This window comes from Eretmochelys imbricata, chromosome 7 (assembly GCF_965152235.1).
Source record: "Eretmochelys imbricata isolate rEreImb1 chromosome 7, rEreImb1.hap1, whole genome shotgun sequence".
Classification (NCBI taxonomy): domain Eukaryota; kingdom Metazoa; phylum Chordata; order Testudines; family Cheloniidae; genus Eretmochelys; species Eretmochelys imbricata.
The window spans coordinates 109,790,728-109,862,816 of NC_135578.1; the positions used below are offsets into that span (position 1 = coordinate 109,790,728).

At 40.1% G+C, this 72,089-nt stretch overlaps 1 protein-coding gene across 2 annotated transcripts; it reads left to right on the plus strand.

Annotated features, from left to right (window-relative positions):
- The first annotated feature begins 28,772 nt into the window (after nucleotides 1-28,772).
- FAM204A (family with sequence similarity 204 member A) lies at nucleotides 28,773-54,991 on the plus strand. Of its 2 annotated transcripts, none has more exons than XM_077823049.1 (8): nucleotides 28,773-28,830; nucleotides 30,756-31,024; nucleotides 32,044-32,134; nucleotides 32,767-32,803; nucleotides 33,421-33,520; nucleotides 36,694-36,783; nucleotides 52,156-52,262; nucleotides 52,605-54,991. In XM_077823049.1, the coding sequence occupies exons 2-8, from the start codon at nucleotides 30,764-30,766 to the stop codon at nucleotides 52,654-52,656; spliced, it is 738 nt and encodes a 245-aa protein (XP_077679175.1). In that variant the 5' UTR covers nucleotides 28,773-28,830; nucleotides 30,756-30,763; the 3' UTR covers nucleotides 52,657-54,991. The 2 variants fall into 2 exon arrangements, with proteins under 2 accessions (XP_077679175.1, XP_077679176.1); XM_077823050.1 differs by lacking the exon at nucleotides 28,773-28,830 and adding an exon at nucleotides 28,832-28,963.
- Nucleotides 54,992-72,089: the final 17,098 nt, after the last annotated feature.

The following is a 72,089-nucleotide window of genomic DNA, read 5'->3' on the forward strand; positions in this document are numbered from 1 at the left end:
GCTGAGGAAGCACTGTTCTAAGTCAGCCATAAAAATGTTGGCATACTGTGGGGCCATGCAGGTACCCATAGCAGTGCCGCTGATTTGAAGGTATACATTGTCCCCATATGTGAAATAGTTATGGGTGAGGACAAAGTCACAAAGTTCAGCTACCAGGTTTGCCGTGACATTATCAGGGATACTGTTCCTGACGACTTGTAGTCCATCTTTGTGTGGAATGTTGGTGTAGAGGGTTTCTACATCCATAGTGGCCAGGATGGTGTTTTCAGGAAGATCACCGATGGACTGTAGTTTCCTCAGGAAGTCAGTGGTGTCTCGAAGATAGCTGGGAGTGCTGGTAGCGTAGGGTCTGAGGAGGGAGTCTACATAGCCAGACAATCCTGCTGTCAGGGTGCCAATGCCTGAGATGATGGGGCGTCCAGGATTTCCAGGTTTATGGATCTTGGGTAGCAGATAGAACACCTCAGGTCAGGGTTCCAGGGGAGTGTCTGTGCGGATTTGTTCTTGTGCTTTTTCAGGGAGTTTCTTGAGCAAATGCTATAGTTTCTTTTGGTAACCCTCAGTGGGATGAGAGGGTAATGGCTTGTAGAAAGTGGTGTTGGAGAGCTGCCTAGCAGCCTCTTGTTCATATTCCAACCTATTCATGATGACGACAGCACCTCCTTTGTCATCTTTTTGGATTATGATGTCAGAGTTGTTTCTGAGGCTGTGGATGGCATTGTGTTCTGCACGGCTGAGGTTATGGGGCAAGTGATGCTGCTTTTCCACAATTTCAGCCCATGCACGTCGGCGGAAGCACTCTATGTAGAAGTCCAGTCTGTTGTTTCAACCTTCAGGAAGAGTCCACCTAGAATCCTTCTTTTTGCAGTCTTGGTAGGAAGGTCTCTGTGGGTTAGTATGTTGTTCAGAGGTGTGTTGGAAATATTCCTTGAGTCAGAGACATCGAAAATAGGATTCTAGGTCACCACAGAACTGTATCATGTTCGTGATAAAGTATTTTGTTTTCTCATAGTCTGAGCTATATAGCAAAATCATGACTTGGTACCTGCGGCTGATAATATACATTTCCATGCTTGTGTCTTCTCTAGAGTTGGCTAATGCAATTCCATATCAGCATTTCTTAGGTCTCGCTGATGCATTGATCAGGAAACTTCAGTTAGTCTGGAAATCGGGTGCTGAAATTTTGACTGATACCATGCATGAAAATCACATTACCCTGGTTGTAAAAAACCTTCTCTGGCTACCTGTAAAGTACAGGATTATGTGTAAAGTCCTAGTTATTAACTTACAAGTCCTTAAATTGACTTGGTTTTGAATACCTCAGAGACATTCTGGAACCATAGATTCCTAGTCGTTTTCTTTGGTCTCAGTCAATTGGATTAGTTCTTTTTGGCTGAAGACATTGAGCTACAGGGCATTTTTAGTGTTTGCTCCCTCCTTATGGAATTCATTAATCATGGAGGTCAGACTAGCTGACTCTGTAACATGTTCTAAATCTAAACTTAAGGGTACCTTTTCCAGATTGCTTACGACCATGTGTAAACTTTATATGATGTACTGTTTTTGTTCAATTTTTGTATTGAGTATATGCATATATGTGTAAATGTATTCTCAAATTACTTTTTTTTTACATATTTCAGAGTAACATTTAGTCTGGTCTTATGTTTTTTATGCTTCTTTTCCTCAGGCAATGTACTGAAATTATGCTGAAAGTCAAAGTCAACTTTATAATGTGCATATATTATTATGGCTACCTTTACCAACAATACTGCAAGGATCCACAGAGAAAAGAACTTGGCACATAAAAACTTAATGCTTAAGCAAGACATTCATATTTTTGGAGGATGTTTGACAGTATGATCTGGAGCAAAATTTCCAGGAATGAGAGCAGAGCACGCACATGAGAAGGCGAGAAACTCATTTTTAATCTTTCACTACACCACTGTGGATACTCACTTTTTAAATTCTGCTCTCAGTTACATGAGTGCAAACTCAAACTAGCTCCATTAACTTCAATGAATTTACGCCATAGTAAACAAGAGAAAAATTTGGGCCTTAAATCAAATTAGGCTCTAATCTGAATAACTAATAAGACTGGATCAGACCATAATTATACTATACTAATAGACATACCGAGGAACCCCTGTACAGTGTAATCAAGTTTACATTGATTATTCAAATTCCACAGTAGTACTGTATGTGAACATAGACCTGTCTTACTTTTACAGTCTAAGAGACTGATTGATGAAATGTACAAATCTAAAGCTATGTTGACTTGCTCCCCCCGCCCCCACACTGCAGGCCTTGGGCAAGAGTCTAACCAGTTTATGAGTGGGAATGATGCAATCCAGAGAAAGGCAGGAGTGCAGGTAATCCAGTCTATGGATATGTACCATCTATTTGCGTATCACATAGGGAAGAATTTTCTATCAACAATACATGAATAACTCCATGTCCTGAGCTTGCATGCCAACACAGTTATGGGTATATGTCATCACTTTAAAAGCTGTTTCAATAGACTTGTAAGACATACTAGTAAGTTTGCCTGGTTTGAATTAGGCTGAGTGGTTCATGATGGCATAAGGAGGGGAAAGACATTTTAATAAAACCAGCCAAATCAAACCTCCTCTTTCCAATCGACTTTTCACGGAACAGGTTGACAGGGCATTAAAAGCTGTACTGCTGCTTTCTACAGGTGAAAAGGGTGCCTAGCATCTAGATTTAATGGAACCCTAAATAGCTATAGATAATTTATTCTAGTTATAGCTTTAAGTTCTGTTTTTCAGAGAATATAACTCTTACAAAAAAAGTGGTTTCCATGCAAATCAAAACCAGCTGAAAGCTTGCCAAGGCCAAGATGTAATATAACATGGCATTTAAGCCTCTCTCTGTCTTTTCGGTCTCTGGAGATATCATCATAAAATAAAAGAATTCATCAGGTAATGTTTTCTTCATTATTCAAAAGCACAATTCTGAAATGAAAAAGATAATTAGACATACAGTGCTGTCAACACATAGTTTATGAGGAGATTTTGATTAATTAGCTATGGTAAAAGGTTTTTATATAGTCATAATTAATTTATATTTCAGGAAAAAAGGCAAACAGACACTATACATATTTTAATATTTTTCCTGCTGATAGGTTTATCAAAATGGTTCTGGTGTTTTGATGACCCTTCTGCACTTCTTTCTTTTAGGGACACTTTTCAAAGCGGCAAAGGGAAATCTAATAGCACAACTACCATTGACTTTACACGCAGCTAACACACCTGCATGTCTACTGCACCTCTACTCCTGGTCCTAACTGCATCATTCTGTTTTCTGTAACATTAGCCTTTATCCTTAAGCACCCAGACTCAGGCCCAAGGTGAAAACTATCACACAGATTAATTTAATTCTCTAGGGATTTGTGAAACTGAGCAAATTACTCATTTGTGTTTGGGTGGGGGGAACAAATGTCCATCAGACACAGTGCAGCTTCTGTATACACATTTTAATTATTAATTTTCAAAGTGGTTCAACTCACTGATGATGCCACCTTGTGGGACCTTATCTAATGCCCACTGAAGTCAGTAGGAGTCTTTCCATTGACTTCAGTGTGTTCTGGGTCAACTCTTTGATAATGTTCTGGTGACACTGCAGAGAGGACAATTATAAAGTGTGTCAAAAACTCGCTTTTTCTCTTGTTTTGACAGAAGCCACAGCAATAAACACTAGCTAAAGAAAATTGTTAAACTGCAGGATCCTAAATAATACCCATTCAATTTCTGTTTAAAGCATACTGACTGTAGCATTGCACAGAATGGTTTGGAGCTATGAAAAATTCTACAATAGTTAAGATTCCTGAATAAATAATTCTCAATTAAGTGTTAGCACCTAATTATGTTAACTTATAGTAATTACCGATGCAATTATGAAATTGAAGATTAACCTGAAAATGTAGATTGGCTAATTTATTTTTATGATAGCTATACAGTAATAGCATGTGTAGAAGGACTTCTACAGGCACAAGCAAGGTAAGTGTTACTTTAACTCATATTTAGGAAGCAAGATATTCTTGTAACACTGAGAATATCTGGCTAGATTGCACCAGCATGCATATCTATCACCAAACATCATGTTTAATTTTATTTTTTCATATTCTCATGTATCCTGCACGGAAATATTGGATGAAATGCAGAGACACCTTTGAGTATGTCATTTTTTATTAATCTTTAGTTTTTTCTTCCAAATGATTAAACCTTTGTCTTTTACCTGCAGAAGCTAATTTCATTTTAAGTGACAAAGGAGAACATCTTTCCTCTATTCTTATCACAGATAGGCTGAAGAGGCCATGTTTTGATTTTGGCTTGGCAAAACCAAAGCTACAGATAGTTTGCTTTCCGATTGTATTTTATGTGACCCTTCAAAGTTTGAGGGTAGGTGCAATAAAAGATTTAATGTTCTGGACTCTCTCTGATTCTCATGAGAGATGGCTACAGAGAGATGGCTACAAAGAGCAAAAATAGGGGCAACACTCTGCTCTCAATTACCCCAGTATAAATCAGAATTACCTCTGAGGTTTACACTGCAGTAACAAAGAGCAGAGTTTAGCCACGGATCTCTGTTGTAAGTCATATGACGCATAAATAAGGGTCCAGTCTTGCAATTCTTACTCACACAAGTAGTCTCATTGAAGTCAACATCGATGAAGGCTTAAATGATCATTTATTTATAGTGCTACTTAAAATGAATATGATCCTTTGAAATCTAACAAAAATAATAAATTATAGTTGTGTTGGGTTCACAAACATATCCAAGAAGTGACAAAACAGTAAAGATTACCTCACATATATAGATAATATATTTGTGTGTCACTTCCACTACTCTTTCTTTTACAACCAAAAGTACAAAAACCATGTGATTAGCCATGACACTTTGTGTTAGCTTTTACCCAAATAAATGTCAGATTTAGATAATCCTGTGGGATCTACGCTGCAAACACTAAGTAACATGACTCTCTGAAGTTAAAAAAAATATGTATTATTGAGTTTCGATTTCCAAATTGTACACTGGTGCAATAGCTTTGCAGGATCATGTGGAAGGTGTGAGTTTAGCAACCCCCTCCAAACGTTTACTTTCTGAATCATTGAAGATCAAGTATATGGTAAAAGTGATTGCATTATTCATTACGGAAAAGGATGCTGAGTGTACCTCTCTTACCCCTCTTTCTGTATGACAGTATGTTAACGACTCCAGTCTCATGGGAAAACATTTGAAACCCACGGCTGGCAAAGGAGAGGATTGATTTGGAAGGAGACATGGGTACAATTCCTGGTCCCAACATGTGGGATTTTTGAAATGACTGATTAATTTTATTTATGAACTTAAATATGTGTATCATGATTGTGAAATACGTAAAACATTTTCTAGTGTAAAGGTGAAGCACTACAACTATATTGTCCCACTGAGTCAAATTCCGAGTGCTCCAAATTTTGCCCTCATTTATACCCGGGCAAGCTAAATATTTCTAATGGCCTCTTAAGCCTGAATGTCCTGGGGATGTGAAGAATCGCAAGCAGGTGGGGTTGTTTTTTTTACTTCTCAGGGAAAACATTTTTAGAAAGAAGATTGCCTCTTCTGGAGTTAGATTTTGCCTTTAAGGTACAGCCTATAGCAAGAAGTGGTGTTACACAATCCCCGCGGCAGGACTGAGAGACACTGAGGAGCACCCCAGTGTTCAGAGAGGACAGGCACACTGCTATACCTTTCTGTGGGCTGCTGGCGCCTATGTCCTCACTCCACACTATGTTGCTGTAAAAGGACCAGGCAGATTCAGGCCCCAGGCAATTTGGTCCTTTGGCTTCAGTCCTGATCAGAACCAGGAACTAAACAGGAGCTAATTAATGAAAAATAATGAAATAAATTAAGAGAAATTCTCTAAACCCCATAAAAATGGCTCATTTGAGCTTTGGGTGAAATCAGGTTGGTTCTTATTTAATTTGTACTGGATAGCCTATTCCTATAAAGGGCCTCAATATCATTATACCCTACAACCTCATGAACACCAAGTATTCTAATCATTCTGACTTATTTGGCTGTTTAAGCTGAATGTTTGAAATATGCATAGCAAAGGGAGGCAGGCTTTCTACGTGAAACAGAATCTGATACTGGAGAGAGAAGGTATGGACAGAGGAGTGAGAAGAGCCAATCGAGCCCAAATACTATACTACCATGCCACTCCCCTTCCCCCCTTTCAATAACTGTGGGTCATTGCTACTGAAATCTGGCGGCTGCTGTTCGTTAACTAACAAACGCAAAAATCATACACCCGTCTGCCAAATATACACAGCTGCATGTTTGTTGCTGCTGATCCAACCATCTGCAGAATATACCAGCCAGTGAAAGAAGAAATCCATAGCATAGTTAAGAAACAACATTTTAATTTGCTGAGTTTTGTGCTGCAGCTAAGACCAGGCATTTGTTTTCAGGGCTGTTTGGAGAGAATACTGCTCTTTTGACCAACAGCTATGAACTCAAACTGGGACCCTCAACCAGTAGCCCAACCAATTTGAGCATGCCTAAGATCCAAAGGGATTCTGACAGTAAGGGCCTGATCCCAACTCAATGAGTTTTTGATCAGGCCCCAAAAGAGAGGTAGGTTGAAAAAAGCTACATTGAAATATACCCACTATGCAGCTGTGGGCATCAAGTGGCATTCTGCACATTGTTCTGTTTTTATATCCCTTTTGCTTTAGTGTGTGGGGGTTTTACTGCTTTTTTCCCCATTTTTAATTTCTACATTGCAGCTTCTGAGGCTACTCAGCTTTGCAGACTTTTTTTAAATGTTAGCTTGCTCACCAATTTGATTTTCAAATTTCTCACAGCTCTCATGACACTGTGACCAAATGAACTCAGCATTCACACTCTACATACTACTGTAATAATCTTTGTATGAAATACGCCTTGTGAAGTGTCATTTGAAAGCTAATAACTCACTGGTCAATAATATCAGGGTGAACTGTACGTAGCAACATTATGTGTAAAGTTATGAAATCCGCTGTATTATGTTAAAGGCACATGGTCAAACTCACTGTAGTCTCCATTAGGAAGAACTGGTCAAGCAAGCCTGTCTTAAACAAAGAGATGTATGTTTACCTCAGTGTGCATATAAGCTGTAAACAAAGTCCTCAGACAGTGAGAGGGGAAGAAAGAAGACAATCTAAAGCTGCATTTCAGCATACACAGGTGAAAAGTAACAGCATGAGCCTCCTTCCTCCACCGGACTCTGTGTATCCTTTTTCTCAGCTGAAAAGAACTTTAACTAGGGGTCACTCTCAGGAAAATGCTTTTCAAAGAATGATTGAACTATAAAAGTGAGGGGCAAAAGCACGCAGCTTCTCTTCCTGTCCATCTCTCTTTTTTCACCTAAGAAAGAAACAGCCATTGGACTTTGGGAGCAGATCCTGACCTGAAACTTGGTTAGCAATGCTACTGAAAACCTGTGATAAGAATTTCATCTTGAACCAAGTCTAGTTTAAGTTTAGTACTAGGAAGCATTTTATCTTTATTTTTCTTGTAACCATTTCTGACTTTAATGCCTTAGTACTTGTACTCACTTAAAACCTATCTCCTTGAAGTTAAATAAACTTGCTTTATTTTTTAATCAAAACTAATTCAACAGACCTAATATACCTGGTCTGTCCAGGTGAGGGCTGGACAGTGCACAAAACAAATTTTTTTGGGGAAAAGCTGACACTGGGAGTGTGTTGGGGTCACCCTGCATGTAGTAATCAAGGCTTCTGGATGACACAGTGGCTGGTGTTTGCTGACAGGCTGCTGGGGTCAGAATTGCTGGACCAGGGCTGTGGGTGTGACCTACCTGCGGTTTGGCTGTTTGTGAGGAGCCCAGGATGGGAGTCACAGCAGGGAGGCATGGTGCGTCATCCTAGGTTGCAGAGCAGGTGATGACACAGTCCCTAATGGGTCTGGACTGCACCTTGAATGTCATAGTCACCCTATTGGGCCCTATTATGAAGATCTGAAGACTGTACATTTAACCAGCACCATTCAGACGTCATCACAAAATATGGGATGGGGGAAAATATGATGAAACTATGAAAACTATGTAACCAGGTGCAGGAGAAATGTTGGGTGGAATTTTCAGAAGCACTCAGCGCTCACCTAGTCCAATGGTAAAATTCTCATTGACTTCAATGGGAGCAGAGATAAGCCAATACTGAGAACTCTGAAATCCCACCTATTAAAAAGAAGAAAAAATGAATATTTATAATGCAACTGACTGAATGTTCTTAAGGGGTGAGGAGGGATATATATGACTTCACCTCTCACAAACCACATTCCTCCTTTGAAAAACAAGTCAGTCTAAGGGTCTGTCTACATAGAAATTGAGGAAAATTCAATCAAATTAACTACAGGTGTTAATTTCAAATGGATTACTTAAACCACATTAAACCCCTGTGTGGATGCTTTTATTCAGAATTTAATTGGCCTCAATTTGATTTAGTTTTATTCACTTTGGAAGTCAAATTATGATGACCAGGATGGCACTCATCTCACCTTTTAACCAGAAAAAAAGGAAATATTTTCCAAAAGGCCTTTCAATTTACATCCATAAATTCTGCATATTCATCCGATTCCACACACAAAACCTACATTTTCATGTGCAAATCATCTAATTGCACATGCAAATTTGTGATTTGCATGATTAATGTCCATGTGCATGTGCAAGTGTAGCTCTTTCAAATGCAAATGGCTGCACATGTAAAATTAGTAGATGCAATTGTAAAGGCCCATTCAAAAATTTGAACCCTAGCATATCTTCTATTAGAGGGTCACGCACAACTGTGGATGTGAATAGGTTGAATGGTCATTTCTCATGCAACTTTTTCGTTGATAGGACTTGATCTGATTTGGCATGAAGTGGCACAGCCAGAACATAATACAGTATTGCTCCCTCATGTCTTTACACTAATTTCTGAAATGTCTTCATATCACCACCACCCCATAATATGTCCCAAACTTTCTAATGTACTAGCAAAGAAGATTAACAATTGTTCTGTACTAACAGAGCTGGTCAGAAAATGATCACCTTTGTCCGGCTTGTCCTCGTCTGTCCCTCCACGAACGCAAGTCAACACCACACCATTCTATTTTGTTGCAAGCACGTTCTTTCCATTTTGGGCCAAAGAGTTTTGTCATGGGATTGGCCCAGACCACTTGGTCTGCCCAGTGGTCGCCTGTGGTCTCTGAGGATCCAGTCACTGATGCAGGTTTTCCACCCATTGTCTTGCCTGCAGACTACATGACCCGCCCATCTTCGCTTTGCGTCATACATTGCCTGCACTACATTGGTCACCTCTGCACGCCTTCTGATCTCATCATTCGCTATATGATCATGGAGCGATATCTTACACATTCACCTTTCCATTGCTCTCTGGGTGACAGTGAATTTTTCTTCCTCTGCTTTTGTCATTGACCAGCTTTCTGCTCCAAATATCATTGCTGGTAGAACCAAGTTAAACAGTTCTTTCCTTTTCTTAATGGGCAGTTCATCATCTGTTAGAGAAATCTTTATTTTGCTGAAACTTGCCCACCCCGCCTTTGGCCTCCTACTGCATTCCCCTTCGAATGAGTTGTCTCTGCTCAGCTGCTGACCCAGGTAAATATATTTGTCGACCGCCTAGATTTCTTTCCCATTTACAGTGATGATTCCTTCTGCGCATTGTTATTCTACATCCACTTCATCTTCGATGTGTTCACTTTCAGCGAAAATGTTCGCAGTTGCTGCAATTTGTTCTCTGCAAGCCACACAAAGCAGAAAATGATACTTTCTGCAAAAATTTCAAATGAAATAAAAATAAATCTTTTTCTGGAAAATTTCACAGGTATTTTCTGCAAAAATATTCATTTAAAAAAAATTAAACAACAAATTTCAACCAGCTCTATCTATCAATGTAGTCTCAGCAGGATCTCACCTTCACTGCAACAAATGTACATATGAAGTTAATTGATCTTACTATGTGTACAGAATCTATTATCCCAAATGATCTCTATGTGCTTTACAAATTTAACGAACAAGATCACTGCATCTGCTGCTGAAATTCAGCCATCTCTTTCTGAAACCTCAGTGCCTAACAACACTGCACAAATGTTTAGGACAAGAAGTGAAGAATCAGTGATCCAATCAAGGAGAATTAAGGTACGCAAAGTATAAACACCTAACTTGGAATTTGGGCAGGAGACTGAGATTAGAAAAACTACTCTTATTGTTAACATCACCATGGAATCTTTAATGGCCAGTATCCTTCGGCAGCACCATGCTTCAGTGGATCAGTGCTGACTCAGAATGAAAAATGCCACATAGTGAATAATCAGTATCACTTCCTTCAGTTTCTTGGTATTCCTAAAAGGTCTCCTGTCCAAGTGCTGACATAAAACTGATCCTTCGTAGGTTGGGAAACAATCTTCTGCTGCACATAGTATCCACTAGGTGCAGCAAAAGTGGGGGAACCTCAAAGGAACCAGTTGCAGCTCCCCAATCCTCAGGGCAGTACATGGCTGGTTCAGCTGCAGCATAGTTTGAGCAGCACTGAAGTTACTCCAAAAGATGCTCTCAATGCATTAGCCCCAAGGGGGTCATCCACCAGCTGGGGATGGCGCTCTAGCCATGCCTCCTACACTCCTTGGCATGATCCCTGGGCTGGGGGCTAAAAAGGAGTTGGTGCAGGGCTGGCTATGCTACTCCGTGATTTCCCTGTACTACGGAAATCTCCGGTTAGCTATTTAAGTCCTCCATATTGCCCCTTTGAACAACTGGAGCATCACAAAGATGCCAGAGCAGGACTCAGGCTTGCGCCCCTTATGTAAACACAACACAAGATTGTACAGCTGGAGGTTGTAGTATGTAGTCCCATGCTTCAGCATTTTTGTTTTATGAAACTAGAAATTGTGTCTACTCCGCCTGGTTATAGAAGAGCAAATGAGAGTTCCTGGCTTGTTCCAAAAATGTAAAGCAGGATCAGCAGTAAAAGATGTTGAAGCAGCCAACTTTGAAGTGGAATATGGATTAGTGTCACCAAGAGCAGCAGCAAAAGCTGTGGAGGCAGCCTCTGACGGGGCACTTCCCTTTTTGAACATTCTGAATCTGTACAGCACAGCCACATGGAAAATTTCTCTAGAAATATTTCCCCAGTTTTGTCCAGCTCTACAATACAGGTTTACCCTCTCTAGTTGTTCCAGACCTCAAGTAGCAGAATGAGAATGGGTGGATATAATAGACAGAAGGTGTAATTTGATTTGCCTAAAATATAAAATCAAATTATTCCCCCATTACTATGTACAGAATATTGGTGGTGACAATCAGGATGTATTTATGTACTTCCAGATCAGTATATAGAGCAGACTGTAGTATTTACACACTTACTATGACTACCTGAAGAGTCTCATCCATAAGATAACATGACATATGTTAGAATGCATTTATATAGAACTGTAAAAAAATGTGTATTTTTTTTCTTTTTACTCTGTAATTATTACTGCAAAAGTTCATAGCTTCTTTCCAAGATCGAGTTACATTTCTTCCTTTTAATTTACATGATGTAGACCAAGGTTTTAATTACATACAGGGATTCTTGATATTCACTGTCTCTTCAGGAATGTGCTTATTCTAAAAAAAGTGAAATAATCCAAATATATTCCTTATACAGAAATAAAGCTTTTCCCCCCTTCTATAACAGAATTGCTGCTTTAAATAGTCTCTCAAGTTAGGAACAGAATGATTCTTTTATGTCCATATTCAATTCATACTGATTAAGTATTTCATATCTTACATCCTCCTGCAATGTCACAAGAAATAAGGCCAACATTTTAAAACTGGAGTGTCTAAAGTTAGGTACCTAAATCCATATTGGACAGCTAAATAAGTTTCCTGATTTTCAGAAGTGCTAAGCGAGCACCTATTGATCTCAGTTACTCAAACTATTTTAATGGATTAAAGGAGTTTTTGTTTGTTTGTTTGTTTGTTTGTTTTTAAAGACATACATGGGAGTCAGGTACCCAACTGCTATTAACTTTCACTAGGAGTTAGGGAAGCTATCTGCTCACTGTGCCTTTGAAAACTCCCTCTAACTTTAGGCACCGAAGTTTCAAAATTTTAGCCGAAGAGAAGAGCAACAAACTTCATCTCGTTTTCTCTGGATGTGTAATCAATACAAAGAATAAAGACTGTTCCCACCTTAGTGTTTCCCTTTGAGTAATACCGTTTCTTATAACATATGGCAATTATCCATTCTTAGTACCATTTTTCAAACAACAATGAATAATCATTCGGTACATATGCGCTTTTCTCTTACAATTAAAAAGTAATATCTCTCTGAACAATTTTAAAATGTACTCTCAAGAATGGATTTAGCTAAACCCCACACAGGAGCTGGTGCACAGTCCATATTTTGAGTGTTTAATTCCCAATACACACTGTAATAATACATAGCCATTGCATCTGGAAACTGCACACTTTTTCTGGTGTATAAACCTGGGCCATTTTGTTTCTGTATAAACCAAGATAAAGAAGAGCAAGGATCATATTTACTCCTTTCATGGGGTCAATGTGAATATCAAGTTATTATTGCTATAAGACCATCATAGTGCATGACACTTTAGAGGCCACTGCCCTGAGGAACAGCCAGATGCTGGGACCAGAAAAAGGGGATGGATCACTTGATGATTGCCTTGTTCTGTTCATTCCTTTTGAAGCATTTGAAATTGGCCACTATTGGAAGACAGGATACTGGACTATATGGACCACTGGTTTGACCCAGTATGGTCATTCTTATGGTCTTAGGGAAATTACACACACTCTACTGTAGTTTGTAACAAGATAGATTTATTTTCCATCTGACTCTGCCCCCTATTAAACTGCACTCTCTCTGTGGGCATAATCAAAAGACAAACACCCGTCCACAGGGGAAGAGTTTAATACATGTCTACATGGATACTTTGTATTCTATAATTTTTAAGCAAAATACACAAAAATCCAATGTAATTCATTTTAAGAGTATATAACAATTAGGCCTTAACAGTTAGCTAACCCATTTTGTTCTAAAATTCAACAAACTCCGAGAAAATCTCTTTTTATACAATCTTTGGGATATGTCATTTGCCATTTATATTTGATGGCCTTAAGGAAAAAAAGTTATAAAAAGGTATTAATGCAAGTAGATAATAAAGCTGCATTCTATAAATCTATAGCAGCTTACAGTAATCATTAAAGGTTGCAAAACTCTTTCATCTATTCAAAAATATGCAGTGCACAGAATGCCTGCTAAGGTGCATGACAAGTCAGAGTTAAATATATATTAATAAATGAATTAGCTTCATAAATAATAGCCATAATGACATTTTAGGAGACAATAAGTCTGAGGATTGTCAGAAAATGGTTGATGTATGAGCTTCACGTCTCAGTGATTCTTCAAAATGAATAGGCTTTGCGAGATAGTTCAGACCCACGACCAGCCTATTTCCTTGAATAATTTACTTGTTGTCAATTTGTACAGCCACATTACACATGCAAATTGTGCTGCCTGTGCAAACACCACTTGGAGATGATAAAAACAAATTTACGAAGGCTATAGAGGAAGGATTTATTTCACTTTCTCGCCCAGGTCAAGCAATACATGTATCTGACGATTGTGTGTACCCAATTTTGTTGTAATTATATCAGCAAATTATTCTTTATAATCTTATTATTTTTAGCAGTCTCCTTGTGCTTGGGATAATTAGCTTTCTTCACTCAGTGTAAAAACAATTCAACTTGCCAGCTAGGCAGGGCACAGCTCCATTATCTGTTTTGGGTTTAAATTTATTCCCTATATTCTTGGACACTTTGTGTAAATTAAAAATTTCATAGTCCCTAATACTGTACACGCTGTTCATTCAGTGATGAATTAAGGTCCCTAAACCTCTACGTTTGCTATTAGATATCTCACCCACTTTATATGTTAATCTGTGCTAATGAATTCCACAACCCCTAGCCACAGCAAGATGACTAAAATTATTACCACTTACAGAGATATGCCTTTTTCATTTAAAGTTCAATTCAAATTGCTCCCATAAACAGTCTGCCACACAAAGATACCTCTTTTAAAGGAGAGTTACTTACCTGTAAGTAGAGTTCTCTGAAGGTAGTATTATCTTTGGCTACACATTCCTAAGTTACATGACCTCTGGTTTGTGGCACAAGGAGAGTGGATTCATAGCTTGATAGTTGAGACTTTTTCTTTCAGGCACTTCATTAGTGTGCCTCCAAGGTTATTTATACCATACTCTGTCACATAACTGCTCATTCCTTTTTGAGGTAGGCCCTAAACCAAGCAGTTAGAGCAAACAAGCTCCTAAAGAAGAGGAGGTTGGATTGACTGAACACCTATACATTGTATTGCATTGAAGGACTTACAGTTAAGTATCCCTTCTCTGAAGGCAAATATCTATGGTCCAGCGCTCCTGGACACTTAAAACAAACACCACACACAGAAGGGCAACAAACAAAACAGACATATTACCACATGTTGTAACATATCCATGGCCACATCTGGATGTCAGGTTGCTTATAGCACGGCTACTGGGAACTTCATAGTGAGAGTGGGGATCGAACTCCTGATCCTAAAGGACAATAATCTACTACTACTAGTCTTCCCTACTAAAGGAGAATCTAGTTAGCAGTACAGGATCTCAGTTGGGCAACTGTGATCCCAACCAGCAGAGGCACTGGTACACACAGAGACTAAATAGGTTCATTACAATATCTTGAAAAATCCACTGCTATTTGTACAAGTGAAATCATGGCAGCACATTTTGAGATACTTTACAAGGTATCAAACTTGGCCCAGAAAACTGAATGTAGCACAAAAATAATGTTAACAAGATCAAGCTTCTAGTAATAATGTTTCCACTTATACAGCTCCTTATATTTTCAAAGTGCAATACAAACACTAATTAATTTCACATAACACCTTTGAAAGGTAGGTAAAATAATATTATTTATTTCACAATTTGAAATAGAGAGGTTAAGTGACTTGCCCAACCCCCACATCATCAGTCTCAGATCCAGGAATTCTTGGTTGCCAGTCCCTCTATTTACTCCTCTAAACAATGCTGATTAATATACAAGGAAAAACTCTTCTATTAAAGGTTAAGAAAACTACTCTCTGCCTCTTCCTCTGTAAAAACAATCTAAGGTTATGATTATTTCACATAGTGATAGAGTTGGCTACCGGTAGAAGTCAGCTTACCTTCTACTGCAAGAGTGGACAAAGTGTGCTCCCAGACCCAAATAGGGTCCATGGACTCATGGCTCTAACAACCAACATATCAATTGATGGATCGACACTTAAGATTTTTAACACAGTATTTGAAACGTCATTGTTTGTCTTACAATAGCTGAACATTCTCACATTTAGTGTCATGGGGCCAGTTTTCCACAGGTATTTAGATGCCCGAAGATGCCAATAGATGCCAAGTGGGATTTACAAAAGGGCCTAAATAAGTCAGGCACCTAATTTCCATTGAAAGTCATAGGAGTTACATGACTAACCTACTTAGATCCTTTTGAAAAGCCACCTAGATGCCTATCTGCAACTTGAGACACCTAAATATATTTGAAAAGCTAGCCCATACAGCCCTGAAAGATTAACTAACCTAATTATATTATTGTTATTCATTATTTGTGTTACAAATGCACCTAAGGCTCCAATTTCAATTACAGTGTGTCATAAATATAAAGGGAAGGGTAAACACCTTTAAATCCCTCCTGGCCAGAGGAAAGGGTTAAGAAGCTAGGATAACCTCGCTGGCACCTGACCAAAATGACCAATGAGGAGACAAGATACTTTCAAAGCTGGAGGGGGGAAGAAACAAAGGTTCTCTCTGTCTGTGTGTTGCTTTTGCCGGGACCAGAGCAGAAATGCAGGTCAGAACTCCTGTAAAGGGCTAATAAGCAATCTAGTTAGATATGCATTAGATTCTGTTTTGTTTAAATGGCTGATAAAATAAGTTGTGCTGAATGGAATGTATATTCCAGTTTTTGTGTCTTTTTGTAACTTAAGGTTTTGCCTAGAGGGATTCTCTGTTTTGAATCTAATTACCCTGTAAGGTATTTAGCATCCTGATTTTACAGAGGTGATTCTTTTACTTTTTCTTCAATTAAAATTCTTCTTTTAAGAACCTGATTGCTTTTTCCTTGTTCTTAAGATCCAAGGGTTTGGGTCTGTGTTCACCTATGCAAATTGGTGAGGATTTTTATCAAGCCTTCCCCAGGAAAGGGGGTGCACGCTTTGGGATGATTTTGGGGGGAAAGAAGTTTCCAAGAGGGCTTTCCCTGTTAGACGCTTGGTGGTGGCAGCAATAAAGTCCAGGGACAAAAGGTAAAATAGTTTGTATTTTGGGTAAGTTTTAACCTACGCTGGTAAAAATAAGCTTAGGGGGTTTTTCATGCAGGTCCCCACATCTGTACCCTAGAGTTCAGAGTGGGGAAGGAACCTTGACACAGTGTCATTGTTTAGGTGCTTTATTAATACATGGTCAGAGACAACTCCTGCCCCAAACAGCTTGCACTCCAAACAGGCGAAAGAATGATTAAACTAATTTTACAGATAGGGAACTAAGGTACAAAGAGATTAAGTAACTTGTTCAGGTCATACAGGAAGTCTGTGGCAAAGATGATAATTATGGATATGATTTTGTCAGCAAAATTCACAGAACAATCATGGTAAAAATGTACAAAATGAGGGTATGGTCATGGTGGAGCTCCGCCAACTAGGGCTGGCTGCCTGAGCCCTACGACCTGGGGCTGAAGCTGAAGGACGAGAGGGGCTGAAGTTGAAGCCGAAGAAGTCACAGAGATCTGTTGGAATTATGGAATCCGTGACCTTTATGACCAAATCGTCTCTTTAATGATAATTGAATCTAGATGTCCCGGTCCAGTGTTTAACCACAAAATCATTCTTCCTTTCTGGGTGTCAATGGTGTGCTAATACTTTTGAGAGGCCTGCCTATTCAGGACTGGATAAAACAATCTTACTCAAGTGCCACTTCTTAAAAATACAGATGATAGGGAAAGAATGAACTATAAAATACAAGTTTCTGAGGAACTAGTAGACATTAAATGAAGATTTAGATAATCTTCTCCACAAAGATTTAAGGCTTGATTCTGAACAGCTCAGTTGCAGAGTGCTCTGAGAATAAGCACAAGTTACAAAGTGATTAGCAGAACAGAGTGCATAAGCAAACCTGATCCTGAATTATACAGAACCCTACTTAGAGGTCACAAAGTTACTCTTGCCTAGTAGCGAGAGTAAGTGCTTCTTCTTAGGGTATGTGCAACGTGCCTCAGGTGGCACATGACCAGAATTTATCACCGAATTTGGTCCGCTGGTTAGAGTTGCAGGTGTCCAGATTTCGACGGAACGCCCGGTCAAAAAGGGATCCTGGCAGCTCCAGTCAACACCGCTGACCAGGGTGTTAAAAGTCTGGTCAGCGGTGCTACAGGACTAAGGCAGGCTAGTCCTTACCTGTCCTGGCACCACACTGCGTCCCAGAAGTGGCCAGCTGGTCCAGCTCCTAGGTAGGGGGCCATGGAGCTCCACGTGCTGCCACCGCCCCAAGCACCAGCTCCGCACTCCCATTGGCTGGGAACCAATGGGAGCTGGGGGGACAGTGCCCGCATGCGATTGCTGCGCGCCGAGCCTCCTGACCCCCTCGCATAGGAGCTGGACCTGCTGGCCACTTCCGGAGGCCACCACGGAGCCAGGACAGGCAGATAGCCTGCCTTAGCCCTGCTGCACCACTGACTGGGAGCTGCCCGAAGTAAGCCCAGGCCCCAACCCCCTGCCCCAGCCCAGAGACCCTTCCCACACCCTGAACCCCTCATCCTTGGCCCCACCCCAGAGCCTGCACCCCCAACCCAGAGCCCATACCTCCTCCTGCACCCCAACCACCTGCCTCAACCTGCAGCCCCCTCCCACACTCCGAATCCCTCAGCCTCACCAACCAGCCTGGAGCCCCCTCCTTCACCCCAAACCCCTCATCCCCAGACCCACCCCACAGCTGGAGCCCTCACCCCCTTCCACACCCCAACCCCCTGCCCCAGCCCAGTGAAAGTGAGTTGAGGGTGGGGGAGAGTGAGCCACCAAGGGAGGGGGAGTGTAGAGCAGGGGGCAGGGCTTCAGGGAAGGGGCGAGACAAGGGCATTCGGTTTTGTGTGATTAGAAAGTTAGCAACCCTGGTTGGATCATTCGCTTCTCTGGCCAAGGCCGGGTGCTGATGGGGAGCACAACATGAATGCTGATCCATGCTCCTTAAGGGCTAAAGGCAAATAGCAAAGCATCTCATGCTGAGGATTATATTTAAGCGCATGTTTTCTCAGAATGTCTGTTCTCTGTTATATCACCCCTTTTTCGCCCTAAGTCTCTGAGAAGATGGAAGCAGGCATGCAAGGGGATTTAGACTGACTTGCTTTTGTTCAGTGCAAAAGACAGTGTCTAGTGCATAATTTAATTACAACCACATGTAATCTTGGCGCACACTTGTGCTGGAGGGCAACAACCTTGTGTTCACTACCGCACACTATGGGCCTAATCCAAAACCCACTGAAAACCATGGGAGTCTTTCCATTGACTTCTATAGGCTTTGGACCAGGACCCATGTAAGGGCTTGCAGGATCAAAGCCTTACTATCAGTGCTGTAGAGAGGACTCACATTACAAGACATCATTACTATTAGAAAATATATTATCCAATATTTACTTTCATGTGCTGCCCTAGATAATGTTCTTGTGAGATTTCCATTTATTGTCCCTATAATGGTTCCTAGGGTCTTTGTTTAGCAAGAAATGAATTTTGTTTCTTATATTGCTCTGTATGTGAAAAAACCTGTAATCCCTTTTCACTGCTTTTAAATGCCTATTTGAGTGTAATTATTTTAAAGAATTAATAAAAAGTTTTTTTAAAAACTGTATGTAGAAAAAGTGCAGAAAAAAATTAGAAGTCATTTAACTGACTTTGCATCTTTCTTTAAAATCAAACTACTATTCCTTTTCACAGCATTTTCTTGTATTAAAACATAATCATGTTAGAAAATTTCCCATTAGGTCAACAAAAATGAAAACAAGGTAAATACTATATTCTCACAATGACTATAATCTACTAATACAATAGGGTCTCTTCCCAATATGTTTGAACAAAAATTCAGTTCTTGATTATTTCAACTTATTTCCAAAATACTGTCTACAAAAGAGAAAATGTACTGTTTCCATATTTGTGAAAAGTTTCTTAGGTCCATTCCCCATTTCCTATTGTCAACAACAACAGCTAGTAATATGTAATTTATATTACACATACACCTTTTTTGTATATATAATTAGACATCTTTTGTGGAAATAAGTGTATATGGGATCAATCAGGAACATTTACTTCCATATAACTCTACGTACCTTTTGTAAAACAATCAAAACCACCTGGCTATATATTTGTGACCATAAAAATATTTCCTTGCAAATGGACTCTTTATGCATTTTTCAAATAATTTACAAAAATGATAGTGCCCCAATGCTAATAAACCCTCTTATCATGTAACTACTGTTTTGAGCAAATGTTTAAGAAAAGAGTGTGACAGCTACTGCTGTCCCATGCAGTATCTTTGGGGACCATAATATATTGGGTTTTTGGTCACTGCGGGCCCACACTGTGTGCAGCTACTGCAGGAAGGGTTGCCCCAGCTCCTCCAGGAACTAAGAACAGTGGGGGGGGGGGGAGGTGATTAAGGTGAATCACTCAGGTTGTAAACGCTGTCAGAGAGGTACCACCTTCTGGGACAGTGGTGGGCAACCTGAGGCCCATGAGCTGCACGTGGCCTGTCAGGGTAATCCGCGAGACAGTGTTTACATTGACGGTCCACAGGCACGGCAGCCCGCAGCTCCCAGTGGCCGCGGTTCACTGTTCCCAGCCAATGGGAGCTGCGGGAAGCAGTGCGGGCCACAGAGCTGGTATGCCATTCCACCTGTTATATCTGAAGCAATACAAAGGGCATTTTGAACTACAAACTGGACATCTATATGAATAATCCATCCTGGTAGGGTGTAGGGATGTAAGTAGGGTTTTTAAATGGAAACCTTTTAACTGATTACAATTCTATTGGTTAAATGGTTAACCATTAAGGAGTTCACATAGGCCGGGAACTAGGGGTGGTGTATGGGGGGCTCTGCTGCCTCCCCGCACCTGGGGTCCGGGCCGCTGGGCTCTGCTGCCTCCCTGGGCCTGGTATCCTGGCCACCGGCCCCAGGACTCCACTACCGCCCCATGCCTGGGGTCCCAGCTGCCGGCATGCTGGCCCGGGGACCAGCACTCCGCTGCCACCGGCCCAACAGCCAGGACTCTGGCTGCCAGCCCCGCCCCCGGGGTCCCAGCTGCTGGGACCCCACGTGTGGGGGGCAGAGGAGTTTAATCATTAACCAAAACCGATAAGAATGTACTTATCTGTTAAGCGGTTAAACATTTACATCCAAAAGCAGAGTATGCAATGTAGCAACAGCAGTCAGAGCCTCTTCTCAAGCAATCAAATAGAAGTTGTGAGACCATTTTAAGCCATCAAAATCATAGTGTGGACTAATGTACGGTAGCACCAAATTACAAATATTTTATAATACACTAGAATATATAGCTGAATAATCCAATACTGTCCAACGGGAAAGATGGACTGCTCAGGCTGCTGTCATAAACTAGTTTGACTTTATAAAATAAAACCAATGATCCTGTCTCCTGTACATGTTTTTTGTATTTATCAGTATAGTTTCTTATATGATGAATCACATATTAGTTATTACATAGTAGTAGTTTCTTCGATGGAAAGAATAATCCCTTTTTTATGACATTATTAAACAATCAAAACTGGTTCTAAGACTAACATTGCATCTGAAAATATTACCACCAACAGGTAAGGAAAACAAAGGGAACAAAGATAAAGAGAAGTTGCCGTGACACCTGCAAATTTAAATGAGGGGCCTGAAATTATGCATTATGCAGCACATTGCAATTGCTCTAGACCTTCCTTCTGCAGTTCATTAGATTAATTTTTCAAACAATAGCATCAAAACATTGTTTAGACTAGAGTTTAATTACTGGTGTTTTAGTAGTTTTATGTTCCATGGGAATCTCACAGGCATTCATAAAAGGCATAGTTTGGCAGGTCTCCAGGACAGGAATTTAAGTGACAAAGGAAGTTAGATCAGTTGACTAAAAGGAATTAAATCAGATGACTTGAACATTTGGTTGACAGGGACTAGAAAACAGGTAGGAGAGAAAATTCCAGAGGAATTGGAATCTGAAGCAAGTTTTGGACAAAACACCAGCCCACTTTGATTTTAAAGTACAGATAGGCATAAACTGGCATACAATAGCAGTATTAATGTGGCATGGTGTGCTGCCTGGCCTTTCTTCCCATATCAGAAGAAGGGCAGAAATAACTTGCAGGACACATGAAGAAGCCAAGAAGGGAAGCTTTCTGCAATAATCCTCTTGTAGCTCTAACAGTCAATGACCTGTGGAACATAAATTCTGCAGGTTTGAAGGGGGTAAAGGATGGGTAAAAGCTGGAATAAGGTGCAGTAGTTGCAATCTGCCTAGCTATGGCTTTTCCCTCACAAGTATGTGTAAAAGGTGGCCTTAATTTGTTTCAGTGAGGTGAAGGTGTATTTAGAGCTGGCCTGAACATTGGCTACCTTATTTGTAGATAGAATTAATTTGCAACCACAAAATGAATTGCAGATGCCTGCAATTAGTGCAACTATTCAGACTTGTACCTGAAACTGAATTGCGGGTACAAAAGTGGGGACACTAATTCTGCAGATACAAATTGTGCTGAGAAACGAGAGGCTATCCCTCTGAAAACTTACCCCTAAAGTGTCAACCATATGACTCTAGCAGGCTATAACAGTGTCACATGTGTAGCTCTTAGAAGTTTTCTCACATTAGAGGGTATTAGGAAAGAATATAGGATGGTGGCCTATCACATCTGTCAAGAATAAAAGTCAATGAATAGGCAATATCAATAAATTCAGTTATAACTGTTTACCTGTATAAACAATTAGATTCAATTAGTAAATGTAAATGAAATATAACTTAAAAATTATTTTCCCAGATGAGAGAGAAAAAAGGTATTCACAAAATGAGTGTGAAATTTACATGTAGTTCATGAAAAAGTGATTGTTTACACAGTTAAATACTTTGTATCTGAGGTGCAAAGTGAGGGCACAAAGGAAAATAAGAAACATGAATATTTGTTTTATATCTCTATATAGAGCATGTTGGTATGCCCTTCAGATAAGGGCCTGGTCCTGCAAACCCTGACTCACATAAGTAATCCTTGCAAAAACGAGTAGCCCCATTAAGTCAATGAGGTAACGACTACTCACATGTCAGGGTTTGCAATATCAGGTTCTTATTAGCATTTACGTTGCACTATTCTTTTTTCCCCCACACAATATTTTAAAAATATCTGCTCCTCCTTTTTTGTCCCTGGTGCTTCCCAGGATTACCCATGGTTATGAGACACCTCGCTACCACCTACCCTTAGTGTGAAGAAGCCTTGTCTTCTTGAAGAACCTGCCCTGACTCTTTTAGCGACAGGCAACACAAGCACTCCCTTCTCAGCCTACACGGGCTCCACTCTACCTTGTGCAGATTAGTGATAGGCACACTCCAACCCCCAAGTTCTCAGAGCATACCCCTGCAGTGTCCAGTCTTTTATCCACTGGATACTCACAGAATTACCAGACCCATGCACTGCCGCTTACTAAGTACACCTTAGAACACAGCACCGCTTAACACACAATACGTATATTTGTTTATAGCGAATGCAAGTATAAGTTTATTTAATAAACAGAGATTCATATGATAGCAAACAGAAATACTGGAAACTAAGGGTTACATATCAAATAAAAGCATATCACACAATCTAGAGCTTAAAGTCAACTAACAAGATGCCCTCTTGTCTAACAAAGTACTGCTTACCCCAAGTCCTTCTCACAATGTTTTTGAACCAGGATGGGTCAGACCCTTCCTTCTAAGGCCAAGCATGCTGGCAGCTTGCCTCCCCCAGTGAAGGATGTGAAGGCATCTTTCCGCACACCCGGATATACCAGTCCTGTCCTTTGTTCTTCACCTCTAACACAGAATCCCCCACCCATTTATCTCTTCCTGTTAATTTTGCTTTTGACATCCCCAATGTCTTATTAGCATTTGACTCAGTATTCAAATATACTTCATTGTAAGACACAATATACAATAGTCAACCACAGAGATAAGCATCTCTGATCTTCTGTCTGGTGGAACCTGGCTTAAGGCATGCTACCTTTGGTTGAGCTACTTTTAACTACAAGGCCTTAGGAACATAATTTCCTATATAAACATATCTCCTTACATATTATATGCATATATATTTCACAAAGATTATGATGATCAGTGTGATACAGGCTTTCAACAGAAACCTAACATGACACTCTTTGGTAAGCTAGAATATAAATATCACACCCAAGGAATCCCTGTAACCCTTATGCACCCCTGTACCCTCTGCCAGTTGGCATCAAGAGGTCCTTGGGTCACATTGTCCCAATAGCTAAATTGTTTGTGAATATCTCGGTGAAGATTTTTAAAAAATGGTATTTAGGCTCCTAACATCCATTGAAATGTGAATTTCACAGGATGTTAGGAACCTAAATACCTTTTTGGATCTGCCCTCACTATAGCGATTCCCACCTCATAAGTCAATTTGAGATCAAGTGTGCAACCATCCAACCTGTAGAAAATGTTGCTGCCAAATCTTATGTCATTTCAACCACATTCCGTTTCTATCTTTTAATCACATTGTTCTAATAGTGATGCCAGCCTTAATATCCCTTTTATCTCTTCCTCCCTCTTTGCCTTCTTCCATGCTGCTCCCTTCTCAGGAAATACTTTGCCTGAACCTCTTCACCAAGCCATATTCAAATTCCTCCTAAACACCCACTCCTGCTGTCACCCACAAAAACTAAAGAGTAAGAAAAAGTTAAAATAAAGTGTAACAAAACTTTCCAAGCGAGTATGTACCTTAGTGAATACAATGTGCCGTCATGTATCTTTTAACGTTTACCTTTCAAACATCTGGCAGATTCAGTTTCCTGGATCAGAATTCTACATTTGCTCCTCAGAAAAGGTCACGTCTACAGACTTTTTTGGAGCTAGCTAGGGAAAACTGAGGCTCTGATCCGCAGCTTGTTCCGTGCAGAACATATTGCAGGATTAGGGCCTAAATTCTTTGAGATTTCCTCTTTCTGCATGATTTGTTGATGGTGGCTGCTTCTTTATGTTTTAAAAGGATTTTTTTTTTTCCAGCCTTGAGAAGTAAAGTACAATTCCTTTGAGATGATTAGGCAAAAATTTCTTCATGGAAATATTTGAATATTTTAATATTGTGCAATTTTAATTAATGGAAAGACACCTAGAGTTTGGGATGGATGCTTATTTAACGTTTGTCTACAGTAACCAGGATCCTGGGATGTTTTTGCCTGGAGGGACAGTAATGACTGTGACAGAGTCCATCTTACAAGGCATAAAACAGGGATCGGCAACCTATGGCACATGTGCCAAAGACCACACGCGAGCCAATTTTTAATGGCACGCTGCTGTCTGCTGGGGACAGGTGAACGAACTGTCAGGGTGCCCTGACTCTTGCACCCCCCACATCCACATCCCCACCCTCACCCTGAGCACCAAACAGGAGCTCCTGCACACGCACCCACATTCCCACCTGCACCCCTCCCACCAAATGGGAACTGCCCAGGTAAGCGCTCCACACCCAAACCTCCTGCCCCAACCCTGAGCCTCCTCCCTCATTCCAGCTCCTGGCCAGACCTTGCACCCCAGGGCTGGGGTTGTGGGTGGGGGGGTGCAGGGGTCAGGGCATGGGGCTGGGGTGGGGGGGTGCAGGGGTGAGGGCTAGGGCTGTGTGTGAGGGAGGTGCAGGGGTCGGGGCTGAGGGCTAGGGAGTGGTGGGGGTGCTCCCAGCCCCCTCCCCGAGCGGCTCACGGCAGGGGGCTGGAGGGGATATCCCTATTCCACCCCCTTCCCCAAGGTCCCCGGAGCAGGTGAAAGAAACCCCAGGCCGGCAGCGGGCTGAGCAGACCGGCGGTGTAAGATCAGCATTTTAATTTAATTTTAAATGAAGCTTCTTAAACATTTTGAAAACCCTGTTTACATACGACAATAGTTTAGTTACATAATATATAGACTTATAGAGAGAGACCTTGTAAAAAACGTTAAAACGTAGTATTGGCAAGCGAAACCTTAAATGAAAGTGAATAAATTAACACTCGGCACACCACTTCTAAAAGGTTGCTGACCCCGGCATAAAATATCCTGAAACCTCTCCAGGAGTGATGCAGGCAGTGATGCTGATAACTTCACAAAGCAAATCTCCCCATACCCACTGTGCTCACTGGTGACACACCTCCCTATTACTTCCTTGGAGCAGAGAATCATAGAATCACAGAATATCAGGGTTGGAAGGGACCTCAGGAGGTCATCTAGTCCAACCCCCTGCTCAAAGCAGGACCAATCCCCGACTAAATCATCCCAGCCAGGGCTTTGTCAAGCCTGACCTTAAAAACTTCTAAGGCAGAAAATTCTACCACCTCCCTAGGTAACGCATTCCAGTGTTTCACCACCCTCCTAGTGAAAAAGTTTTTCCTAATATCCAACCTAAACCTGCCCCACTGCAACTTGAGACCATTACTCCTTGTCCTGTCCTCTTCTACCACTGAGAATAGTCTAGAACCATCCTCTCTAGAGCCACCTCTCAGGTAGTTGAAAGCAGCTATCAAATCCCCCCTCATTCTTCTCTTCCGCAGACTAAACAATCCCAGTTCCCTCAGCCTCTCCTCATAAGTCATGTGTTCCAGACCCCTAATCATTTTTGTTGCCCTTCGCTGGACTCTCTCCAATTTATCCACATCCTTTTTGTAGTGTGGGGCCCAAAACTGGACACAGTACTCCAGATGAGGCCTCACCAATGTCGAATAGAGGGGAACAATCACGTCCCTCGATCTGCTCACTATGCCCCTATTTATACATCCCAAAATGCCATTGGCCTTCTTGGCAACAAGGGCACACTGCTGACTCATATCCAGCTTCTCGTCCACTGTCACCCCTAGGTCCTTTTCCGCAGAACTGCTGCCTAGCCATTCGGTCCCTAGTCTATAGCTGTGCATTGGGTTCTTCCGTCCTAAGTGCAGGACCCTGCACTTATCCTTATTGAACCTCATCAGATTTCTTTTGGCCCAATCCTCCAATTTGTCTAGGTCCCTCTGTATCCTATCCCTGCCCTCCAGCGTATCTACCACTCCTCCCAGTTTAGTATCATCCGCAAATTTGCTGAGAGTGCAATCCACACCATCCTCCAGATCATTTATGAAGATATTGAACAAAACCGGCCCAGGACCGACCCCGGGGCACTCCACTTGACACCGGCTGCCAACTAGACATGGAGCCATTGATCACTACCCGTTGAGCCCGACAATCTAGCCAACTTTCTACCCACCTTATAGTGCATTCATCCAGCCCATACTTCTTTAACTTGCTGACAAGAATACTGTGGGAGACAGTGTCAAAAGCTTTGCTAAAGTCAAGAAACAATACATCCACTGCTTTCCCTTCATCCACAGAACCAGTAATCTCATCATAGAAGGCGATTAGATTAGTCAGGCATGACCTTCCCTTGGTGAATCCATGCTGACTGTTCCTGATCACTTTCCTCTCATTTAAGTGCTTCAGGATTGATTCTTTGAGGACCTGCTCCATGATTTTTCCGGGGACTGAGGTGTGGCTGACTGGCCTGTAGTTCCCAGGATCCTGCTCCTTCCCTTTTTTAAAGATTGGCACTACATTAGCCTTTTTCCAGTCATCTGGGACTTCCCCCGTTCGCCATGAGTTTTCAAAGACAATGGCCAATGGCTCTGCAATCACAGCCGCCAATTCCTTTAGCACTCTCGGATGGAACTCGTCCGGCCCCATGGACTTGTGCACGTCCAGCTTTTCTAAATAGTCCCTAACCACCTCTTTCTCCACAGAGGGCTGGCCATCTATTCCCCATGTTGTGATGCCTAGCGCAGCAGTCTGGGAGCTGACCTTGTTAGTGAAGACAGAGGCAAAAAAAGCATTGAGCACATTAGCTTTTTCCACATCCTCTGTCACTAGGTTGCCTCCCTCATTCATTAAGGGGCCCACACTTTCCTTGGCTTTCTTCTTGTTGCCAACATACCTGAAGAAACCCTTCTTGTTACTCTTGACATCTCTCGCTAGCTGCAGCTCCAGGTGCGATTTGGCCCTCCTGATTTCATTCCTACATAGGAAGTGTGTCCCAATTAGGGTGCTGTGTAGCAGGGACCTTATGGGGGGCAATTTTGTGCATGCTGGACACTCGTCATCCGAAGGGAGTCTTTAATCACACCTTAGACCAGAGGTGGGCAAACTTCGGCTGTTCCCCCTCCCCTGCAGCCATGCCCACCTCCCAGGCTTTCCAATAAGCCAATCCTGCCACTCTGAGCAGCATGGTAAGGGGGCAGGAAGTGGGGGGGGGGGGGTTGGATAAGAGGCAGGAGGTCCCGGGGGGCAGTCAGGGGACATGGAGAAGTTGGATGGGGCAGAGGTTCAGGGGGGCAATCAGGGGACGGGGTTGGATAGGCGGGGGAGTCCCAGGGGGGCCTCTCAGGGGGTAGGGATGTGGATAGGGGTCAGGGCAGTCAGGAGACAGGGAGTAGGGGGGGGTTGGATAGGAGATGGGGTCCCCGGGGGGCAGTTAGGAGCAGGGGTGTGGGTAGGGGTCGGGGCAGTCCGGGGACAGGGAGGGTTGGATAGGGGGTGGGATCCCTGGGAGGGGACAAGGAGCAGGGGGTTGAATGGGTCAGGAGTTCTGAGGGGGGCAGACAGCGGGTGGGAAGTGGGAGGGGTCGGATAGCGGGCAGGGGCCAGGCTGTTTGGGGAGGCACAGCCCTACCCGGCCCTCCATACAGTTTTGCACCCCGATGTGGCCCTTGGGCCAAAAAGTTTGCCCACCCCTGCCATAGACCTTAGTCCATCCCATGCTCTGCTGCACATTGGGCTACCCACATTTGCCATCCTTGCCTGTCAACTGCCCTTCTCTCCAAATCTTCCCATGCCATGCGGCGGTAGATCACAAGGGATCCCCAAATGAGGGAGCCTCTCCCTCGCCCTAAAGTGAGGGTGTCACTCCTCTCCTCTCCCTAAAATACGAACTTCCCAAGTGGGCAGCCTCTCATCCCCTACGCACCCCGACCCCAGCCACGGGCGGGGGGGGAGGTCTTCCCCCCAAATGGGAGCCTCTCTCCTCCAAGGCGCCCCCCAATAAAGGCGTGTCTCAGCCCCAACCCTTCCTGGCAATGGTGCAGAGACACCCCCCCCGACCCCCGGCCCGAAGCCCGTCTCCCCTTCCCCAGTGGGGGTCTCTCACACACCACCCCTGCTCCTCCAACTGGGGACTGTTCCCTCGTCCGTCCCCACGAGGGTGGAATCTCTCCCCCCCCTCCCCGCCGACAGGGCCGGCCTCTGGCGGCTCCTTCTGCAGCTCAGCCCAAACCAGGCCTCGGCCGGTTGGCATGAAGACCGCGGCGAGCGGAGGGAGGAGGGGGCAGGCCAGCAGCAAAGCGGCCGCTGATTGGCTGGGGGAAAAGTGCCCAATAGCAGGGAACGATGTTAATGAAGCGTCAAGATGGCGGCTAGGTAAACACGGCCGGTGAGTGGCTCCTGCGCTGGCTGCCGGGGCCTGAGGGGCCGCAGGGAGCCGGTGCGGGGGGGATGGTTCACGGCGGGAGGGAGCGTCCGTTCATTGCATACGGGCGGCACCTGGCGGAGGAGGGAGTCAGGAGGTGCAGCGCGGTGGCAGCTGGGGTGGGGGCCGCTGGGTGAGGGGCGGCGCGGCGGGAGCCGTCAGAGGGGGCTGGGCTGATCGTTGGGGGGAGGGGCAGGGAGCGTTCTTGCTCTTCGGCAGGGTGGAGGTTTTAAGAAGTGCGGGGAGGAGGGATAGTGGGCTGGGGAGGGGGAAAGGACAGGAGAAGGGTGGAGGTGACTTTGTCTTTGGGTGGGCACAGAGGGTTAGGTAGGAGGTTAGGGAAGGGCAGGGCTCGGGTTTCATGCGGGTCCTGGATGTGAGGTTCATGATTGCATCTCAAAGTACTGGGACACGTGGTAAATGTCAAGAGGTTCTGGTTGAACCTGTACCCTTCTCCCAAAACCCCACCTAGCATGAGCCCTCTTTCGTTTCTGGAGGGGGAACCTGCCTGAAATGAATCCAGAAAAAAGGAGACCTTTGTCTTCCCTGTTTTCCTACTTTACCTCCTCCAAAGTGAGCCTGATTTGGACTGTAAATCAAATCCAAACAACTTTTGAGAGTGGGGGCTGGGTGGTGCTGTCCCAGGTAGCAGTTGCAGGAGGAGATGGAAAGTAGTGAGGCTGAGAATAATAAACTTATCATACTCTTCATTGAGAGACACTAGGGCTATCATGTTAACTTGTACCTATAAATATCTATTTAAGTCAGGGTTTGGCTTTGTAAAAAAGTTACTAAGTCATACCATTGTTAGATTCAAAAGAAAACAGCACAATGTTATATTTTCAGTCCGATTCAATGCTGACATAAGCTGTACAAATGTTGCCAAACTGTTAAAAAGCAAATATGTCAACCACACCCATAGGTATCTTAGAAGTAGGTAACATCTGCCTAGGATTGCCTGTGCACTTGCTGCCTTTGATCCCTTGTGGACATTTGTCAGAATTGTCCATTTCTGATCATATAGCAGGTGGCTAAAACAGTGACTTCTTTCTTTCTCCTATCTGTCATGGTCAGGCACAATTTTTCCCCCCCTTTACTTTTATTTATTTATTTTTTTCAGACCAAGTCTCTCCGTTGGGAGGAAGTCACTTAATTAGTTTTAAGATAAATTTGAAATTGTCTGATGCAGATTTTGCTCTAAGTTATACTAGTGTCAATCTAAAATAACTCTATTATAGTCAAGTTTTACGATTGTGCAGCAAAATAGAATCTGGTCTTGTATCACTCGTGATTTATGTTTTTGTGTTGCATGATTCAGTAAAACACTTAGGACCAAATTTTTGAAAGGGTGTGTGCAAAACCAAACAAGCACTTTTGGAGACACTTGACTTACAGTTCCAGGGTACACACAAATCTGACTGTACACACTTCAAAAGCATCTAGCCCCTAATGTGTGTCTCCCAAGTGGTTTTTTTTAAATACTCATTCGTGCACTTTCACAACCCTTTGATAATTGTTCTCTAGATTCAGGCAGTATGACTTACTGCATTTAAAAAAGATCTTGAGTTACAATTTTTCTATACTTTATATTAAAAACTGAGTTTTAAAATTATAGGAGAGCAAAAGGACCATTGTGTAAACTGCCCTCTCTACAAGTGTTAAGACTTTCTGCATTAATTCTAATGAGCTTGTCTAAACCACTTAAAACTTCTAATGGAAGTAAGATTATTTTTTGCTTTTTCCTCTTGTCAAGAGCATTTAAAATATTTGTAATGCTGTATTTCATTATTTCTAATTCTCTGCATCCACAGAGAAAATAGAATCTGGATAAATTCATATGAAGTGTGTGTCTTCACAAAGATTTTTTGCTGTTTTGCTCTATTTTTTAGACTGGAAGATGTGGAGTGGGCTGTTTCCTCCTGGTGTGAATGACAGTGATGTTGACTTGAGTTCTGATGATGGAGACCCAGTGGATGGTCCTGTATCTTGCTCCGCGGAAGATAAAGTAGATGAGGATGTCAAAGGAGTTCAGGTTTCTGATTTTCAGACAAATAGACCTGAGAGTATCACTGAAAGTAAATCCATTCCTATAGCAGTGGCAGATGGAGAAAACGAATATCAAGAATGCCCTTCTGGAGTTTCTTTAAAAATATGGAATGTGGGTATTATTAGTTTGTCTGCAAATGACCAGTACAAAATTTTAATATACATGTTCAATGTTGTATGGCTAATCTTTATTTAAGTGAAGGCGCATACGATGTGTAGGATAAAATAAAGCAATTTGAATAAAATGTAGTCTGCCATGATCCATTGGAACCAATGTTAACCTAACAAGCTGCTAAGAGGGATTTTTTTTTTAATGTAAATTTTACTTTTGCTTTCTTTCAAGACTGGTAAAGCCCAGGGGAGAAAAATAATATAGCACAACCACTCTTGCTTATGAAGTTTTCTGTTCACTTTAGGGCCTGAGCACCTAAACTTCTTTGCAACTGGCTTCTGAATGGTTAAAGATTTGTAATTTAGCATATTATCCAATCAATTGAATATTTAAGATGTAGTCAACAAAAAATGTGTCCTTCAGTTTCCTGTAAACCCTGCCATTCAGTATCAAGTTGGGTTAGAAGACCGTATTCATTTTCTTTGATCTGTACATGTTTCATATGGGGAAAGAAAAGATTGGAAAATTCATACTTATGAGTTGACCAGTCTACACTGATATTTCACAGTGGGCCTCTAATTCTGAATAAGGATTGCAAAAAACTAGTCTCTCATCTTTCTCCATAGCCTAGATAGCCAGTTATGTAAGAGGTCTGCTTCCAGTCTTCCTTGAACATTCACCCATCATCTAAATTGACCTCAGAGGACTTTATGAACATGCTCACTGTTGCGCCCTTAATGTGTTTCACGTTAGTTGTGTACCTTATAATGAAGTTTGGGATGCAGTTCTGAAGAATCATGGGGACCAAAAGAAGGGGTAGGGGCAGAAAATCAGAGATAATTTTATGTGGTATGAAGATCACAGTCTGTTGTGTGTAACTTTTGCAACTTATTACCAGTAGAATTGAACTTGCACTGTATAAGAACCTTCGTATAGTAAGAATTAGAATTTTGGGTAATGTTTTCAGTACACTTTTTGACTTAAAAAAATTCTGAGTTTGCTTTTTCCTTCTCCTGTAGAAATTTCAGGAGCTTCAGAAGAAAAACTGTGAAATGAAAGTCCAAACAAATCAGGGAAACAGGGGGAAAAAGAGAAAACGTTACAGAAAAGGTATTTCATTTAATTATAGAATTAATACCAAATGCATTTTGATTTACTAAAGTGGGTTGGAAAAAACTGTATTTTTTCAAGAAATACAGTGAAAGACTGGGCTGGAGGGCACCATTGAAGCCAGCATTCTGTGCCTGTGAACCAGAGATTTTTGTTGTGTGACTATGTTATGGAAACAGTATAGATTTATACTTGTGCTACTTGCAAGGAAATTCAACTTGTAAATGTTCTTCAATTAATGTTGATTTATCAGGATTACCAGTTAGCTAAAATATATTTTAGTAATCCAATGACTCACTCTTGCTTTAGCTTTCTAAATACAATTCTCTATTACAGATACTGTATAAAGTTCTTATTATGAAAACCCTTATTACTGAGCATAATCCTATCGCTTTAAAAACATTTTAGAAAGTAAGCACTATGGGACCAATCCTGCTAACGGGGTCTGCCTAAATGGGGTTCCATTGACTTGTTGGAACTCTGTGTGGGAGGATCTCTTGGCACCTCAGGCCTTAAAGATTACTCAGTAATACCATACACATTAATCTTGAACTAGTCTCTTTTAATGATTTGTACCAGAAGTTTGTGAATGTCTTTAAAATATATTTGCTTTCTTTATTTTTTCTTTTCAGAAAAACTGAAAAAGAACAAAAAAGAAGTGATTGAAAGGTATAAAAAAATCAATATAATTATCTGAAGTGTGTTTGTAAAGGGACATTGTCAGAAAGAATGAGTACAAAATTTGACTAACCTTAGGGCCACATACTATCTTTGGATATCTGTAAGCAGTTTCCAAGTCAGTTAGAGTCTCGGGCAGTCAACAGCTGTATTTGACCCCTAAAATTATTTGATGGGGAAATTTCTTGATTTAGCAAATATTGACTTGGGTCGAAATTAAAATAGGAGAGGAGGGGCCTAACTTATTATTACTTAACCCATAGCTATGTCGACTTGCCCTCAATTGCACTACTTGTATGTGTAGTTACATGCGAAGTTAACTGCAGGATTGGGGCCTTACACGATTCAAGTACAGATATTGTGAAGTAAACAAAAGGAACTGTTAATTTTGTTGCCATTAGAAAGTTGAGTAGGGGGTAACTTTTTCCAAATGGGAGAACAAAACATTCTTTTTTTTTTCTTCTGGCGTATAAAAGGTTATTACAAACAATGGAGAGTCTAAAAATATGTAGCTGATAATGTTAACTGCTATTCATATTTTAACTGAATAATCAGTTTAATTTATTCTGAGTGTGCTTAGTACAAAGTTGTGTTTGTCTGTTTTTCAGTCAGCAATCTTCAAATGAAGGTCAATGGAAGGAACTCACGCAATACTTCGGAATTAATGATAGGTTTGAATCTCTTGTGAGCAACAGTGCTGCCCAAAAGGTGATTGCTATTCATAGTTTCTTAGAAGTATGATGACAATGATATATTATGACAAAACTAAAATCCAGCTATAACTGAAATAAAAATAAGGCAGAAAGTTGGTTGAAGGTGAGTAAATAATCATATACTTCTATTAGAGAGAGAATTCTATGTAACACTTGTAATATGATCTGCTAGTTAGATATCACATGCAATTTATAGATATTATATTGAAGAATTGCTACACTTTCTGTTGCTACAATATCCCTGGGTATTGCCATCCATTTCTCTCTCTCTCTCTCTCTCTTTTTTTTTCCTTCTCTCTGTGATATACGTAGGGAGAAGTACACATCTGATTTGGCTAGGGTGAATTTCTTTTAATTTTAAAATACTTCAGCTGATACTTTTAACTGAAAACAGTGGAATTGTCTTGGAGGTATAGGGGTTAGTTATCTAAAAGTGATACTTCATTTGAAGTAGTCTTTTGAATTATTAAGACATTTATGTTATTAAAATGTATTAACATGGCCAATAATTCTCTTAGCAATTTCTGGCACTAATTATTATTGATTATCATCAGTAGTCTCATTTTCAAAGCTCATTTATCTTTGTAAATTATGTTCTTTATAGCAGTGGCTCTCAATCTTTCCAGACTGTTGTACCCCTTCAAGAGACTGATTTGTCTTGCGTACTCCCAAGTTTCACCTCACTTAAAAACTTCTTGCCTACAAAATCCGACCTAAAAAGCGCTAACGAAGTCAGTACAAACTAAAATTTCATACACTCAATTACTTTATACTTCTCTATATACTATACACTGAAAAAGCACAATATTTATATTCCAGTCGATTTATTTTATAATTCTCATTTTTACCGTAAAAAGAAAATAATTTTTCAGTAAAAGCATACCGTGACACTTTTGTATTTTTATGTAGCCTGTTGTAAAACTAGGCAAATATCTAGATGAGTCGAAGACCTGCATATACCCCTCTGCATGTACCCCTGGTTGAGAACCACTGCTTTATGGCATTATTTGGTCAGTGATGTTTCTAGCCAACGTTCAAGAAATTTTTATGAAACCACATCACATTTTCTAGGTTACATATCCCAAGCAAAGTAACTTTGACCACTGTTTTCCGAGTCCTAATTCTAGGCAAACATCTGCTCATAATTCTCCCTAACTGAAACCACAGGCTTGCACTGAATTCCTCAGGTTAGACCTGGGTAATGGAGGAGCCTCGGCCAGTAAAATGTGGAATCTCTCCAGCCGAGATGATTAGATGAATTGTTTTTGTTAGTGCTGGCAAACTATTAATTATATCTATTAATTTCATAAGGCATCAAACAGAATTGACTGCCATCACAACTTTGAATTATTATTTTATTAAATTTTTGTTCTTCTCTGACTTACATCTTCAATGTATGAAAATGAAAAGAAAAATCCTCTTAACAGTATTTCTCAGTAGTAGCAGATGTTATATTTTCATTTACCATTACATCTTTAGAACAAAGTAGGTTAGTTGATCAGCTATGACATATTGTACTTTAACAATATTTAAATCCAGTCAAGAAATGGAAGTCTCCTTTTTGATTTGGAAAAAGGGGTTTTTTGGTGAAATTTTTAAACAAAATCTGCTTGTGGATATCTGTCACGGATCCACAGATCTGATGCTCTGGAACTGTCCTTGGGAGGACCCCTTTCAGTGGGCCAGGTTCTCCCCTCTCCATCCCTTTAGGGATTCACTTCTTCACTAGTGTAAGTAATTTAGCTTTACTGCCTCCTTAGACTGAACCTCCAAGCCTTCAGCACTCTTACTTCATGCGGTGAGCTCCCTTCAGTGTGTCCGCCTGAGCTGGAATCCTCAGAGAAACTTGTACACCTAAAGGGAGCAATGCATCCACACCTTCGGCATCTGCAGTGACTCTCAGCCAGTGTTTCAAAACCAGTAAGGTTTATTAGATGTCTGGAACACAGCATAGAAAGTCCTTGGTCAGCACAGAGAATGAAAAGTTACCATCATGGTCAGCCCAGAGCCCTGTGACCCCTCTTTTGCCCCTGTTCAAGAGAGTCTCAAGCTTCCAACAACCAACTCCTAACAACGTCCCTCCCCCCCTTCTCCCCCCCCCCCCCCGGCCACTCCTCAGTCCTTTTTTCTTGTTCCTTTGGCAAACATGGCTGGCGTTCTGTAGAGGGGTGGGCAGTCCATGGTTGTTAGTTGCTAGGTACCAAATGTCCTGGCAACTGGAGTGGCCATTGTCATCTTGGACTCCCCATATACTAGCGGCCCTTGCCCTAAACAGCTAGGTGTCAGTCACACCTGTGTCTCTGGGTCTCTGCATAGAATAAGCAACCTTCTCCTGCCACCTAGTTAACAATACAGCATATAGGGGAAACTGAGGCACACACACTAGTCATACAAAATATTACAGAAAATTCCCACTCTGGCACAACCTCAGTTCCACTCCTGTATTCCTTCAGAAATATTACAATTGGAATCTTCAGCAAATACAAACCTACAATTTTTTAAAGAGCACATATGTATTTTTATAAAACTTTCATTAGTCATCCTTAATTTGAAGACATTAACTTTAGACAAGTTAGAATTTGCCTCTGTTATTAGGACACTTTTTTTCTTGTATTCAGAAATTTTAAAAATGTAAAACTTTTTTTTCCTCTTTCATACCATGATTATTTGAAGACTTGGATTTAGTAGTACAGCAAAGTGGCATGGTGCCAGAATTCAGTTTTGAGATAAAGATAAGATCTAAGAACGGCAAAGATACAGTGATGATTGCCATTCTTCATGTTACCTGACATATACACTTCACATTTTATTTAGGAAAGCTCCAGGGATGGAATAGATAAGCCAAACCATATCTTGAGATGAAACTTTCTTGTGACAGGTCTAAGCTAGTCCATGTAATATTTTTTTTTAACTACAGTATTTACCCTACACATAAGGTGGGCTAATACAATGATTTGTGCTCAGTCAGCCTTTCAGTGACTACTTAATGATACTATCCATTACAACGCTTAGACAAATGTGATTTGTTTTACATGGAAATTACAGATGTGTGAAATAAATATAATTCTGTTAAACAGATGTTTAAAATGTACATGAGGAGTTCTCTCTATAAATCCTATTTCATCATTCGTTTTGGCCTGAAGATGTTTGCCATTTTTTTTTTTCCAGTCTGGTCTTGAAGTCAGCATAGACAAGTCTTTGACTGAAGGGGATGTTGAGAGAGCTGAGGAACTGAGTAATAGATTAGCCACTCGTGAGGTAAGTTGACCTAGTTAAATACTACCTCTTAAAACTCTTGACTTTGTGTATCTAGTCATAAGTCATTATAATTTAACCAAATACTCTTAAAGATTGTTCCTGGCATCTTTTCCTTTTGCTGCTGCTTACATAGGCTTCTTTCAGCCACGACCTATTATAGCCACATGTGTAACTTTAGGACTGTTTGGACAATTATATCTGAATTTTCAATGGCTCGAGTAATATCTATCACAAGAAGACCTGAACACATAACCCCCAAAAGGATTGATCTCAGACAAACAAGTTATTGTGGAGCCACATTAGTAACTTCATAGTTATGACTATAAATAACTTTCTGTAATAATCCTAAAATTTGAACCTTCTTCCACATCAGTTTCTCAAGAAATTTCAGATGGAAAGTAGCTTTCTTATTAATATTCTGTACCTCAGACTTTGCCTCTCTTTCCCACCTCAACAAAATTTATCCTCGAGCAAACTGGATGAGAGAGCTCAGAGATATAGTTATGTAATGAAAAGGGGTTTTTTGGTTTTGGAATAATTTTAATTATTTCTGTTTTTAAGAACATATCTCAAAATTAGGTTGGTCCAGAAACTTCACATCTTTTATTACATTATCTGCAGTGGTAGCTAGTGTGTCTGAGTAATTGTGGCAAGTGGGTGGCTATTTGTAGAATTAACTTATGAAACGTTGATCCTTCAAAAGGTTTGTAAAATGCTGACATAACTTTTCAACTCGGGTAGTTAACCTGTTAGATGCCTTTGTGAATTTGGATTTAGAATTAGAAACCACACAAATAAATGTGTGTATGGCATCAGCAGTGCATCACTGGAGTCCAGCGTAGGCAGCTGGACTCCAGCTTCCATGAAGGCAGATGGAGGGTGGTGAAAATGTGAAGAAAGAAAATATTGGAGAACAGCTCAGAAGCCAAGGAAGGGAGAACAGTCAAATGTGGCTCTAAATAAAGAGAGGAAATGGTTTGTATGTTTCCTCCTATTTATTACTAGAAGGTTTTCCATTTTCCTGTTAGAACATATCTCCTACCTCCTGTTTATCTTCCCAATCATGCACACGGGTTGGAAATTTCAGGTCTGTTGGCTAAGTTACTAGAATTCAAAAGGTTTTTGAAAGTTTAAAAATGGAGAAGGAAAACACCACAATCTACTTCAGATTTTCACATAAATGTTTTTAAAATATTTTAAAATAAGAAAATTTCCAGCCAGACTTTTTTAAAATAGAATTAAAGCTGCAATTGCTAATCAGTTAAATTTAACATGGTACAGTATACCATTCTAGTTACTCATTAAAAAGCAGAGTTTTGGAGGCTAGGAAATTTGTACTTAAGCTCCCATAAATAACTTAGTTAAATTCTTACTCTGCCTCAGTACCTGTCCTCTACATATTCGCAGGATACTGCCTTACTCAGCCACTGAGAGTACTATGTAAGTAACTACCATACACTATCTACATTTCCACTAGTGACTGGAAAACCATCACTTCACGTAGTATAATTACAAACCCAAGAATGTTTGCTATTGGCCATATATCTCCCTTTTTGAGGTCACCCACCTGCTCAGAATGAAATATGCCAACATCTCACCTCTCCTTTCAAGTACAGTATAAAAACACTCCTAATATATCTCCTTCCAAGAACAGACCTGTAATGCACCATTTCCTCATCTACTCTAAATTAGAGTACAACAATCAATAAAACATGCTGAGATTTCTGTGCAAATTTTTTGACTTAAAATATAAATTAACATGAAAAGTTAAAAGTTTTTGTACCATTTATGATATACTATTATCTGAATTGAATAACTGTTGTAACTGGGCAAGGGCCACTAAAGTTAAAGAAGTCAGTATGTAATCTGAGATGTGCAAATTTGAACATAGAAATGATGACTGGAAGAAGTTTGGAGCTGTGTGAGTCCAGAATATGGAGTGACTACTGAGCCAAAACTAAATGGGGCGCAGTGGAAAATTTCCAGTAAATATTGGCTAGCATTGGGATCAGTGTCAGTTGAACCCATTTTTGTTTGTGGTTGTCATAGATATGATAAGTGAGAATATATGAAGGGAGCTATCTTGGAACATGCTGTTCGCTGATGCCTTAGTGACATGTGTGGAAGATTGTGAGGCCCTGCACGCCAGTTTTGAACAGTGGTAATGTACTTTTGAGCAGGGTGGATTTAGAATGAATGTTGGCAAGACCAACGCTATGTTAACTGAAGGAGGAAGATACTTCATAAAGGCAGAGAGCTAAGTATGAAAGAATTTAAATACCTGATGATGATGCCCTGCTGAGTGATGCCCAGCATCATACTAAAGCTGCTTCGTGCAAACGATGAGAGCTGACCCCAGGTCTGTGTGACAAAAAGATGCCAATAAAGTTAAAAGATGAATGTGTAAAACTGGAATTGGGCCCATCTTAATGTATGGAATAAAGACTTGGCCAACCACAACAAAGAAAATCAATATGCTCTCCACCACAGAAATGAAGATGTTGAGGTGGTCAAATGGTAGGACATTCCATGCAGGAAATGAAATGATGTTGTAAGGGGCCTGCAGGTTGCTGTAATTGAACCCAAGTTGAGAGAGGCTACGCTATGTTGGTATGGGCATATCAAGCGGCGACTTGAGAGTTATATCAGTAGGATGGCTCTTGCAGTGATTGTGGATGGAAGACGACCAAGGAAGAGACCAAAGATTCATGAGCCACATATCAGTGGACCTCAGAGAGACCAACTGTATAAAAGCCTGGCATACAATGTTGAGTTTTGGAAGAAGGCTATAAAAGTCGCTGACCCCAAATTGGGAAATGACAAGAAAGAAGATGATCATTCTCTGAATTGGGTAGACATGGTATTGTACAACACCTAGCATATTACAGGTCCTATTGTTATATATTATTTGTGGAACCTTAACTCCAAATTCTTGATTTTGAAGTATTAGCAGGTTCAAAAAATAAGAATACGTTTGAAACAATGTTAGTGTTCACAACCTTCATTCCATTTTGGTTAAGGTGGTTAGTCTGAAAAAATAATACATTGTGAGAGAAGGAAAACGCAAATGACCATGCCCTGATTTTCCAACGCGTTTCGTGTGGGCAGTCTCCCAGTAACTTCAGTGGGACTTTACACAGGTACAGGGAATTGCCCATTCAAAACTCATTGCAAGATTGGTTCTTCTTTTGTGACTTAAAAGAAGAGTCTGCATAGGTTAAGGTGGGTCTCCATAATTGTGGGAGCCGGGGGAAGGCCTATCTTTTGTTCTGGTGAAATCATTCATGTAAGTAACTGATTGAGTAAAGAGCCAAACAAAGGCTGCAGTTATGGGAGCAGCTGAGTCAGAACATTATTGTCTCATAGACCAGGTACAGACTAATAAAACAAAATTGCTTTCACATTTTTAAATATTGATGCAAACATCCATGTGATCTTCTCCCATTCCATTCTGAACTTAAAAAAAAAAAATCTTGTTTTTGTGAAATGCTACTTTTTTTTTTGTAGAAAGTGAATTAATTCTAAAAAACTACCCAATTTTTTCAGTTTACACAAGTTAAGCTGTTAATGTTACTTTTCTTTTCACCTCCAAAAGTTGTAAGCAACAGGAAATGGTTTGAGCCAAATGCGGAGAAAGATATTGACTGTGTACGGTATGGCACCCATGAAGGTGGGCAAAAAAACAAGATGAGTTGCTGTTTCTTATATACAAACTGCATTATTTTACATTTTATTTCTCTGAATTATTATTCCTGAGCAGAGTTGTATGAAGATATCAAAAATAAACTGATTCTATTTGGGGTACAGCCCCCTTGCAGCCCTGTGGAATGTGTATTCAGTGGGTGGGTGTTCTTTTGGAAATCAGGTGTACAGATTTTTAATCACCACCATTTTCTTTCTCAAGAAGCAGTAACTGGAACCTGCTGATAAAGCCTTTGCTTTGAGGCACAGATCCCAGAGTTCTTAAAGCTGTTTCCTGCTTTAATAAGTGAAACTAATTTTTGATGTATAACATTTATAAGCCTGTGAAACTGATAGGGCAGCATCAGTTTTTAGAAAAATGAAGCCAAAAATAAAGAAATGTCTGGAAATAGGCAATGAAAACATGCCATAAAAAAGCTAGGGAATGCCAAAATCATGCTGTCGATGTGCTATCATTATGACACAGTGAGGGATGATTTTTGTGAAACCTGATTCCCTTAGAATCCGAGTGATGACTTACAGAATGTGCATAATCTGGAGACTGGCTGGGTAGATCACTGAAATTCACATCCCTGAAACCCAAAGGTGTTTTTTTGTTTTTTTTTTTGCCACGTAACACTTGTTTCAGGGTATTTGGAGGCACACATTGTCATGTTGTAGTATAAGGAGTAAGTTTGGAAGCTGTCTATTGTCTATATTTCTTTGATGAAAATACACCTGTCAAGGAATGGATTGCTGTTTCAGGAGAGATTTTTCATAGCACTGTGCACACAATTTTCTTTGTGCTCTTAAGCCTGGTTACTGGATTGTTGTGGGCTAGCAATTGAATGAATGTGGAACAAATACAATCTGATTGCTTTCGTCATGGGGCAAAAATTCTCCAGGGTCTCTGTTACTGTAAGTCAAAACAGATTCAGATCTTTTCCAAGCATGGACCTTATACATTCTAATTTTCAGTGCTAAAATGCAGAATTGTTTAAAATATCAAAAATTATTTTATTTTAGTAAACTTTTTGTAGTTCTACAGTGTGCATGACAAGATTTTTCTACATGAAAATTAGCATGTGTATTGTAGCAATTGTAGAGTGAATCATGTTAAGGTAAGGTGTTCGGAGCTTGGATTTTGGTATGCTAGTGCATGTGCTAGGAAAATAAGCAAGAGAAAGTAAAAATGGTATGTCTAACTCTTATTGATTAAAAATAATATAAACTATTTTTTTAAAGTGTGTGGGGAGGAAGTATGGAAGCGAACACATTATCTCCAATTCTGCGGTTGGTGTGCACAGAAACACATGCATCTCCTCACAGACAGACCCACTGACTTTCACTCACAAGTGACTATGCATGGATCTGATTGTAAGATTGTGGACTACATGTATAACCTCCCTTGATGCAGCTAGATGAAATTCATTATTTACAGAAATGTAGTATATATGTGGCTGGTGAAATTCACCCCAATCCCAGCACAAAGATTTCTACAAAGAAACTGTAGAATCTCTGTATGGTTTGAAGTAATGAACACACTAACTTTATGGTCATTTTGCCACTTTATAGGCTGGAATAGTGATGGCAGTTCCTTTGCACATACTTTGAGAGTTTGGGGGCTAGTGGATATCTGTAAGTGTAGAATCCATGGGCCCTGCATTCAGCAAGTCCTCTTTCTGATTATTTTGATCACCATGGCGCTCTAGTGGTTCAGTGCTTCTTGGGCAGGTTCTCTATTACTGATTTAATTTCATTCTGAGAGAGTATACTTCATAGAATATACTACTGCAGAGGCTCAACCTCATCTGTGTGGGTTATATACTTCTAAATCTAAAAAAGCACACAAAGTTTATCTAGGGTTTTTAAACACTCTATATAGTACTGGAAAACATTTCAAAGCATGCATCTTCCAAGAAATTTACTTTAATTACTATGTTAAGAATGGATTGTTTTAATTTTCTTACAATTTGCACAGTATAAATATTCAGTTAAAGTGTATTTTATTGTAATCCAAGTGCTATCTTTATCATATCCTAATCTAAGACTCTAAGCATTAGCAAAGTGCTCCATGTTTTAAAGCTCTGCTGCTTGAATGTAGAAATGAGTACCTAAGGCCATGGTTGCAACATCGTGTATTTAATGATAACTTGTTTAACCTGAGAGTTATCAAGAAAAGTATTGAATATTTATATAGGAGTTATCCAAGGAGCCTTGAATCTTTTTTAGAATGGATATTGTTGAAAGAATGAAGTTAGCATGGTCAGCTTTGCAGTGTTTGTAGTGAGATGCCCTGGATTTCGTAAACCGTGTTGTTTGGTGGTGGTATATCCAATATGCTAACCATGCTTGCTTTGGTAGCAAGCTTTGAACACTTACCTAATATGACTGAAAATCCTCCTAATCAGTAGACATTTTTTTAATGAAGTAGACTTCATTGTAACATAGGCTATTACCTTAAATTGCAGTGTGAATGGTTCACTTACTGTACTTGTTGGACTTTTTAGGCACTCCTTTAAATAAGTTAATATTGAGAACTTAGAGCACTATATTGACTCTGCATAACAGTAAATGTACATTCTATGTAAAAGTTATGACTCAAATTACTTAGTAATATCACATCAGTGTGAACTACATAATCTGTTAAAGATGTTCACATTTCCTTTACACGCTTACATATGTTGAGATGTGAATATAAATGTAAGGCTGTGGCTATTTAATTCTTTGTAAACTTGTTCTAAAATTGATTTTGCGTGACCTGAAAAGAGATCTTTTCAATACTTCACCCTGAAAATACTTTACATTGTTCTTTGAGTGAACCGTATTTTTCTTTAATGCTGTCATGCTCGAATGTTTTGTTCTGTCTCTGGAAACAGAATGCAGATTTCTGTATGGCTCTAATAGTCCTGAGAATTATTCTGGCTAAAATTCAAACTTTTCATTTCACTTGTGATTATTGTGTAGCTATTATTGCTGCATAGGTGCCACATTGTCTAAGAGTGCGTTAGCCTGAGGGCAGTAACTTGAACACAATAAAATGATCTTGACCACATTAGATTTACCTGTCAAAAGAAACCTTAAAAATATTATGTAATTTAGAGTACTACATTACTGAAGCAGTTGTCAGTCTTTAAATAACCTGTTTTGACAGCACTATTCCTATGTGTTTAGCTTAGAGGTTTCTGGCATTTTGGTGAGAATTTTCAAAAGCTCTAATTTACAAGTAAACTCTGCATTATTGTAATAAAGCTTAAATGAAATATATGCTTTATAATCAAATTAATTAACCAGTCATTGGGATACCATTCTCATCTCCCAACAGAGCTACTCTGTTGAGCTTTCTATCGACTCTGATGCTGTTACATGATTTTTTGACCACTTGCTAATAATTGTTGATGAAATTGTCCTCATTTGGAAGCAAATTCTAGCTTGATAATTTAGATTGGGGACCATATGAGCTAGGTTCCTAAAACTATCTCTGTATTTTAAAATTTGACCCTATTTTTAAAGAAATAGTATATAGCTTGTGGTTGCCAAGTCATACAAACATCCCCTCTGTTAGATATACACAGGGTAAATTAATTGCATGGGGAAATGGCTACTCTACTACCACTACTATGAATGGAGTTGTATTTCTAAATTTATCTACCCCATTCAAAATTTACTATAATATGTGTAGATACCCAAAGTGGTTGCAACAAATTTAAAGACTATAATTGCACAGCAGTTAACTTAGGCTTCATTTATATTCAAAGACTGGAAAAAGGAAGAGTAGATTTTATTTTGTCTTGGTGATAGGTTCCCCCCCTCCCCCCCCGAACGTTTAGTGGAGGTGCTTCCAAATATCTTTCTTCATTAAGATTGTTTTCCTTTAACCTTTGCTATATGACAGGGTTATCACCTAGAATTACATTCTTATGCTCCTCTAATTATGTATATCTTTTCTTTAACAAACCTTAAAAAAAGATTTCAGATGTTACAAGTCTAATTAAAGAGACAGACAAAGCCGAATTTATAGTGTAGATTTTTTCTGCAGTTCAATTAATCAGCATGTTTTCTCTTTTAATTAAAACCATTTTAGTAAATTAAAGCCCACAGCAAAACACATATATAATTTGTTTGTAATTAGCTCTTAATTGGTGGTAGTTGAAGCTTAGCACCCTTGGTTTCTTTCTTCATGATTGCCATTTTATTAGCAGCCAGTCATTAATTAATCTTTTTTTTCTAATTAGCTTATAAAACTGTTGATGGCACATTATTGTAAATGTGATTTTAAGTTCAAAGCTTGTTAATAAGCTTTCTTACTTAGAAGAACAGAGATAAAGAAATTGCTGAAAACAGTACTACAGTTTTTTTTTTCCTAACTGCCTTTCTTATAAGGGGACTGTGTAAAGCATCTAACAGCTTATAGTTAATTTTTAATGCTGTTTTCTCATGTATGGAAGAAGTTACTTGCATATAAGTGTTTAAATCTAGAAGAGAGCTTAAATATTAGAACATTTTTCTGTCCTTGCTACATTAGTGTCATCGAAATATAATTTTGAAGTTTTAATATCCAGCATAAAAAAACAACAAAGGTATTACAAACTATTTTACAGTGAAAGTTGAGCACATCCTTGAAAGGAGACAATTTTCACTGCAAAATCCACTCAATATTCTTGTTTGCTTTATATATTTTATATACGTCAGCAATGGATAACATTCCATAACATAAAAGGAGAAAATCATTGCTAAAGGCAAAGTCTGAAATAACTAGATTCATATTTGATGAGAAACTGTAATACTGTATTAAAAGGCTGTTTGGCTTCTCTGGTATGACCATAGGATGCTTCAGGACCTGTTTGAATAAAGATGTTTTGTAAAAGCCTCTGTGGGTTTAGCATTTTGTAGATCATACCTAAATATGACATTTCTGGAGCAGGTCTTGAATCTGCTATCTCATTACTCGTATCATAGAGAGTTTGTATTTTAAACATGACTTCTCATTTAATGAAAGGTCTCTGCTGAATAATATTCCAAATTAAATATCTCAAGATTTTCTGGAAAGTTTTCTGTAAATTACAGTAAATGTCTGTTGAAACTCAATAAAAATGTTTTCTGTCTTGCCGCCTGAACTTTACATATGATTTCAACTTCAGCCATTTCTTTGCTTGTTTTAAAAGTGTTTTATGATGCTGTGCAAGAAACACTAGAAAGGGATAGCTGACAAGGAAAAAAATTAAAAATTGGGTAAAAAGTAAATGAATAATGTCATATTACTAAAAAGATGAGAGGCTAATTTGTGCCGACTTTTTGCTAATTTTGTTCAAGCCTCAAAATGAGGAGCTGTCACCCGTTCTGTGTAGCACTGATGACAGTGCCAATGATCCATGAAATAAGCTGCCGCTGGCTTTGTTCTGATAAGAATGAACAAATCTGCACAATGTACGGCTCCCAGAATCTCATTTTCATACTTGCATGCAGGCTAAAAGAAATAAGCTGTTTGCAGGCTTGATTAATCAGACATTTGAGGGTTTTTTGTCTCTTTGATCTCTTTCGTCTCCTAGGTAACTTGCTTGACATTAATGTTGAGCTTGAGTAAAGACAATCAGGAATTGTAGACCAAACTGATATAAAAATTAAAGACCTTAACACTTTAAGTACTCCAGTAATGGTTCCGCTTTACTTCAGAAAACATCTGTTTTCATTTAATTAAAGAACAAAAGAGAATGGCATCAATATTTTTCATAGAAACCTGTTATTCCATACAAAGTTAACGTATGATAATTGGTATTTTTAAATAAGTGCCTTGAAACTGTTCAAAAAGAGGGAAAACTGTAGCTCACGAAAGCTTATGCTCAAATAAATTTGTTAGTCTCTAAGGTGCCACAAGTTCTCCTGTTTTTTGCGAATACAGACTAACACGGCTGCTACTCTGAAACCTTTAGAAATTTGTTACAAGGTAACAATTTCAGATGAGTAAAATTTTATGAAAAATGATGGATAAGAAGTTTACATGTATGCTATATCAAGCTGATAGAGTAAGATATTTGAAATGATTAATGGTGAACTTTAATATGGAAAGATTTTGCCTCATGGAAACTGAGTTGATTAAAAAGTTTGTCTTAAAAAAATCTATACTGTGTTACAAGGATGAGCCATTATAGCTGCTTTACTACCCAACATGATTTACACACTTTAAACCTGTAAAATTGAAAGGAATTTAAAAAAAATGTCGCAGTGCATTTGCTTGAGGTTATGCAGACGCTTTTACAAATCTTCCAAGTGGCTGTAAAGATGAATGCCTCAAGGGTCTAGCCAGGGCCCTGCTTTTCCAACCAGCTAAAGCCCTTATCTTAAATCCAAGCAAAGTACCATTAATCTTTTTGAAAGACCTTTTATGGCTTTTAATATATCCCAAATTAGAACATTTTACACCCTTGGTTCCTGAAATATGGTGATAAAAAGCCTTTAGAGCTTAATTTTCCTTACTGCGTGCTCTGACCAATTTGCAGTTCTTTGTGATAATGTTTAGACACCTTAATTAAAATGCAGCAAAATATTGGATGTTCTATATGGAAAATGCTGATACTTTGGCTACACAAGAAATTGTTGTATATATTTTTATTAATGTTTTCTTATTTCTTACAACACTGTATTTTGTTGAGTTATCTGATGACCCGAAATGTGCTCCCCCCCCCGCCCCTTTAAATGTAAAATCCATTGACCAAGCTTTTAAGGATTTCTTCTGGAAGGGGAAGTGAAGATGTATGTCTGGGTGTGGATGGGTGCAGAAGATGCTTAGTTGGAATAGAATGTTTGTGTATGTTTAAACACAACATATTTGTTTTTTGCAGACTAGGTTTTATGTAGCCCTAAAGTGATAGCATTAATACTGCAGAACATTTATTTCCCCTTCTTTCCACATATACTACAGAGGATCTTATTATCCCATTTTATTTCCATACTTTCAAAGATGGAAGTATTCATTCCGCCTTCACAGAAACAGACTAAAATATTTTTCGGTACATTTATAGACATCAGTTATGTAAGATTGTGTGTATATTGATGTTAAATAGGCCTGCGAGACTATATTTCAAATATATACTTAAGGAATAACTATTAGTTAATTCATTGTACCAGGACGTAAAATTCAATCAAAAAATGACATATGAATGCTGTGAATTCATTGTCCACTTATTGTGCTTATAGTCCTCTGATTGCTCTATTGATTAAGTTAATAAAATTATTGTGCTTTGTCACATAAATACTCTTTTTGTGCATTTAAAATCTACTGTATTCCTTTAAGTTTTTACTGTAACTTCAGGAATTTGTAATTCGTTAAATCTGGATTATTTCTAAATGTTGCTGGGATTTTAAGGAATTTAATTTTTATAGCAAAAAATATAATGCTTATAAATGCACTTAAATATTAAAAGGCTGCATGTCAGTAACACAATGTTATACTTTAGTTCAGGAGCGGGCAAACTTTTTGGCCTGAGGGCCACATTGGGTTTCTGAAATTGTATGGAGGGCCAGTTAGGGGAGGCTGTGCCTCCCCAAACAGCCAGGAATGGCCGGGCCCCCACTCCCACCCGACCCCCCCAGGGACCCCTGCTCCATCCGCCACCCCCTGCTCTCGGTCCCCAGACCCCCTGCCCCTAACTGCCCCCCGCCGCCCCCATCCACCCCTCCCTTTTCCTGACTGCCCCCCGGAACCCCTGCTTCATCCAACCACCCTTTCTCCCTGACCACCCCTGGACCCGTTGCCCCTAACTGCCCCCCAATTCCCCCCCACACACCCCATTCAGCCCCCTCCGGGACCCCTGCCCCATCCACCCCTTCTGCTCCCTGTTCCCTGACCGCTCCCCGCTGCCCCATCCACCCCTCCTCTCATTCCTGACTGCCACCCTCCCAGGACCCCTGCCCCTATTCAACCCCTGTTCCACGCGTGTTCTGAACTCCCCGACCCCTATCCACGACCCTGACCACCCCCTGAACTCCCCTGCCCTCTATCCAAAACACACACACCCCGCTCCCTGCTCCCTCACTGCGCTGCCTGGAGCACCGGTGGCTGGCAGCGCGGCTGCACCAGGACAGGCAGCTGCGCCGCGCAGCACAGAGCACTGGGTCAGGCCGGGCTCTGCAGCCCCGCCGCCCAGAGCGTTATGCCACGTGGCGGCATGGCTGTGGGGGAGGGGAGACAGCGGACAGCCTTCTGGGCCAGGAGCTCAGGCAGGACGGTCTGCTTTAGTTAGTTTTTGTGTGATATGCTTTGTGACTAACTTCAGTTTTTATAGTTCAGATGTCAGTCTATTGAATTACTGGATTATGTTAATTTTTGATAATAATCAAAACATCATTATTTGGCTAATGATGTAAAACTTAGAAATATTGGCTGATCAAATGATTGATTTGGTGCATCAGGAGGACTCCTTAAGGACATATTTGTGACCCATAAAAGGTACAAAAGATAGATTAGAGAAATGTTTAGCTTTAGCCTTTTTAAGGAATTAACGTAATAATCAATGCTCACGTTTTAGCTATTTATTATTTGTAGAATCATAGAATACCAGGGTTGGAAGGGACCTCAGGAGGTCATCTAGTCCAACCCTCTGCTCAAAGCAGGACTGATCCCCAACTAAATCATCCCAGCCAGGGTTTTGTCAAGCCTGACCTTGAAAACCATAATAGAAATGCCTAGGGCTTCAATCAATTATCAAGAACCCCATTGTACAAACAAATAACCAGGCTGTCCCTGTCTCAAAGAGCTCACCATTTAGGTTAAGGAGAAGACACAACAGGTGGGTGATTGAAACAGAGAAACGGGATGGGCGCGAGAGTGGGAAACAAAATAAAAATAAAAGAAACATGTCTTGAGTAATAGGCAATAGATTCAACTCACCAGCTGCTTAGCTGTTAGTGTTTTGTATGAAGTCTTTATAACATACAGATACCAGTATTTCACTGGTGAAACAAGATCAGTATGCCACAGTCAGCCTTCCTTTTCAGATTTCATTAAAAATGCTGCATTCTAGGGGTTTGATCCATTGCCTTAAGAAGTACAATTTTCACAGAAGTAAATTGCAGCCCTACCTGCATAGGGACAAATTCTGAAACCTCAAATTATCATGAAATGCAGTTGTCATTCTTTGACCAGCTCAAGTTGTAAAATAAAGCAGCTTCTTTCTTTCTCTTTCACCTGATCTCTATATGTGTTGCCATGACGAATGCAATTTCCAGTCATGTTTTCAGTAGTCTGAGACCCTTGTTCTGTTACCTCGGCCTTGCACCTTGGTATTTTTTTGGATTCTTTTGTTTGCAGTCTGGGCTGCGTAAGGCAGTCTTCAACTGGAAAGATGCTCATTGACTTCAGGCTTTGAATAGTGCCTTGAGTAAGTTATTGCTGCAAGAAGCAGCAACTTGTTCTAACGTGTTCTACCAGTCTTGGCCAAATGAGTTTTCTGGTTGTCAGGAAGAATAGGAGTAATTCTGAGAAGAAATACTTTCAAGACATTATATTTTTGCTGGCAGTATTTAACATCATGCACAGATATCACAAAGGTCAATTAAAATGAGCAGAAAGTTAGTAATGTTCAGTAATGGAAATCTTTGAAATTGGCAATTTCAAAATTGTTGTGTGGCATTATTCCATCTGGTCTTTTCCCTGACGTATACCATGGTATCAGTTCAATTCCCCTTGGGTGAAAAAGTTTGTAAATACATAAATAAAATGGCATCCAGTTTACATCCTGTCAAAAGCTTATTTGAATAACATGCATGTTTATTAGCTAAACAATGATAATCTAGAGTCTGATAATATGAAGATCATTTTAACCTATTGCAAATGATCTCTAAATACGTTATTTCAGTCAACTTCTCAGTAGAACATGGCAACCATTTAACAGTGTGTAGTACCTCTAGATAGTTTAGGATGGAAGTGAAGAACACTTCAACAATTGGATCTGTAAGCAGATACAATACAATTTTCTAAATTAATATTTTGGCCAGGATGCTGGTAATATCCTCACTACCTCCCTTCCTGCAAAAAGTGCTATGGAAGTTTTTAATCTCCACACATGGTCAAGAGTTAGAGCCAAGCTGGAGCACTGGTTCAGTAATATTCTAAAAAGGGGATTACTGAAACATATCACTACTACTTCCTGCAGCATGCTGGGTTTTCCCTGGAGGTCTTCTACTTGATATTGGTAAGGCCTGACACTACTTATCTGAGAAGATCAGCTTGAGGGGTTATGGGAATACATTGTTTGGTTCTGATAAATCTATTGAAGATCAAATTACACATTCTAACTGTTTCTGAAGTTGATTTCCATAATACTATGCGTTCTGAAAATTGTGATCTGCACAACACAATATGTTCATGGAAAGAAATTTTCTTTTGTCTTTACTGACTCAGAGTATGTCACGAAAGCAACTAACAAGATGAAAGTAGAGTTGGTCAGAACATTTTCAAAACATTTTTCATCAAAAAGTGTTGTTTATCAAGTTAAACAATAAGGCTTCTGAGGTTCACAGTAGGCAAGAGAGGCAGACACATGAACCAAATACCTGATTTTCTTGATCCAAAAGCCGATGATTCAACACAGTTCCATTTTGCAAAATGTTCAAAAGATTTTGTTCCAGTGAGTAAAAAAAAACAACAAATTTTGAAACCTCAAATTCATGAAATGTAGTTGTCATTCTCTGACCAGCTCAAGTTGTAAAATAAAGCAGCTCCTTTCTTTCTCTTTCACCTGCACCATCCTAAACACCACTTGAGCCAAATTCATCCCTAGGATTAGTGGAAATAATTCCCATTGAGTCACTGGAAATTGGACACATTTATAGTAGGATACCAAACCTATGCATATTGCAGTTTGTCAGTTATTCTCTCCTGATCAACTTATATATCTAACATGTTTCTGGTACTTCCATCACTACTGAATTTGGCCCTTAGTTTGAAATATACACTGAATACTGAAACACTCAAAGCAATGGCTAACATGCCAAGTTTTTATTACTTAAAAAAAACTATATAGGTTGGCTACAAACTTTACACATGTAAAACTTTCTTGTTATCTTAGTTCATGTGATTATATAAATAATTTTCATTCTTTTACATGATGTATTAGACAAAAAACTAGACCAAAGAGGGTAGCTGATGCTCTACTAATGCCCAACACATAAGATCTTTCCTCTTGCACTTGTCTCATGTTATTGAGATTAGCCAATTAAAATCCAGCCTGCACCAGTTCTAAAGTGCTTTAAATTCCGTATGTGAAAGGTACTGTATGTGAGGAAATGTTAATTTTTTGAATGTACAGGTATACCATCCGTTGGATGGGTGGGATTACTCAGAGCCTTGAGGACCTCTACTGTTCTTGCCCATCATTCTTAACACTGCCATCTTTCTGGCTGATGAGGTGTGGAGGTGGGAACAGATCAGAATCATTGCTCCTTCAGTTCTAGCTGTCTTTTTGGACCAAAGCACACAGAGTAAAATGGATCATCTGTCTCTCCCATAGAAAATCTGGTCTTGTTCAGTCCTATGCATACATCGATCCATCTGATTTTTCAAAAGATATCGTAACTCATGTTAGCCCATGGGAAAGAGTATCAAACTAAATAACTCATTGATAGGCCTCATGTTTGATGTAAACCATTTGCTTCTGTTGACTTTTCTTTCTGTTCCTTCTCACCCCTTCTTAGCTCGGCGTGAAAATTGCTAAAGCTGTTGCTTGTCGCAACTTTGTAAAAGCCAAGCAAGATACGGAGGCTTCCCAAGAAGCTCGAAAGAAAAAGAAGCTTGCCTGGGGGTGCGTCATTTGAGTACAATATTCAGTATTTGTGGTTTTGTTGGCTTTAAATGGATTCAATAGAATCTCAGTTAAATGTTTCCTTACTTCAAATAGACTTGTGCTGATCCTTGTTTGTTTAGTTTGACCTGATTGTTTTTTTCCTGAATAATGAATCAGACTAAATATATAGTTGGTACCACAACTGATAACTTATTCTAATGTTTATATTGCCTTTTTGTAATTAGTAGGTTACTAAAAACCAAATTCTGATTTTTTTTTCACTGAAGTTAAATGTTTTCTCTTGAAAACTCCCAAATATCACTGTAGTGGAACCTAACATGTTTTTGTGTTTCATTTCAGATTTGAAGCAAAGAAAAGATGGGAAACAAAAAGCAACATGGGATACATGTAGTTCTGTCTTGATCTCATCTGAAAGTAAAGCTGTTTAAAATATAATTATTGTGGGTTTAATACAGTATATGCTGCCTCTTTTATGCTTGCATAACTAAATCTTGAACAACTAAGCAAGGTTAATAGTAGTTTTTAAAAAAACTAAGCAAAAACTGTTTGTTTACTTATTTCCCGTAATGCTCTTAGATTTCTATATCTTGTTTCAAATTCCTGTTAAAATTGTAGTGGGAATAGATATTTGATTATTTTTAATGCACACAGAAACTTAACATTCCACTCATTCTCCAGATGGACAAAATTCTGTATAACACATCTCAGGTCTGAAGAATTATGGAGCCTGGTCAAGATTCCCATAAATCTGGACCCAAATTTTCAGTGCAGTAAGGTTCTGTTAGGTGGCCACGGCTTTTATAACGATAAAATATTCATGTCAGTGATACATGGGTGTGGGTAAAAGGACAGGTTCTTCGTTTAAAAAAAATCAGTATCTTATCAATTATACGTCTGATCTACTAAGTAGTACAGATCTTATCACAGTATTGTTTTGAGGCTGCTCTTTGAATCATTTGGACACAAGAGATCAGTTGGTTGAATTGAAGGTATATCATGAAATGCCTGAAGAATACCAGAATATTGACTTTTGTGACGTTACCCAATGCTCCTTTTATTTAGTAGTATTAAGTATGAAAATAATTTTAAATTAAGCTATTCTCTATACTACTAAAAGTATCTTATCTTTGTATTATTTATTTATGTGGCTAGATGAATTGCAACAAAAAATTTTAGTCTGAGAGTCCATGAAGCGCAATGCTTAGATTCATTGCGTGGATCTAGTATGCCCCATGTCTTGGAACCAGCATCTTGAAGACCCTTCCAGTTTATCCTTCCCCACTTACTTCACATGTGTTCAAATTTTAAAATCCCTATCTTGTCAATGGGACAAAATGTAGAAATATGAATTTTGAAAATATCTAAAATCTGTTATGTTGTGGAGTTGATCAACTTACACTTGAATATCAAATGCAAACTGTATTCGGTGCCAGATGTTTTATAAAAGAATTATGCTTTGAATGCTTATGTTGTAAGTAACAAGAATTGTTAATAATGTTTTTCTAAAATCATTCACAGTGAAAAGTAAGGACACATTCAAGACTAGCAATAACTTTTTTCCCTGAAGTTTTTGCCTATATGTTTAGTCACCAAAATGCCTGAAATGAATTGGGAATGTAAACGTCAGTTGTTGTTAAACAAGATTAATATGTTTCAGGCCAAAGGTTTGGTATTAACATAATGGTGATTTACTATTTAAGCACTTCAGGCTAAAACAACTTGCCAAAGAGTAGTACTTTGAAGGTTTACGGCACCAATTCTAAGACCTAAGGAATAGGGCGTTTGTTGGTAGCCCTCGGGAAGTGGGATATATCTTTTTTTTTCTTCTTTTTTTCCCCTAGCAGAACATTGTACTTTTCATAAAGATGAGAGTTTGCAATATTGTAATCCTAGAGTCAGCTGTAATTAGTTATGATGACAGAGTTAAAGACAACTGCCAAGACTGTAAACCAGTGGGTAAACAGGATTCTGAAACAGAACATCATAAAATTCAAACTGTATTTTAAATACCTGTACCTTTTTTTGGAAGAGCCATTGGCGTGGGGAAAGGAAGCAAGTGGTATGTAGTCCTCATATTATTTATTTTATATATGCATTAAATTTACAAATACATAATGTATAGTTTGTGTATGTATCTGTATTTTTCCCACATGGAATAACATTACATTTAAGACATTATGGCTTATGAAAATGGGAAAATGCCTTAGTGGTTCCTTGGCAAACCTAGAAAAATACTATATGAAGAATTTTTTTCTGAATTTCAAATGTACCAGAATTCTATAAAATTCCTATCTGAAAATTCAAGTGAAATTATTTTTACTGTATATAGCTTGTGTCATAAATATAAAGGGAAGGCTAACCACCTTTAAATCCCTCCTGGCCAGAGGAAAAACCCTTTCACCTGTAAAGGGTTAAGAAGCTAAAGATAACCTCACTGGCACCTGACCAAAATGACCAATGAGGAGACAAGATACTTTCAAAGCTGGAGCGGGGGAAAGCAATCTAGTTAGATATGCATTAGATTCTGTTTTGTTTAAATGGCTGATAAAATAAGTTGTGCTGAATGGAATGTATATTCCGGTTTTTGTGTCTTTTTGTAACTTAAGGTTTTGCCTAGAGGGATTCTCTATGTTTTGAATCTGATTACCCTGTAAGGTATTTAGCATCCTGATTTTACAGAGGTGATTCTTTTACTTTTTCTTCAATTAAAATTCTTCTTTTAAGAACCTGATTGCTTTTTCCTTGTTCTTAAGATCCAAGGGTTTGGGTCTGTGTTCACCTATGCAAATTGGTGAGGATTTTTATCAAGCCTTCCCCAGGAAAGGGGGTGTAGGGCTTGGGGGGATTGTGCGGGGAAAGACGTTTCCAAGTGGGCTCTTTCCCAGTTATATTTTGTTAGATGCTTGGTGGTGGCAGCAATAAAGTCCAGGGACAAAAGGTAAAACAGTTTGTACCTTGGGTAAGTTTTAACCTAAGCTGGTAAAAATAAGCTTAGGGTTTTTTTCATGCAGGTCCCCACGTCTGTACCCTAGAGTTCAGAGGGGAAGGAACCTTGACAACTTGTTTATTTTTTTAAACAGATGGTAAATAAATGTTAGGAAAAAGATGGCCTTTTTATGTGCTATACACTGAAAAAGCCAAATGATGCTAATTATTCTGTGCCCTAAAAACAGATTAATATGTTACAATTTTTGGTACTTTAATAAAATTACCTCTGTTTTAATAATAGAAAAAGAAATGGTGTAAACGTCCACTTAATAGTAACTGATCTAGTTAATAAATGGTTGATATATGTGCATCACACCAGAAGGAGCAGTACTCTTATTTGATCTGAAAATATAATAGTCAAAAAATAAAAGGTAAGGGGGGGGGGTTGTGTTTGAGAAATCACTGTTTTATATTCATCTCAACAGTGCTCTCTGCATGTAATATTTTTCACTTTTAAAATAACTAATTAGTTTTATTTTAGACCATTAATAATGTAATTAATTATTTAGGAAGTATGCAGAACATTTCCTTTAACTTACTCGTGTGATGAATTAAAAATCACATTTTAAGTATTTTGGTGTTCCTAAAGCCTTCGCTTATTAGTGTCTGTAAATTAGCAGAATTAAACTCTGTTCAAAAAGATGTTAAAGATTTAATGAACACAGTGAAAAAATATGAAAAGCTTCATACCGCAAGATTGTATTTATTCAGATCTCTATCCTCTTCAGCGGGGAATTGCACCTTTTTTTTCATGGGGGGGAAAAAAACCTCCTAAATGTCTGGTGTGAGTCATAGGCATTTTACATTACTGACTTTCTTTCCCAGTGTTGTTCCTAGGATATGAGACACACAAGTCATGTGAGGTAATATCTTTTATTGGGCCAGCTTTTCTGTTGGTGGAAGAGGTGAGCTCTTGAGCCACCCAGAGCTCTTCAAGTCTTCTGTGAAGCCTGAAAGCTTGTCTGGTCCAATAAGAGATATTACTTCACCCACCTTGTCTTTTTGTCAATATAGCTCGGTGTTTTGGCCAAACAGGCAAAACTGCATTCTCCACTGTTCATTTTCTCTTACTCCCTTTCCCAAACAAAATCTGTGTTTTGAGCAACAATTTACTGCTTATACGTTTCTGAAGTCTTGTTTTCAACCACTATCAGCCTGGGGTACAGCAGCAAATATAACAGGAGGACTCTGAAGAAACACGTAGAGCAGCATTTTTATGTGGACCCTTAATCCTGCTCTTGTTAAAATGAAGTATATGTACAAAAAATGTGTATTTCATTTAAGGTTAGATTAGTAGAAAAAAGTGTGTTGCCCATCATTTCATCAATCACCCTAATAAAACCACCAGGACTATTAATATCCAAACATCCCAGATCCATCTGCCCTTTGACCTTTTCAAAAGCCTGGGAAAACAGGTGACCATTACATGTCTTATTGTGATGGACTCAGGGAGCTCAATCTGTTTATCTTAACAAAGAGAATGTTAAGGGGTGACTTGATTACAGTCTTTAAGTCCCTACATAGGGAACAAATATTTAATAATGGTCTCTTCAGTCTAGCAGAGAAAGGTATAACACGAGGGTTCCCAAACTTGGTTCGCGGCTTGTCCAGGGTAAGCCTCTGGCAGGCCGCAAGATGCTTTGTTTACGTGAGTGTCCACAGGCATGGCTACTCGCAGCTCCCAGTGGCCATGGTTCACTGTTTCTGGCCCATGGGAGCTGCGGGAAGCGGCGCAGGCCAGGCCACTGCTTCCCCAGTTAGTGGGAGCTGCGGAACAGCGAACCGCGGCCACTGGGAGCTGTGAGCGGCTGTGCCTGTGGACGCTCACTTAAACAAAGCATCTTGTGGCCCTCCAGGGGCTTACCCTGAACAAGCAGTGAACAAGTTTGGGAACCTCTGGTATAACATGATCCAAAGACTGGAAATTGAAGCTAGACAAAATCAGACTGGAAATAAGGTATACTTTTTTAACGGTGAGAGTAATTAACTATTGGAACAATTTATCAATGGTCATAGTAGATTCTCCATCACTGATAGTTTTAAAATCAAGATGGGTGTTTTTTTCTGAAAGATATACTACATGAATTTCTTCGGGGGAAGTTCTGTGTCGTACAGGAGGTCAGACTAGATGATCACATTGGTCCTTTCTGGCCTTGGAATCTATGAAACATACCATGTGAAGAACAAATGAGCTCTTGTTGAACCAATGTGAATCTCAAAATTGAGGGCCCTTCGCTGAAAGCATCCAACCAGCAGCTCCAGCTCAGGTATTATCTATTGTAGTGATATCAGATGGGGAAGAGAGTTGGTGTCATAGCCAGAGCCCAAGTTATATAAAGAGTTATAAATCCTTACCAACACCTTTAATTCTACCCCAAACATATTAGCCATCAGTGCAAAGGTTGGAGCACTGGTATAATGTTTCCTGCATGATGTGCCACTAGATGTGTGATTCACAAAACACGTCATAGTTGAACTTTTTGAGTTGTCTTCTGTAATGCCTTACAGAGCATAGCAGGACTCCAGTGTCAAGGTTACAAAAGTGTGGCTAATGGTACTGAGGTCTGCAGCAACAATAAAAGGTCCCAACCGTCTGTGCACTCAGATGAAAAGAAGTTGTTGCTGCTCTGGCTGGCTGCTACCTGGGCATCTGGAAACAGCTAGGAAAAACCTGGATTGTTAAGCTTCTTAGCCACTGACCTTGTAGTAAACAGCATGAAGCAAAGAGTTCCTGACCTCTGAAACGCTGTGCTTCCAAGGGCTTGTCTATAAGAAAGCTCCACTGGTTTTACTTACATTAATTTTTAATCTGCTAGTTAAATTGGTGTACAAAGCTGCTTGGACATTCTTATTTCCATCTGGCTTATACCTCTTCCTAATCAGTGAGCTAAATTGTAATAAGCTGCTCTGAAATTGAAAAAGAAGTGTCTGCACAGCCTTTTGCACTAGTTTAACTATATTGGGTCATATTCAAATCTTGAATTAAACTGGTGCCATTTTTGTTGTATAGACAATATGAGATAATAGTATAGGTAATACTTCAGGGGCAACCAAAGGAACTGGTGCTAAATACCTCGAGCCTGGCCAACATGCAGGAAGCAAACTCTTCCTCCCCAATAAACTTACCCCAAGAAGTACTGAAGGACCCAAGCCCCTGAAGCAATTTTGCACCCTTTTCCCTACCAAAACTCCATATCCCTAAGTTGCAACAGTGACTCTAAGCCCTCTTTGATACCCTGAGAGTCATTTGAAAAGGTGTAGCTGTATTCCCAAGTGTGGCTGTCCAGCATAAACAGCAAAGATCATTTTGAAAATAGAAATAGTCTTCCACAGATAAACTAGAACAATTATTAATGTTACAGTAAGGCCTCAGGGCACCCAGTCATGGATCATAGCACTGTTGTGCTAATCACTGTGCAAACACATACCCAATAGCTAAACCCTGCTCCAAAGATTTTACACTGTAGGATAAGAAGCCTCTCAATCATTCACCTCTTGTGGGTATCTCAACCTTAAAGATGGGATCTGGTGACCCTCTACCTGTGACCCCTTTCCAACTACTTCACTCCCAATGTACTGAGATTTTGCAATTGGCTCCTCAGTCACATCTCACCTTATAAATTTCTCATCCCCTTGGAAACCATTGTCCTTCCTCCACCCATTTTCTCCCACAAAATACACCTGGCAGTAGTCCAAACCCATGTATCTCATCTCCATTGTGTTCTGATGTCTAATATTAAGAACAAAATTTTGTTTCCTAATTCCAGTAATAGTGCGACTTCAAAGAGGGTGCATTTTATCAGCTTAAACATCATACTACTACAGATAGCAATATTTCAAAACACTACATTCCTGTGCTCCTAAACTCAGTTAGTGGCTGCAGGGACAGATAGATTTAAAAAAAAAAATGCATATAGAGATGTAATAGATTTAATAGTTTCTTGCCTGCAACTATAATCTGTAACATTTTTTTCAAATTAGAAAGTGCTACTTTTTTTGGTTTGATTCTGTTGGATAAATTTCAAAGATATATATGGTGTCTAATAAGCCTTTGCAACCTCTAATTTGTGAAGGAGTGTCTGTCCAGTTAATACTTGTTCTTTGAAGCAAGGGGTTTTGAAATAGATGAAGTCTGAACTGTAATTACTGATATCTATTTCCTATTCACGTATGGTTTTTGGTATTTGATCAGGAAATTTTAATGTATTGCTTAATCTCAGAGCATTCCTCAAATTCAAAAGTATTAACTTGATGGGAAGTGTACTGTCCTGAATGACCAAAGTAAAACCAGAATACATTCTCACTTGAAATGACACATGTACAGATAACTCACCGGTAAATATACTGTTTTTCAGATACCTCTGCATCTGTCGCTACTTAATAATATACTTTATACTTACATAGGACTTTATGTGCAAGATGTTCAAAGCACTCACAAACAATTAAACCTCAAACACCCCTGTGAAATAGGAAGTGGTTGTCTTCATTTAACAGATGGGGAGACTGAAAAGAGGCAAACAGAGATTAAGTGATTTACACAAGGTCAAACAGCAAGCAAGCCACAGAGCACATAGAATAGCACCTATGTCTTCAAGCTCCAAGGCCTATACTCTAACCGATAGACTATGCTACTGTTCATTCGGAAATTACATTGATAAAAGATTTTCAAAGACACAAATGGCACTTAGGTCATGGGGAGTTAGGAGCCTAATTGCCATCTCTGGTTTTGAAAATCTTTGTTTTTGCTGAAAATGCCTTAAAAACTTAGAAATTGAAAAGAAACGTTCCAAGGATGACAGGAGAAAACATAAGTCCCAGTTTCCTTCCAGACAAGGCAGATGGCTGTGCCCCTTTATGATGCATTGAGAAGGTCAAAATTGTTACATATTAACATTTTAGCTTGTTTTTCAACTTTCAGGTTTTATTTTCCCTATTTTCTGGAGGCTTCCTTGGAACTGCAGAGAACTAGAGCTTTCCCAGAGTCCTGCATCTAGCAGTGTTTCCCCGAGCTTTTTGTTCTGCTGAGTCAAACAGATACTAACAAAAACAAACAGCTAAATAATGAATAAAAAAATCCACCTTTGTCAGTGGCACAGGTTTTACATGTATCTTCATCATGCAGGTTCTCCAGTCACCTTTCTCCGGGATGTTTTTACACTTTTAACAGTGAGAAGACTCTTTGAGGAAGGCAACATGATACCAGGATGTTGGTTTAGTTCTGTATTGACTCATCATCTACTTCTTCAGCAAGTGTATTTCCCTAGGAGGTCTCCTGGCTAGGCCTGGTACTGCTTAGCTTACAAGAATGGCCAGCTCTTCGGCCAATGTAACATGACTGTACACTGAAATTACCTTTTTCTCTTCTACCCAGAAACCCCATGTTCTTTTACACTACTGCAGTATGTGCATTAGATTGTAAACTACTCTTCTACAACCCAATGTTATCTGTAACTGCATGGATAACGTGGAAGGGCAGAAAAATTAGTGAGAATAATCAGCTTATTCATTTGATTCTTATCAGTTCTTAAAACAAGCTGTGATGGAAAAATATAAGGAATCTTCATTCTTCCTTTTTGGCAGTCTATTGGACACAACCTCTGTACACACAGCTTCTCTACCCATGGTTGGAGTTGTGGGATATCTTTAATTCTAGAAGGTATTTACAATTAGAGTTTAACAGGCTTTTCATTTGCGGGACTAGTTGCTGACCCAGAGAGGAGGTGTGGCCATGCTTGGCTCCTAAATGTTAGTGGACCCTCGCCAGGGCAAACGACTAGCTGCTAACATTAGCTGCTAACCCCCAGCCATGTGAGTCCACTTGAACTACTCAGCTGAACAAGGAAGATCCAGCTGCCATTGAAGATTGTCCCCTTTTTTGCTTTGGGTTATTGCAAACAAAAGTTCTTCATTTTAAGATCTTGAGAACATTTTTGTAGTTGTTTTAGGATTTTTGTCACCTGTTGGATTATTGAGACTAACCTGAACTTTAGAAAGATTTTGGAGAACCAATAATCAGTTGCTAACTCAACATTCCTGATGCCTCTTGTGAACTGAAAACATTCCTGTGGTAACCAGAGCAATGAATTCACTTGAATGTTACACTTATTCCCCTCCTATGCAACTAATTAAATTACCTTTTTCACAATGATATTCCAGGTGTGTTACCAACTCCAGAAGGGAACTAACAAACTGTGGCCTCAAAACAAGTAAAGAAAAGACTGAAGTCATGTGAGTGGCTTGCATGGAGCCAAGACAGATGAACATCAACATCAAGGGCCAGCTCCTAAACCAGGTTTCTATGTTTAAGGGCCTTAGGGGCTGGTTAGCAGCAAATGGAGAAATCAACAGAGAACTGCAAGCAAGGCTGCTGAGTGGGGGAAGTCTGGCACAAGGCAGGTGCAGTGGTTTATGGTAAACAGATGTCCAGATTACTTAAGAGACAACTATACAAAACCATATGAAGACCACTTCTGTACAGGTCAGAGACATGGGCAACCAAAGAGAAGCAATTGAGAAGAGTTGAAACCATTGAAATGAGATGTTTAGGGTAGTGAGGGGATGACTTTGCTAGACCACATGTGGAATGATGTAATCAAAAGTAAGAACAAGGTCTGTGGTATCAGAGAGAATTCCAAGATGGTATGGTCATGTTCGACAGATTGATGAAGGGGATTCTGTTAGAGAGTCATTTGAGACTCAAGTTTGCAGGCAAAGAACGAGTACAGCCAAGAAAATGATGAATAGACGGTGAACAAGAGGATGGAGTAGGGGTGTGGATATGGAACAAGTGTTGTACCACCATGCCTAGAAAAGACTGATCCAGTCATCCAACCCAACCTAGCTGGTAAAAGGGGAAGAAGGAGAAGTTATCCGTGTGACAGGTTGGACCCCCCTTCCTTTTGGGGTGCCACCAGATGTGCTGGGGTCCCACTGAGCCTGCCTGTCCTACCAGCCTGGGTTTCCCTTACTCTGTGCTGCTGTGACATGCTCTCAAGCCCCTTTCCAGCACACCCACCTAGCTGTAGAATCTCAGTCTGCAATCAGCTCTCTGTGGGAGGACTAAGCTAGGGCAATGCCCAGCATTCATGTGCACACACCCTCTAGAATGTAAACCCAGAATTATATTGTCTTGTACCGTATAGAGATCTATATTGCATAAGCTCATGAAAATTGCCCCCTCCCTCAATGTGGAGGACAATATGCACAGCTCTTTGTCCCCTCTCCCCCAGTTATGAATTGCACAAACTGGGTTTTGGAATAAACAAAAAATAAGTTTAACAACTACAAAAAGTAAATGTTAAGTGTTGATAAGGGATAGCAAACAGAACAAAGCAGACTACTGAGTAAATAAAACAAAACACACAAAGTAAGCTTAATACACTAAAGAAACAGGTTACAAATCATAACTTCTCACTATAAATGTTGTTTTAGGCAGGTGGCAGAGTTTTTGAAGCTCAGAGTTCCAGTTATTTCTCTTCACAGGCTAGACCATTGCCTCAGCCTGGACTCAGCCCTTGCCTTTCCCCAGCTTAGTTCCTTTGTTTCTTCAGGTATTTTCATCAGTCTTCCTTCTTGGGCTGGGAAGCAGTGGAGAAAAGCCAAGATTAACTCACTTCCCAATCTTAACTAGGATTTACATAAGGCAAGAATCCTCTGTTTCCAGTGGAAAAATACCAGCAGTGTCCAACATGGTACTCCGTACCAGGTGACATCATCACGTGACCTTGCAGTGTTAAAGAAACCATGAGACAAAGTTTATTTGTAACGTCCACAGGAAGGAACTCCAGGAAGATGAGAAATCAGCATCTTCAAAGACCCACTGTCTTTCCTACTGGCCCATCCAGGCTGATTGCATACTGTCTAGTGGGCGTTTCACAGGTGTAATCATAGTTGTAATTGTTACATAGTCAATATTCCTAACTTCAGATACAGAAATGATATATGTATACAAATAGGATAATCATATTCAGTAAAACATAACCTTTCCAATGATGCTTTACATGACCCATCTTGCATAAAACACATCTTAGTTATGCTATATTCATATCATAATCTTTTTTATGAATGTAAGCAGTGTCAGGATGAGCTCCACCCTGACATCTGGTGGTGAGGTGTGGCAAGTTGTGGAAAAGAACTTCAGGGGCTGATCTCATTTGCATAGGCACACCCACCACGCCTAGAATGAGACCATAGCTGCCCAAATGGTCACTTTGGCTGCTGTGGGATCCCCAGTGTCTCTGTTATTGGGACAGGAAGAATAAATTGTTATTACCCTGATTATGGGAACTGTGCTTGGAACTGTACGTGGCCTTTTGTTATGATGGAGGGATTCACCATCAACTAAGTAGCACTCGCTAGGCAAGGGTCATGGGTTCCAAAACTGTGTGAATGGAGAGAGGCTGGGGACAAGTATTAATACTTGGTGGCATGGGCCCCTTGGTGAGGGCCTTACATGCTAATTGCACTTCCTCCTCTCTCCACTGTGGAATATCAGAGCTAATTTTGATTTCATTATAAGTCTAGTTATAGGCTGCTGAGCTCACTTTGGGCTGACAGTGCACCAGCACTGGGGCTCCCCTACTACAAGCTGAATTCACCTAAGAGCTGAAATCACTGAGTGTTGTGTTAAGTAGTGGGGGAGCCTGAAGATATATTGTGGAGCAGTTTGCGGGACGGCTGGTGAAGCAGTTTGACGTGGAGCAGTTTGTGGATGGCAGGAGCTGCTTGTGGGCCGTGGAGCTGAGCGAAGGAGTTCGTGGGGCGGCTGGCGGAGCGGAGCGCAGCTGAGCGAAGGAGTTCGTGGGGTGGCTGGCAGAGCGGAGCGCCGCTATGGGGCGGTCAGCTTCAGATCATGTAAGGTGCCTCTTACCCCCGTCCCATTTCCACCCAGGTTGGGAGGTAAAGCTCCGCAGATAAACTTTCGAACTCTGGGGCTGCCCTGACCAGGGACAGAGACTTTTTGGGGCATTGGACTTTTGGGACTTTGGGTGATTTGGGGTTGCTGGACTCAAGAACCAAGGGGAAAAGGGCATGCCCCAATTTGCTTGGGGTGGGTTTTTTTTGCTCATGGGTTGTGTTATGAATCCTGTTGGTGGTGTTTCCCCAACATAATGCCACATTGTTTCTCTCTGTTATTAAAAGGCTTTTGCTACACTCAGACTATGTGCTTGCGAGAGGGGAAGTATTGCCTCTTGGAGGCGCCCAGCGGGGGTGGTATATATTTGTCCCAGGTCACTGGGTGGGGGCTCGAGCCGGTTTGCATTGTGTTATTGGAATGGATCCCCTAGATATTGAACCCGGCCCTTGTTGCTGCCAACTCTGTCGAGCAGAAGGGTTACATGAAGAATATGGGGTGTAGCATCACAATCAGCTCCTGAAGCTTCTCTTTCTGTAATGGTACAAGTTTCCAAGAAAACCTTGAAATAAGTAGGTCTAATATGCCATATACAACTGTGAATATCCACAGAAAATTGGAATATTGGCATATTGAATTATTCAGTTTTTAATTACTATCAAATAATTTAGCATGGAGCTTTCATTTTACCCAGAGTTAATGACAGAATGTTGAAAAGCAGCTTGTTAGCAAGTGTTCTCTGTGTTATGTACTGGAGGAGCACACAAGTGGAAAACAGGCATTCCCAATGTGAATACTCTTGTTTTCTTCACTGAAATATGTTCATAAAATGTCCTCTGCACCTACCAGGGCACTGCCAGGGATGCTTCTTGCCGAAATATAGACATCGCAGAATGCTTTTTTTGTTAAGGAAAAAAATACAACTTCTGCTTCTTTGTTTTTTTACTATGATTTTTAAGTGTGTTTATTTTGATAAATTTCATTAAGCTTGCTTTAGGTCACTGTTCGATTTTTTTAAAGGGCAGCCCATGTAAAGGATTTAGCCACATATGGCTAAAAAATGTTTTTCTAAATCCTATTATACTTCTATGTTCTTCTCCTGTATTATGAGTGGGATTTCCAAGAAAACTCGGTGTTGGTCTGACTCTGCTCCCATGGAAGTCAACTTCTACTGACTTTATTAGGAGCAGGGTGAAGCTAATGCTGGACACTTTTTTGAAAATCCTACCCTACATTACCGGCATTAATGATCAGTAACTAATTATGGATAAACACAAAAATATTTTTTAAAAAAACGTATTTAACTGACACATTAGGTGCCTGAATACATCACCATGAAAGTGACTGTGATGCTATAATCTAGCCTTTGTGAAATCACTTAGTGCCAGATTTTTCAGCTCTTACTCATGTTGAGTAGTCCCTTACTTCTGAGTAGTCCCATTGGAATTGCCAAGGATGACAGAATTTGGCTTTAAAAGAATAAGACAGGAGACAAGGGCCCAGATTTTTAAAGGTATTTGGGCATTGGTCTACTCAGCATTGCAAAGCTTAAAGGTATGTCTGCACTGCATAGTAAACCTGGGTCCATGTGACCAACAACTGCAGACCTGTTCTTTCCAAGCTTGCACTTGAGCATCCATGCTGCATTGCTACATGAGCCTCAGATCTATGTTGGCATGTCCATACTGTGGTACATAGATATGAGTCAGATGCTGTGATTTCTATGTGTGTAATCCAGGATTCTTAGCATCCTTGCTAGCTGTAGCCACTCTAGGGCTTGGTTCATGATGTATTGTGGGAGAACTTGTCTGTGGCACTTGACTGGCAATGCTCTTAGAATACCAACACATCAAGTTGAGTTGTTTTTTGGATGTACCTGCTCTCTGCAACTGGTGGAAGACCTGTTCTCACTTTCACTGCTGTTTCAGGCATCAGACAGTGCACTGGTGAGACACTGGTGGATATTTTGGAGGCAGTATTTGTCATATTGAAGGTGTCTTTCAGAGGGGGATACAGCTCTGGCATCTGTGACCCCGTTAGTGCAGCTCATGTCTGTTGCCATCACTGCAGATTCCCCGTAGGTGGACTGGCACTTCTGGAGCAGGGCCAAAAGTGCACGCAAAAATAATTTTGCATGAAGAAGCAGACGTTCCTGGAGCTTAGCTACAGTGACAGGACATATGCATGAGGGAGGCCATGTCACTCCAAGAAGTGGGTCGCCATAGCCATCTGGAAACTGGCTACCCAAGACTGTTACAGGTCTGTGGCAAACCAGTATTGTGTTGGTAAGTCAGCTGTGGAGGTTGTGGAGGTATTTGAAGCTATCAGGACTGTGATTACCCAAAGGTGGTTGGCATAAACAATGTACCTGAAATAATTGCTGTCTTGGAGAGAATGGTGTTCCCAACCTGCACTGGGGCTCTCAATGGCTCATAATTTGATCTCCACAAGGAGCACATGAGCACATGAACCACAAAGAATATTATGCCATCATTCTGCAGGTCTTGGTTGACCACAGAGGCAAGTTCATGTATGCCAACAACATGGGATACACTGGCAAGGTGCATGATGCCAGGATTTCTTGGAGATCAGGATTTTACCTTCATGGACAAGCTGGGGCATTATTCTCTCCATGTGTTATTGTTGTAAGTAGAGGCCCCACTGCTATTCTAGGGGACCCCGCATGCCCTGTTCTGTCATGACACTTGGACCCTGATTTTAGAGACCCTGGCAAAAGAAAGTTCATATACACACTCAGGAGCTCTAGGATGGTGGTGGAATGCACATTTGGCAGGTTGAAGTCCAGATGACACTGCCTTCAGAACCATTTGGATGCCCCATTGCCAATGCTGTCCATTTTTCCATATGCACTATTGTGCACTGCACAATGTCTGCGAGACAAAAGGTGAACCATTTCACCTGGAGTGGATTCAAGACAACACTGGATTACTGGAACGGTGCATGCAACCAAAAAGCACATTACTGGGGCATCAGGGATGCCTTGTGCACCCATAGAATGGATTTGCAGGGTGATGTGGATGTGGAGGAATGACATAATATAGTTATGTTGCACTTAAATTATCTCACACTTATCAAGCAATTTCTGAGGCTAATGCAGTTTAGGAATTTTATGAAAACTATTCTTGTACCTCCACAGTCAACCTCAGACTTGTCAAATGGCTGCATAGACTGCAGGACATGGTAGCATGCAGGGGACTCAGCATGTGGAGTGGGAGCCTGCAGCCTGGTGGTCATGAGAGTGAGAGAAAAGCTCCTTCTGCTGTGCTACATTGTGCTTCCTCAACCTCCTGTCATGCTCCAGGAACTGCGTGACCATTCTGTTCTCATGCTGAGCAGTTTCATTCTCCCTCTATGACCTCCTCTCCTCCATCTCTGTTCATCAAGCCGCATCATTTTGTCCCTGACTCTCTTCATTCTCACATGTTAGTTGACAGTCCACTCCCCCTGTTTCCTTGTCTGTGCCCAGCAGAAGTGGGAGGGCCTGCTAAGAAAAATGAAAGAGCACAATTGTCTGACCATCAGGAAAAAAGAGATTTCTATTCTTTTCCGAGGGCTATGTCACTTCAGGGTTACAGGGTGATACTTTTTGTCACGTATTTTTATTTTATTTATACTTTATTCATGGCTGGTTCAGAAGCTCCAGCAAGTCATCTTTCAAGGCAAGACATGATGGTAGGACATTTGGGAATGAGCAACAGGGGATAGATCACTTAATTACCTGTTCTGTTCATTCCTTCTGGGGCACCTGGCACTGGCCACTCTCAGAAGACAGGATACTGGGCTAGCTGGACCTTTGGTCTGATGCAATAAGGCCATTCTTATGTTCTTATGGTTAAGATACCAAAATAAATTAAAATCAAATATAAATCTCAACAATTTATTTATTTATTCTTATGAAGGCCCCTGTGGAGGTGAGAACTTCTGTTCCAGGCTAGCAGAAAAGGGGACGGGCAGTGCGTTTGTGTAGAGGGGAGTGGAGGGCTGCATTTAAAACTGAGTCAGAGCCCAGGTTTACTGTGCAATATAGACATACTCTAAATGACTTAGATGTTTGAGCTGAGATGGCTAAATGTAACAAAGACAACTTTGGTTTGCAAGCATAACTTGGGAATTAGCAGTAGCGGAGAAGGCAAGAAATATATGAAATTGCCTGGGGTTTTAATAAATTTGAAATTTCTGGCTTCTGAATCCAAAACTTGACTATCCTTAATGTGGTGAGTAAAGTGATGAAGGTCTCTTCTCCACCACCACAATTCAGACTTGTGCTAGTTCTTTATAGCCTCCCTACTTTTCTTGAAAACCTCTGATTCTTCACCCACGCAAATCAATGAAAGTTAGAAGCCTACATTCCTTTGAGGAGCTGGGCCTTAGTTCATAAAACGTTCCAGGAATATTGGCTTACGTACTGCCAGTATATCCAGTATAGATATTTAGTAAGGAGTTTTGAACTCACAGCTAAAATAGAATATTGTAAAGCATCCATGCTCAGATCTGATTTCTGTGGTGGGAGGAAAACAGAATATTAAAAGTTGGAAAAAATCTCAAAAAAGGAATCAGGAGCAGAAAAAGCCAGAAGGAGAGAGACAGAGGCTTAGCTGGTGGAAATTGTTATAGCTCCTTTGATGGCAAGGGAGCCATGAGAATTTTCCCCAGCTGAGGATCTGTCCCAGAATCTCTGTAAATATATTGGGACAGTTTTATTAGAATTCAAAAAAATATTTACACATCTTTAAAGTTAATTGCACACTTCGTTTAGATACAGGGAGGTGCTAAACAATACCCTCCAGTGTCAGATAGACATTGTCTGTGTTTCAGCACTTGAACCATGTAAATTCAACATGACTAATGTTGCAACAGCAAAAAATGGCCTTCCCAGGGTATATTCTGCCTTGATTTGTGTAAATATATCATAGCTGGCATATCCCTTTCATTATCATCACAATGGTACCTAGAGTGGGAGCTAGACCCTGGCATAACATCTTTGTTGCTGTTTGGGCAGGGGGTGTTGTGCAGACTGGGAGAAGTAGCAGGGATAGACATTTGAGGGACAACTCTGGGGGCTGCTTGGAAGACACATACACTTTGGTTTGGTTTGGAGAGAGAGAGGTAAAAAGTTCAGATTATATGAATTAATTGGTTCATTTATTGATATAATCCAGTAGGGAAATGTTCTTGGAATCCTAAATGTCTTGAAAATATCTCCTATTAGTATGGAATGTGGAAAATAATGTTACAGTATAAATCTGTACTCTCCTTGCCTGATCTCCCCTAGTGTAGATAGTACACCCTCTGCCAGTACAAACACAAAAAAGTATGACCAAAGTGTCTGTTCCTAGGACTGTGTGAATTCATTCCTGTTCCCTTTTAGTATAATGCACTCCTATAGCATCTTTCCTCTGAAGATCTCATATTCAGGACGTAAGCTTCTCAAGGCTTCAAGAATTAGAGTAATTCGATAAGTGGCTTCCCCATTAAAACACAAAATAGTTAAATGACTTTCCAAAGGTGACATATGATGTGTCTAGCAGAGCCAAGAATAGAACTTTCTGACTGCTAGTTCTTTGTTCTAGCTATTGTTATTTTCATATACTGAGCACCTGGTAGCAACCTTTACTAGGTAAAAAATTTTATTATAAGCCTCAGTTTTCATAACCTTTAAGGTTGCCACTTTTCCAGGCTTCATCTCTGTCCCAGGGTGAATATTTTTATCCAACAAATTATTGCTGTAAATAAAAAGTTAAATAATTACTATTGTGGCCTCTGTTGGATTGAGCTGGTGAATAATCAGAAGGTTGTTAACCATATTGATGATGATTTCCTAGTGCAATATGCCATAGGCTATGCTGGCCTCTCAGAAGACCTTCAGTGTGCTAAATCGGACAAAGAGCTTCCTACAAGAAGCCATTCTATTACCTGGTACATCACATGTGAAAACTCCCATCAGCATCTAAAATACTTGCATTGCAAATGTAAATGCACTATTCCATTTCCACAGTGTAACCCATCATTTAAAGATTTAATTCCACTTTGATTTATGCTAGGAAAATGTGGATTATAGGTGACTGCATGACACTTAAATCGTATAGACTTCTTTATGATGATAACACCCATCTAATAATAGACTAACTGCATAAATATCCCCTGGGTTAAGTTGATGTGACTCCATTGAAATGAGCAGTCTGTTAACTTCAGTGGAATTGCACATGTTTATCATAGAGAAAGGATTTGGTCCACTTTGTAGTACACTCTGAAATTCCTAAAGATAGGGGAAACTTATACACCCCTTGCCTGGACTGTGCCTGGCTGAGATCAGAGTCTTTAGTCCTTCATTTTCAAAATCAATACAAGCACTTACAATTAAAGAAAAATAAAACAAAGTAATTAATCCTGTTTGAATGTTCAAACATTCTGTTACTGAGAGATTTTTCTCCCGCTAGACCATGGACTTCCTCTGTGTATGATCCAAGAAGGTTAGGAAAAAGTCCTTTTTGGGGAATATAATTTTCCAAGTACCATGATTGTGCTACAATACTTGTTCTACCTGAATCTTTTTAGATAACAGGCATCATGCTGTATTTGGTTCATTTACCTCTGATCGAAGAGCAGGAGAACACAGAAGTGGCACTCAAGGAACATATTACATACACAGTTTGTGACAGTAAGATCAAGGAAGACTTGTGAAGAGCAGAATTTTCTTCATCTAGAAATTCAGCCTTGTTAACAATAAAATCCACCTTCACAAAAGGAAAAAGAACAATCAGAAAAAAGAAATACCTCTTATGTATACTAAGAGAAAGAAAGGTCTTGTGGTTAAGGTATGGATTGGAATCAGAAGATAAGGATTCCATACCCAGCTCTGTCATAGATTCCCTGTATGACTACAGAAAAGGCACTTAGAGTGGGATTTTTAATGGTAACTAGGCACCTAAAGATGCAGATAAGTGCCTATTGGGATTTTCAAAAGCCCTTAGAGATGAGATTCACAAATGGGACTTAGACACCAAACTACCACTTTAGACACCTGAGTTCAACATTTAGGCACCATTGACATTCACAAAACCATTGCTCAGCTGCTGCCTGACCCTGCAGGTGTCTATGTTTTCTCCATTAAACGCCCATAAATTTTAGTGACTGGGCATGCACACAGCTGCCCAGCAGTTCAGCACCTAAATCATGTCTAAACTCCAGCAAGATTCACAAGCTAGGTATTCCCCTGCCTACCTTGCTGGCAGGTGTGCTCTGAGCAGGCCTAACCCCACGCAAATGGTGGTGATGGTACTTCCGTATAGGCTTCAACCCAGTGATTTGAATATTCACCCAGGATGTGGGAGGCTTGAGTTTAATTACCCACTCTGCCTACTATAGGGTTCGGAACTTGGGTCTCCCGCCATTCAGGAGAATGCCCTAACCGCTGGGCTCTGAGTATTTTGGGGCAGGTCTCTCATGTTGAAGCTGTTCCCCTGTGTAACTTCTTATGTATTCATTGAGGCAGAGAGTGTGAGAATGACTCTGTAGTCCAGGGATTAGGGCCCTGACATAGGAGACTCAGCTTCTGGTCCCCCTGTGCTAATTAATATTTAATTAGTTATACACAGTGGAAGAGCCTCAATAGGAGAGATTGAGATAACCCCTCACCCTAGAATATCTCCTAGGCCAACGGGTTAAGGCATTCCCCTGTCAGGTCGGAGACTCCAGTCCCTGCTCCACATCACGCAGACGGGGGATTTGAACCTGGGTCTCTCACATCCTGGGTGAATGCTCTAACCACTGGGCTAAATTTTATGAGGGGGAATGCTGCCACCTCAGATTTTCTTGAGAAAGGGTTGACCTGGCTTAGGCAACTAACTCCAGGAGGGGGTTCATGGCTGTGAATCCTGAGTGGACAGCAACATGTCTGTCTGGCCCAGACTTACGCACATAATTCCTTTTAGAGGGCAGGGCTTAAGCCACAAAGCTCTTCT

What these genes read in the sequence shown, in the direction of transcription:
- FAM204A (XM_077823049.1), top strand. Translation starts at nt 30,764, where the DNA reads ATGTGGAGTGGGCTGTTTCCTCCTGGTGTGAATGACAGTGATGTTGAC. An exon ending in GAGAAAACGTTACAGAAAAG is followed by an intron (nt 32,135 to 32,766) that starts GTATTTCATTTA and finishes TTTTCTTTTCAG; the next exon opens with AAAAACTGAAAAAGAACAAA. An exon ending in AAAAAAGAAGTGATTGAAAG is followed by an intron (nt 32,804 to 33,420) that starts GTATAAAAAAAT and finishes TCTGTTTTTCAG; the next exon opens with TCAGCAATCTTCAAATGAAG.